At 42.6% G+C, this 61,039-nt stretch overlaps 1 pseudogene; it reads right to left on the bottom strand.

Annotated features, from left to right (window-relative positions):
* Positions 1 to 16,977: 16,977 nt before the first annotated feature.
* LOC128051074 (ethanolaminephosphotransferase 1-like) lies at positions 16,978 to 48,995 on the bottom strand (annotated as a pseudogene).
* Between the last annotated feature and the right edge of the window lie 12,044 nt (positions 48,996 to 61,039).

The raw sequence follows: 61,039 nt of genomic DNA, 5'->3' as shown, positions 1-61,039 counted from the left end.
ATGAGTGCAGCCTAAATAAACTGAACTTGTCACCTTGACAACAGTCTCCGAGTAGTTGGTTACACAGCCTGAGTGTATCACAAAATAATGAAAGAAAAAGTTCCACGTGTTCATTCCACTACCAATTCTGTCCCTTTCAAACTGTGCCTTCCTGAGCCTAGAGTACAAAAAAAGAGCCAATATTAAGCCATAAACCTCTTAATACCAATCCCAAGGATAAACAGAGACCCTGCCCAAGCTCTGAAATTTTCATCTTTAAAGATCTGTCTTGGTTCAGCTCCTCCTAAAAGCAGAGCCTCAGACAATGAATGACTGGGTACAGGCAGTTTATTTAGGAGGTAAACAAAAGCAGAGAGAAAAAATGACTCTCGCATACCTGCAAGGAGTCACACAATGAAGCCACACTTATCATCAGCACGAGACTTCCCAAAGACTAGAATGGATGCTTCAGCTGATAATGACTTCGGTAGAAGGTAGCTCAGAGCAGACATCCATGCTACCCTCTCTCCCTCATCCAACACTGTCACAGTCCACCAGCCTCTCTCAGAAGCTAGATGAAACCCCAGAGTAAGGGAAGAAAACGTGACTGGCTGAGATCAAGTTCATACTACTTATTAGAAAAGCAACTTTTAACAGAAATAAAGTTCTGTTACAAAATAATGAAGAAGCTTTTGCTCACTTCGGTTTTAGCCTGCAATTTGTACATTTGTATAATTTGTATTGCTTGTATATTGCTGCTGCTGCTGCTAAGTCACTTCAGTCGTGTCTGACTTTGTGCGACCCCATAGACGGCAGCCCACCAGGTTCTGCCGTCCCTGGGATTCTCCAGGCAAGAACACTGGAGTGGGTTGCCATTTCCTTTTCCAATGCAGGAAAGTGAAAAGTGAAAGTGAAGTCGCTCAGTCATGTCTGACTCTTTGGGACCCCATGGACTGCAGCCTTACCAGGCTCCTCCGTCCATGGGATTTTCCAGGCAAGAGTACTGGAGTGGGTCACCATCGCCTTCTCCTAAGTGAGCATTATTCTTGGCTTCCCTAGGGGCGCCAGTGGTAAAGAACCTGTCCTCAATGCAGGAGACCTGAGTTTGATCCCTGGATCAGGAAGATCCCCTGGAGCAGGAAATGGCAATCCACTCCAGTATTCCTGCCTGGGAAATCCCGTGGACAGAGGAGCCTGGCGGGCTACAGTCCATGGGGTCACAAAGAGTCAGACACCACTGAGTGACTAACACACACACTCTTATCATCAGTGCGTGACAAAAAGGTCACTATGGCCATTATGTGTCCACCATTCCCAGGGCTTGTGCAAAGGAGGCAAAAATCACTTCCTGGTGTCTAAAACCGGCCTCCACTGTATTCCAAACAGTTTGCCTGAAACTCCACAAAGCACTTTCACTCTCATCCACAGCCACATACCCTCCGCCTCCATAGAAGCCTATGTTGTAGGGATCTTCGTTGAACATTTGCCTACCTGGGGAAGGGCCCACAGGCTCAAAAAGGGTTCTTGTTCATAGGAGAAGGTAGGGGGAAACAACCTCAGATCTGTTCCTCCAAGGCTGTTGTGACTGTTCCCTTCTACTGTTATCTCTACCTCTCTCTGTCTCTTGCAGCCCCAGCAACAGATGACTTATAATTCTAGATGACGTTTTGATGTGAGGAGAGTAGCCTCTATGTCTGGTTCTGCCTTATATCCTTGACACTTACTTCTTGCATCATTATTATTCAAGGGCAAAAAAAAAAAAAAAAACAGTCTGAAAAGGCAACAGCAACACAAAGTGGCTAAAGGTGTAGGTTCTTCCATCAGCCGCAAGTGAATGTGAATTCTGACTCTACCGTATTCTAGCTGTGTGCCCTTGAGAAGGTTACTTCACCTTTCTGGGTTCTGCTTCTTCATTTATGACAATGAAGTCTACCACTCATAAGATTAAATAAGATAATGCAGGTAAATTATTTAGTATGGTTCCTATGCCTAATACATTTTCAATAAATGTTAGTTTTTATTATTAGTGAAACTACTGCTCATATTATTATCGTGGTGCTGTGAAAAGAGAGTCAAATAGATGTGAATTTGTAGTTCTTATCTACAAATTTAAGAAAAAAAAATTAGAATTGATAAACAAGATGGAAATACCATAAATTATTGCTGGTCAAAGTGATGGTGCCTTGAGAATTGTCATTCCAACGGGAAATTTCTCCTAGGGTCACACTGGAGACTGTTTAATTGTAGTCAGTGAAGACTAGACCACAATGAGAAGGAAGTATCAAAGAAGAGCTACTCAAAGCCAAGGAAAGCTAGAGGTGACAACTGAAGAGAAAGGAGTCGAAGAAAAAAGGAAATAGTGAGCTAAGTTTGTCTCATGGCCAATCATTTTTTGTGTGTGCAATGAGTTGGGAATTTTCAAATGCAAGCATTTTATAAAATATTGAGAAATGTTGATGTTAAAAATAACGAGTCCTTAATTGTATCAGCAGCACAGTGCATTGCTCAGCTGAAGGCACCCAGGAATTGCAAAAGAAATAGGAGATAAATAATATATGTCCCTATTTTTAGATTAGAGAATTGAGGCAGAGAGAGCTGCTGTGATTTGTTCAAGGTCACACAGATAACAAGCAGTAGAAATGAGATTTTTAACTTGGCAGAAATTTCAGGCTATTGCCTTACATTAGCAAGACAAAAAGAGGACGTACATTTTAGAAAACATTTATAGCATGGGAATCAAATGAATACAATGTGTCTTATACTATCAGTTCTTTTCTGCTATTAGAATGACTAGAAATAGCTTTTTATTAAGTGAACATTTATTGCATATTAAGCATATGGGTTCTATATTTTGTCAGTGATGAGATAATTCATGAGAATGGATGTATTATTTCTAATCCTTGCATTATGCTGCAAGGGAAATGTTTTCACAGATACTGAAGATGAGATTCAGAGAGGTGAGGTCACTGGTCCAAGATCACAGAGCCAAGCAGAATTTTAAAACTGGTCTGTCTGACCCTAACTCTTCACCATGTCATCCTCTTTGACTTTTCAGTTGTAGCTCCAAATTTTTCAAACTGATACCTTAATAGACAATCTTACACTTCCAGGAACAGCTAGATAGTTTTATGCTGCTTCTTTACTCAAAATTTCAAATCTCAATGTACTGAAAAATGAGAGAGGCAGTTGTCCTTCTCAATAATCACTTTGACCTATTTTGAAATGAACCAAAGCCCTTTTCTTAAAGGACTAAGAGTCAAACCCACTAGCATCCTTTGGATCAAGAATCAGCTCCACATGAATTTATGTGTAGTCCAGCCCAAGGGCTACCAAAACAGATGGAAAACCAGGATGTCGCTGGTCTGGGCATAAACTCTAGGCGTTTTCTACTATGGTGGGCCATTTTATTTTTCTCCGCATTCCTTGCCCTTCCTGCTGCTACTAAGTCACTTCAGTCGTGTCCGACTCTGTGTGACCCCATAGGCGGCAGCCCACCAGGCTCCCCTGTCCCTGGGATTCTCCAGGCAAAAACATTGGAGTGGGTTGCCATTTTCTTCTCCAATGCATGAAAGTGAAAAGTGAAGGTGAAGTCGCTCAGTCATGTCCGACTCTTAGCAACCTCATGGACTGTGGCCCACCAGACTCCTCCATCCTGCCTTGATGCTAATGTATCTTTTTATCCCACAAAGTGTATTCTTAATCTGTGGTGGGCGTGTGTGTGGGGGTAGGTGTCTTAAAAAGGGACTCCCTGGTCACGCACAGCAGTGAAAAAGTGAATGAGCAAGTGAGTTTTTGTATTCCTTTACTGTATAGGAGTTCTCAGAAGTCCTCTCAAAACAATGCTTTGCATCCTCACTCTTCAAGAGGGATGTTCATTTCTCCAGACATAATCCCTGTTTCCTGGACCATCTTCCAGGATTAGTGTTCTCTCACCTCATGTGGGGAGACGTGATCCTCCAGCAAACCATCTCCAGTTAATACTTTCCCAGCATGATTCTGGGTTCTATCACAAGTAAGGCTTACAACCAGCACATGCCTGATTATTTCTGAGCGTGTACAGCTCGTGCCTCCTCCTTGCCTCAGTACAAAATGCTGCAGCACACATTAGCTGACAGAAAACAGGTGCCAACCGTTACCAACGAGGGGATGAGTCAGAGTCCACCCACAGTGATCCCAGGAAGAGCTGGAACTCATCTCCATGAGGGGCGACAACTGAGAAGGAAGAGAAAAGAGGGTACCCACCCAGCCACTCCTGTCCATAATAGACAGAGTGGTCGTTGTCCCAGTTTGTTGAATACCGCTCAGTTTATCTCTGTTGTCCAAGCATAAATTATTCTTTCAAAAGTATCTTGTTAAATAATTGTATTTTGCTACCAGAGCATGGGTGTGGATTGCCTTCTTGTCTCACAGATAATGCGCCTGCCTAAATTGTTTTCTACCCGCCACAGTCAGAGAGTCTTGAAATTGAAATGGATCATCTATTTTTCTATCCAACCTCCTACGCTTGAGAGAAATGCTGCAAAAGATTCTGGGGAAAGGGTTGTCCCTCAATAAAATGAGCTGCAGGAAAGGAAGCCCCTTCCCTTAATCATCTCGACCTCATTGAGTTCTGCATGCAAGGTCTCTGGACCTCCCTTTTTACAGAAAATCAATTTCTGGAGGAGCTTCCCAGTTGCATAAGCTTCCGGACCCACAAAATAGGATCGGCCTCCTTCTCATCTACCTGATCTATGTTACTGAGTCTATAAAGTCTATCCCACAGGTATATCTTTCAAATCTACCCACTTTTCTCCACCTCCAGTCTATTATCCTGCTCTACACTGCCATCTTTCAACAGAGTTCACCTGTGAGTCCTTTCACACTGTGATTTTTCTAAACTGTGTATCTTGTCACAGCACACTTTTCTATAAATCCTGCTGAAGTTAGGGGAAGACCAAAATGCTTAACTTGGTTCTGAAGTTCTGGATAACCTGGCCGTATCCTGTCTCTACAGCTTCATGCGTCTTACTGCCTTCCTCAGCCCCTGGGTGTAGCACACTGGCCTTCTTCCTTTTACTGCAATGTCCTGAGTCCGTGTTGGGTTCCTACTATTCTGCCAGAAAGGTTCTCAATTTATTGTCTAGTTAATTATTTTCTATTTGCCCTTCAGAGCTCAATTTGAAAATCCCTTCACTGGGATAGACTTTCTGGCCACTCGAGCAGATTAAGTTAGAACTTTTGATAAACAGTTGCACACAGCATTCATCACAAAGGCAAATCACATAATTAATTAATTAGCAGCTGTCCCCCTGGATGGGGTATAAGTTTTACTAACATCTTTCATGTCAACTGATAGGTCCGCAAACATTAGTACAGTGTCCTATTCACAAAGGTGAATACTCAGTAAATACTTAGGATATGTTTTTTGGAACAGCTGGATTACCTGCAGGGTGATGACACTCTTTAGAAACTAGAAATTAAGGATCCCAATGCATACCTCTCAAGCATCATGATAGCCAGTATTAGCATTGCCTTTCTAGAGACACAGCATACCAACTCCAAGCTGAGTCAAGCTGAGACGGTTTCAGTTCTGATTGTCACTTACTAGCTAGGTGACACAGAATACATGAATCTTCCCACCTTTTAGTTTACCTGCAAAATCATAAGAGTAATTATAGTTACTTCATAGGCTGATTATTTGATTTTGGCACCCATTTTTAAAATATCTACTCTATGTCAGACAGCTGGATAGAGGCTAGGAATAAAATAACATGCTACCTGGACAAGGCGTCTGCCCTTCTGGACACTGTTTTCATTCATCTTGTATCTCCTAACTCTAGCACAATGCCTGGTATATATTAATTTAACATGCATTTGTTGAAGTATCTAATATAGTTCTTTTGTTTTTCCTACTCATTTAAAGTACAGTTGAGATAAAAGCACCGATGAGGAAACAAGAGTCATGACTGAATCCATGGAGGACTCACTGGCAGCAGGTAAGATGCTGAGCGTGGCACATGGATTGTGTCACTTAATCTTCATTCAGTGATGTAGACTCAATTATTATCTCCATCATAGAGAAAGGGAACTAGAGCATGGACAGGCGAAGTCGCTTGATCAAGGTCACATAGCTCATAAGCGGCGAGGACACATTTGCGCACAGGTGACTTCACTGTACCGATGGCACGCTTCAAGTTCTATCAAACTCTAGCTGAGAAGCCAGAGTCCCAGGGAGACAGGAAATGAAGAGATACATTCAAAGCTCAGAAAAAGAAGTGCTGACATCAGAAAAGCAGCAGGAAAACATCTTTCTTTTCTTTCTCTGGCTATTTTCACCCAGCTGCTTTCCCTCTTCTGTTTTTATGCTCTAAATCAGGTAATAATACACTTGACTATGTCGAACTGAATAGTTTTATTCAACTCTGTATTATATGCCATCAGTAGAGGCCCTGAATCCTAAGAATGTCATATAATGCTATGTATTTTTGATAAGGAAACCTACTTAAAACTGTAGTCTTCTGATTATTCCTCATACTAGTCTCAAAGCTCTCAGTGAAATGACATTATAAAAGGTAGTCAGAGAAACAAGCCATATGTTGGAGGTATTAAACACAAAGAAAGCAGACAGAAGACCAGTATCTGAGATCAAAAGAGCATGTATGTGACGTGGCAAAGCAAAGAGCTTCCCTAGGAGACCAAGAGCTGTATTTACCATCTTGTGTCAGTAACCAAGGTCATCGGTCTTTAGGGCGTGTGAACAAAGTGTCAGGCTTTTTAAAGCTTTGTTTTTCTTTTGGACTTAATTATTTATGTGACTGATACTGATTGTTATTCTCTGTTTCATATCCAATTGGGAGGTCATCCTAATCTACTGCTGACTATATAACTTGCTTGGTATAGCCTCATAAAACTGAAATGCAAAATTCCCCAAGAATGATTTATTAAGGTAGCAATTAAAAAATTTTTTGGAACCAAATCTATTTTACACTCAATATTACTAAGGACCTCAAAGAGCTTTTGTTAATGTGGGTGATATCCACTGAAACTTTTTTAAATTAAAAAATGTTTAAGCTGTTAATTCCAGAATTACAATAATAAAGTCATTGTATACTAACATAAATGACATATTTTTTAAAAAAAATAACTATTTCCAAAACAAAAAGTTAGTGAGAATGCCATTGTTTTATACTTCTGCAAATCTCTTTACTGTCTTAATAGAAGGTTGGATTCTGTTACTTACTTCAGCATTCTGCCTGCTACAAAATTATGTTTTGGTTGAAGAATATAAAGAAAATGTAGTCTCACAGAAATATACATGAAAATGGAAGAAAGGAAGAAGTATACTTATGGATATTCTTCTTTGATGCTGCTTCAAAGCCCAACCAGCAGCTTCTTAAAGAGTAAAAGCAAGTAGACTCTGAAACTGTATCCAACTTTTTGCACTCTCTAAGGCTAAAATCCATTGGTCTATCTTAAACTTTAAATAGAATTTTCACCCACACATAATTTCCTAAGACCATGCACTGTTATTTGGAAAATATTGATTAAATGAGTCATATACACATTTCAACTGTTGACACATTTTTATCATATAATATTTCTTAAAAGCACATTTGCTATTATGATTACAAACTCATAAAAGTCTTTAAGTATTAAGAAGTTGTCAAGCTCATGATGGTAGATACAAATTTTTCAAAATTTTAATTTCACCAGAAAGCTAAAATTGTATCATTTGCCACAAATACTGCCAGTGGGGTTTGCCATGAAGTAGCAGGCTCAGTTTATTCATTACCAATAAATTTCTGCAAATAACCAATTCAGAATAACTAGCTCGTCTTCCAGTCACTCTTTTTTAAGTAAAGATGATATGTCATGGGAAAAAAAAAAAAAAAACCCAAACAGCTCATTCAACGTGCAACTCAAACTTCACAAATGCTCTTCCTCAAGACAACCATGATTATGAGGTACACAGCAAAGTGCTCCACCGAAGGTAGTCTTGAGTGTCATGGGATTTAGGGGGTTTTCTTACCCAAGAGTTCATGATGGTGAAGAATATAACGACTAGTGATGTAGCTGGTGCCACTGCTGATCATTAGTATTCATGCTACTCTCTCTGCCCCAGTGGACAGTGTACTTTCATGGCCTATGGGTGCTAAGTTTGATCTGCTTTGGTCTATCAGTGGACATGATACAATCAAGGTCTTAAATCTGTTCCCACAGTTTGGCTTGGCTCTTGCTTTTCAGTGTGTCAGTGCTATGAGAAGAGTATGCTCCTGGGAGCTATAGCCCCTTCAGCCTGTTTCTAAAACAAATGTATATGGAGCAGATTCCTGGAACCAAATCCAGTCAATTCACAGTTTGAAGCAGGGCTGTCCAGATGAATGCAGCCTAAATAAGCTGAATTATTTAGCAATAATGAGCAATTATTATTCATTGCTTTTGCACCATTAGTGCAAATGTTAAAGGGAAAAAGACAAATGATGTCAGGACTATTACGAAAATAGTTTTGTCTTTGCAGACACCCTTATAGGGTTTCCAGGGTTTGGGAGCCTCCAAAGGTCAGTGGACTATACTTTAAAAAGACCTCTAGGCCTTCCAGCACTATGACAAATTGGTGCGAACCCAACCTTAGAGGAAAAGCTTTCAACCTTTCACCACTAAGTATCATGTTAGATGTAGACTTGTCATATACAGTCTTCATGATGTTGAAGTACATTGCCCTCTACACCAAATTTGTTGAGAGCTTTTATCATGAAAGGATGTTGACTTTATCAAATGCTTTTTCTGCATCAATTGAGATGATCATTTAATTTTGATCTTTGATTTTCCATCTATTAATGTGATGCTTAATATATTTATTGACTTGCATAGGTTTAACCAGCCTTGCATGCTCAGGAATGAATTCCACTTGATCATAGTGTATGCTCATTTTAATGCACTGTTGAATTTGGCTTGCTAGTATTTTACTGAAATTCTAGCAGTATCACACTTCCTGAGTTCAAACTGTGCTACAAAACTGGCAGTATCATACTTTCTGATTTCAAACTATATGCAAAGCTCTAATAAACAAAACAGTATGATACTGGCATCAAAACATTTACATAGGCCAACAGAACAGAATTGGGAGCTCAGAAATAAACCCACACATATACAGTCAGCTAATATTTGACAAGAGGACCAAGAATACTCCATGCAGAAAAGACTGCCTCTTCAAAAAATGATGTTGGAAAAGGAATGTTCACATGCAACAGAAAGAAACTGGACTCCTATCATATACCACTCACAAACATTAAAACAAAATGGACTAAAGACTTAAAATGTAAGATTTGAAGCTAAAAAATTCCCAAGAAAACACAGGGGAAAAACTCTTCTTACTATTGGTCTTGGCAATAAATTTTTGGATATGACACCAAAAACATAAGCAACAAAAGTTAAAAAAAAAAAATGTCCAGTGAGACTATGTCAAACTAAAAAGCTTCTGCATAGGAAAAGAAATGATCAACCAAAGGAAAAGGCAAACTATGGGATGGGAAAAAATATTTACAAATCCTATACCTGATAAGAGGTTCATATCCAATATACATAAGAAACTCACACAACTCAATAGCAAAAACAAACAAAAACCAAATAATCCAGTTAAGAAATAGACAAAGAAACTGAACAGACATTTTTCCAAAGATATACAAATGGCCAACAGGTCCATGATAAGGTGCTCAGCATCACTAATCACAGGGAATTGTAAATCAATGCCATTGTTAAGTATCACCTCATTCCTATTAAAATGGCAGTGGTTATTATCAGAAAGACAAACAATAACAAGTGCTGTTGAGGATGTGGAGAAAAGGAAATACTTGTGCATTGTTACTGCAAATGTAAATTGGTATAGGCACAATGGAAAACAGTATGGAGGTCCCTAAAAAAATTAAGAACAGAACTATAATATAATCTAGTATTTCTACTTCTGGGTATATATCTGAAGGAAATGAAAACACTATCTCAAAAAGATATCTGTATCCTCACATTCACTGCAGGATTATTTTAATAACCAAGAAGTTAGCTGAGTGTCCACTGACAGATGAATAGCAAAAAGGTGAGATAGATAATATAGATGAAAGATAGAATATTATTCACCCATAAAAAAGGAAAGTCTGCCATCTGTGACAATATGAATGAACTTTGAGAGCACTATGTTAACTGAAATAAGGTAGAGGCAGGGGCGGGCAGCAGGGAATGGATAAAAGTGATCAAATAGTACAAATTTCCAATTACAAGATGAATAAGTTCTGAGGATCTAATATCCAACATGGCAACTACAGTTAGCAATACTGTATTTTTATATGTGAAACTTGCTGAGGTAGTAGATCTTAAAAGTTCTCACTGTACATACACACACACACACAAAAGATACCTATGAAGTGATGGATATGTTAAGATAACATGTATCAGACCATCAGCTATTCACTTTAAACTTATACAACGTTGTAAGTCAGCTATATCTCAATAAACCTGCAGCATAAAAAAAAAAGCTAATGATAAATTATCCCAAGTGACGAATTTAGAGAATTTTTATTTCCTTCATACTATTTTACAAGCCCTTGAAAATACTCAAGATCTTTTTTTGTAGTGCCTTTCTTTGTACAGCTATGGGAAAAGTTAAAGGAGAAAATCTCATACCTAATTAAGAAAAGAACCTTCAAATTTGAAGGCAGATGAAATCCATCTGCCCAGGTTTTTTATTTTTCTCACCATCTTTTTTTAATATAAATTTATTTCTTTTAATTGGAGGCTAATAACTTTACAATATCGTATTGGTTTTGGCATACATTGACATGAATCCGCCACGGGTGTACATGTGTTCCCCATCCTGAACCTCCCTCCCACCTCCCTATTCTATGGACATTTTGACTCTTCCTTTCCGAAGCACTTCTAAGCTATTTCTGCTGAAGTGAAACGACTTCTCTGTTACTGTGTTTTGTGTCCAGAATCTCAAGGAGAGCAGAGAATTAGACGTACAGGGAGAATCAGTGAGTCATCAAGTGCCCGAGAACAATACCCATCCACCCACGGGGAAGCATCCTAATGAAGAGACCACTGCTGCCACCCCCAGTGCCCAGCACTGAGCATACCCGGGCCCAGGCGTCAGATGAGCAAGAACCCGCCTGCCACCACGCTTGCCAGGAGACGAGTCCATGTGGGAACACATCCCAGCCCTGTCCCTTCCTCAGCTGTCTCTGGTGCAGGTGTGTCCACATGAGGAAACCTAGGTTATGAGCTCCTTTTGTACCTGAAGCAGCAAGGGATTCTGGTGCAGACTTCTGCATCACATCTCAACAGGCAGAACAACAACAACAACAACAACAACAAATGGGGACATGATCAAGACAAACAAGAGTATTTTCAAAACACGTTAAACAGCCATAGGTGCCCACTGTACCCACAGACACATAATTATTCAGATTGGAGTTGATAATACGCTGAGCCACAAAGACGACTCGGGATGGTATTCTCATTGTCTAGCATTCCCACCTCCCTCAACCTGAGCCTGGAGAATGGAAATCAAATTATTACAGTCCACAATGCTTTCTACTATACCTTCTCTATGTCCAAAGTGTTTAATCTATTCTGAAACTTACTATGGGCATAGAACAGATTTTTTCTGGAATGTCCTTTTCTAAAGGACTGACCTGTTTTCTGGAAATGGATCTGTGTTACGCGGTCCTGAACATTTCCTGCTGTCTTTTAATTTGTCATAATAGCAAAACTCCAATAAAGAATGAGAACATTCTGAATTAAAGAAAAACAAAAACCTTGTATTTGTATTGGAAAACATATGGTTCAGGCAGACATTGCTTCAGTGCCATGGAAACATCTGTTCTCCACCAAGTATATCTAAATAGCCAGCAATTATCCAATTTTCAGTGGTGCAAAAGAGGTTCTCTACACAAGGTGCCCAATCTTAATGTTTTTACGCATGTTTTATATCAACTTCAAATGCTAAATGAACAACTGCAAGTCCTACTGCCCACATTCGTAATAGGCAAAATGTCAACTTTTTTCAGCAAAAACAACCAGTTTAAGATAGCACACAAGGCTATCCTCTGTCCATGGGATTCTCCACGCAAGAACACTGGAGTGGGTTGCCATGCCCCCACCCCAGGGGATCTTCCCAACCCAGGGATCAAACCCTGGTCTCCTGCATTGCAGGCAGATTCTTTACTGTCTGAGCCACCAGGGAAGCCCAAAGACTTTTGGAATCCTGGTAGACTGAGAAATCTCAATCAGGTTTCTTCCTGCCACTCAAATAGGTCAATAATTTGGCAAGGTGCTTCTGCCAGTGACTCAAAGAATGACAAGACTTTCCATTGCTCCAACAACTCAGGTTCTACCAGTAGGAAATCACATGCTCCATATCCAGAAAAACCAGCCTCACCAATGACAAAACTGCTCACGCTGTGCCTTTGAACACTACAGTTCCACTCTGAGATGTGAAGCTATTCACAAGTCTTCAAAGCAGTAGCTGCTTTTATTCCCTAGGGAAGCTTCTACAGGGCTATAAATTCTTCTGGGATAATAAGCAATTTTCTGAAAGCCCTACACCTTAATAAGAGAGGAAAACTTGGTGTTCCTGGGGGCGGGGTGAGAGGGAAGTGGCTACAGTCTCTGTAGAATATTTTGGCAAAATAGAGAAGATTAAGTTGATCTACCAGCATCTGAGAATTCAGATCCATTTATCTATTTTAGCAGGAAAAAAAAAAAACCTCACTGTTACAGAAGCTACCTTACCCAGAGAAGCTATTACTCATTATGCAGAGTCCCTTGGTGATCCCTGCCATCTCATTCCCAGCTCACAGGTAGAAATGATCCTGAAGCCTTAATTGTTTTCCATAGGTCATCATCACTGTCATCCAACGCTCTTTAAGGAACAAAATTTTAAAAGGCATCTAACATTATCAGCTGTCAGAGTGTTCAGCTCTGCCTTAAGACAGGCCTGCCTGTCAAATCAAGAGCAAGTATCACAGTGGAAAGATAGGCCTGCCTGCATTCAAGCAGGTGCTACAGATTCTCTCATAGAAAGAAAGCAAAGAAAATGGAGGACCAACTCAAAACAGAGGGGCTGCAGGTCCTAATTTGTAAACAACTTCTGCACTAAAGAAATTCCAAAGCCCCTGAGAAAAGAACTGCTGCAGTTCAGCTTGGGAGCCCAATCAGGAAGAACAAAGAGAGGGACAGGCTGAAAGCAAGGTGTCAGTGATGTGAGGACCAGAAAGCAACCCTGCCTTTCAGAAATGGTGGTGTGGCTCCGTGCCTGTTCCAAATGCTGGGCAGAGATAGGCTGTCAGGAAGTCAGTGAAGCTCTGTTTCTTTGGGCTACAGTATAAACTGATGAAAAGACATCTAGGAGCCAATCTTCTAAGGCAACGAAGGTGCTCTCTTTAGTGTGCACTGATGGGGCCTGGGGCGGGCATCCATGAAGCAAGGAAGAAAGACCACAAAAGAGAGAGGAAATGAGAAAGTGGTTCCCAAGAACAGCCCCAGGAAAGGCAGAGAGATGGCAGACTTCAGCCAGGATGGAGTGAAGGAAGCCCCAGCAGGGTGTGTTGCTTTTGTAGAGACAAGGGCAACATTTAAATCTGGAAATAGGACCTCCCGGTTCACCCTTCACCTTGGCATTTGACTGGTTCATCTTCTACCCAAGTCCATGATATCCACATTTGTGACCAATGCCACGCTTCCTGGTGTGTCTTTGAGCAAGTGGAGTTAATCTTCCCTAAGTGTTAGTTTCTCATGGCTTCTGAAGGCAGCTACCACAGTGCTCACTGGCTAGAACAGCCAACTCTACCCCAAGTCAGGTCAAATTCTAAAGGTCATGGGTGCATCTTCAGGGTCATCAAATTCATGGGTCAAAGAAATAAATGCAAGACTGAAGAATAAAGCTGTCAGGAAATTCTATCCTAGATAAAATTCAAGGGGATGAGGTATGCCTAGGGAGCACTAAAGGGGTCTTTTGATGTTTAATAGACAGTGAGATATAGCAGTCAAGCAAGCCTGGGTTCAAATCTTAGCGATTCTATTTATGACGTGTGGGAAGAATTACTTAAACTCTCAGAGCCTCAATTCCTTTATCTCAAAAATAGTGATAGATTCTGCTTCCTGTAATTTACAGGACAAAACAAAGATGAAGCATCCTGGCAGAGTATCTGTAATTAATAAATGTTAATTTCAAGAAAAGAATCTTAATCAAAGTCAATTTATTAGAAGGAAAACCAGAAAGTGAGCTAGGGAATTTCTATCAGTGATAACAAAGGCAGCCAAATAACAAATTACTTCCTAAGTATTAGATTATCAAGTGCCATTTACCTCCATGTTGGTTACAAATCCTGTTGTGTTTAGGGGTTTTTCCTGCTTGTCTTTATTTTTTATTCCATTTTCAGCCCATGGCTATATGTCTAGTGTGCTATTTAAAGACTTCCATAGATTGGCCATCTAGGCTCATGACCAAAATTCCTCCCAGTGTACGTACACAGTTCATCCATACTTCCGGCCAGTGGGTATTATTGAGCACCTACTATATGTTAGACACTACGGCAGGCAATGAGGATCCGATACTCAGAATGGTTCCTTCCTTCCTGGAAAGTATATTTCAACAGGTAAAAGAGACACAGAGATTCCTATTGTAAGATAAGTAAAGAAAAGTGCTGTTTCACCCCTTGAGAGTCCATTCACCTTATAAAACACTTCATTCCCACATGACTGGCCAGAATATTCCTGAAAGAAGGAAGGGAAAAGGAAGGGAGAGAGAGGAGGAAGTGCACCATTGAAAAATAACATAAACTTGGATATGCTAAGCTTCTGGCCCATACTTCATTGACATTTGACAGCAATCCAAACGGACTTCCCCTCCCCCACCAGCTGCCATGGGATCAGTAAAGTACCTGCAGGTGGTGGGGAGTTTACCGAATAGCCTTGTTAATGATGACCTTCCTGGAAACTCTGCCAGAATCTCTGAGCAGGTTTTTGCACCCCCTCTGAAGCAATCATGCTTTATCAGTTTTTCTACATAACGACCTATGGAAATAATCCAGTCATGGCAATATGACTCCATTTACTTAGCTCTGAGCTACAAATGGCCTGGCGAACAAGGTGAGCTAATGGAAAACTAACACACACTGGCCCAGGTCAACAGCTGTTTCCATTGTAACTGTGGCCTGCGACACACAGGTGTACTTAGTAGGCCCTGATGCAGACTGCCATCTGCTCACTGAATGTTTTCCATTTCCTTTCAACATGCAGACAGATACCAAGAATTGGAAGTGTGACGGACATCAACCTTGCTTCTTTCAGGCCCAGATGGTTGGAGAGCCCTCCTACATGATTTACGTCATGAACGGGGGAATCTTTAACTCAGCACCTCAAGATTTCTCATTGATCTTCTCTGGGAGAAATAGGAATGATATGTACTTTTATTCTGTCATTTTGCTTAAACATTTAGTATTCATATACATTCATAATTTCAGCACATTAAATCTCTCTGGAGTCATAATTGCACCCCCTTGTAGAAGCATTCAGGCTGGGCACTCCTTACCATATCCCCAGTCTGAATACAGAGACAGTACAGATAAAGCCACAGTGCTTTTGATTCTGAGAACTATCCTTTACCGTAATCCGGGGCCCTTTCCCTGTATTCTGCATTCTGAGTGTCCAGGCTGGTTGCAGCTGTCAGGGTGAGACCTGAAGGACCAGTCTGGCCCTGGAGGGGCATGTGACAGGTGCGCATTGCTTTTCTTAGTTTATGAGGGCTCACAGGGTCTATTGCTTGGGGCCTTTAGCTGAAATCACAAGATACTGAGAACAATCCCACTCAATATCCTTGTATGCTTGTGTGCTTGGCATTTGCCTCTCTCACTCCCAGAAACACCCAGCAGAGACCATGTCTACTTCAGTCAGTTCTTTCTCCCCAGAGCCTCCAATGGTGCCTGGTACATGTAAGATTCTGGTCTTGGTTCCACACTGCCTGATACAGTGTGGTCTTGAGCAAGTCATTTAACTTTTCTGGGCTTGAGTTTCCTCACTTACTATTTATTAATTACTTTCATACAGTACACTATATCAAAGATATTCAACATCTCCTATAATCGCTTCCCAATCACTAAGAACTCTTAGCCATGAGGATGCTCTTTTATTTCATTTGAACTATATGAAGTTGCATTTTGAAGGTCAAAAACAGCTGAATAGCAGAAATTTCATATGATTTAACCTATCTCATTATATGAATTTTTACTGAGCACCTCCTACATTCAACATTTGGTTGTCAGATATTGGGTATTCAGTAATGAACAAAAAGAGACACTGGCCTTACATTCTACTTGGAGAAGACAAAGATTAAACAAACAAATGAATATATCATGAGTCATGCAGTGAAGGGCACCAAGAAGGAAAATAAAATAGGATAAAGCGGTAGAGAATTACTTAAGAGCATGGAACCCCACTCCAGTACTCTTGCCTGGAAAATCCCATGCACGGAGGAGCCTGGTAGGCTGCAGTCCATGGGGTCACTAAGAGTCAGATACGACTGAGTGACTTCACTCTCGCTTTTCACTTTCATGCATTGGAGAAGGAAATGGCAACCCTCTCCAGTGTTCTTGCCTGGAGAATCCCAGGGACCGGGGAGCCTGGTGGGCTGCCGTCTATGGGGTCGCACAGAGTCGGACACGACTGAAGCGACTCAGCAGCAGTAGCAGCAGCAAACTACAACGAACATTTTGCTGGGCTATTACATTTAACCAAAACAACACATGGTTTTATAAAAAAAAAAGTAAGCTGGGAGTTAATAGGTCCAATATTCCACAAGTTCAGATATGTATCATTCCTGCTGCCCAAGTACCACACACACATTGAGTTCCCATGTCTGTTAAGCAGATCAGTTTAGTTCAGCGGTGATGGATGAATATTTATAAGCATCTTATTTACAGTACTTCTCTCTGTAGACTACAGGCCAATATTCCTTTATTCCACTCCTAGTCAATCCGAGTTTGGTTTTCTCAGTGAGAAGGGGTAAATGTGAAAACAGTTGCTCAGCTGCTTTACCACTCGTACTCCATGGTGGACGTGGGCCAGCGTGAAAGCAGCCGTCAACATGAGCATCGGAACATTTAGCTCTCAACCTAAGGGGCTACTCCTACTTTTACCACCATGACAATCACAAAAAGAGGAAGCAGCAACCGATTCAAAGTTGGGCACCGGGTACTGCTCACCTGACAAACAACCAGCTGACATGTGCTGCTGGCAAAGGCTGTTCCAACCATTAAGTAGAACACTCTAGGGTGTAACTCTAAATATCTGAAGCTGACAGGAGGATCCATGCTGTAGGCAAAATGAATAGCAGACGTGGAGAAAAGACGGGAACCACAGCTTCATAGACTGAATTGTGTTTCAGCGTGTTATTTTTATAGCTTCTGAAAAAATTTAACAAACTCATTGGAAGAGTCACGCACAGTGCACAGCCAATGATCATGGCGGTGAATAGGTCTCTATACAAGAAATTAAACAGGAAAGGTTCCTACCAGGCCTCAACTCCCACAACCGCAGTCACTCTGTAGACAAAAGAAATAGTCACCCGGCTCATGTCATATCCCCACGGCAGGAAAAGAATCCCTGCGTTACACTTTTCCCAGTGAGACAGGATGAAAGAAAACCAAACTACCCATTGCAGGAGATAAAGAACAGAAACACTGAAACCAGATGATCCTCATCCAGAAATGGAATACACGTGACAAAAAGTAAACGCATGACCAGCTGTCCAGGCCATGGTCAAAAAGCTCCCCCAGCAGAGTGCTGGAATTGGTTCTGCGGGCTTGCTTTCCGTCCACACCATCTAGCGTGTAGGCCATGAAGCTGAGGATGCCCACTACAATCCAGACCCAGTCGGGTACATGCTTGTGACCTGGTGCTGAAGCATAAAAGTCAGGATTAAAGTATGCCATAAGTAGAAAATTGAACACAGCTAGCAGAAAGCCAGAGAAGGCGATCAGATTTGGAGCCAGCCAAGTAGGAAATACCTTTACTACAGTGTTCCAAAATGGGTGCATGACATACAGAGAGAGTGGATTGGTATCCACAGCATGGTACTTGTACTTATTAACGCCAGCCAGCTGCTCCGGGCTTACGTATTCGTAACTTGCGTGACAACCCAAACACGAGTGCCCAGCCAGCAGCGACTCTTCACGACGATATAGGAAAACAGGAGCACTACACTGCTGGGCAGCCAGTTCATGAGGTTCTCACAGCAAGTATACTGGGGTGGTTGGTCATTCCCTCCTCCAGTGAATCACGTTTTGTCAGAACTCTCCACTATGACCCAACCATTTTGGGTGGCCTGACATGGCTCATAGCTTCATTGAGTCATGCAAGCCCCTTCACTAGGACAAGGCAGTGTTCCATGAAAGGTGAAGTCAGGTGGGCCTTAGGAAACACTGCTGTCGATAAAGCTAGTGGATACAATGGAATTCCAATAGAGCTATTCAAAACCCTAATAGATGATGCTATCAAAGTGTTGCACTCAATAGGTCAGCAAATCTGGAAGACCCAGCAGTGTCCACAGGACTGGAAAAGGTCAATCCTCAACCCTTTGCAAGAAGGATAATGCTAAAGAATGTTCAAACCACAGAACAATTGCACTCATCGCCCATGCTAGTAAGGTCATGCTTAAAATCTTGCATGCTAGGCTTCAGCATTACATGAACCAAGAACTGCCAGACATCCAAGCTGGGTTTAAAATAGGCAGAGGAACCAGAGATCAAGTTGCCGACATTCTCTAGATCATAGAGAAAGCAAGGGAATTCCAGAAAAATGTCTACTTCTGTTTCATTGACTACAATAAAGCCTTTGACTGTGTGGATCATAAGAAACTATGGAAAGCTCTTAAAGAGTGGGAATACCAGACCATCTTACCTGTCTCCTGAGAAACCTGTATGCGGGTCAAGAAGCAACAGTTAGAACCCTGTATGGAACAACTTATTTGTAGGATTGAGAAAGGAGTATTACAGGTCTGTTTGTTGTCATTCTGTTTATTCAACCTATACACTGAACACATCATCAGAAATGCTGGGCTGGATAAGTTACAAGCTGGAATCAAGATAGATGGGAGAAATATTAACAATCTCGGATATGCGGATACCACTCTAATGGCAGAAAGTGAAGAGGAACTAAAGAATCTCTTGATGAGGGTGAAGGAGGAGAGTGAAAAAGCTGGCTTAAAACTAAATACTGACAAAACTAAGATCATGGCATCCAGTCCCATTATTTCATGGCAAACAGAAGGGGAAAATGTGGAAGTAGTGACAAGTTTCCTCTTCTTGAGCTCTAAAATCACTGCAGATAGTGACTACAGCCATGAAATCAGATGACAACTGCTTCTTGGCAGGAAAGTATGACAAACCTAGACAGTGTGTTGAAAAGCAGAGACATTACTCTGCTAACAAAGGTCCATATAGTCAAGACTATGGTCTTCCCAGTGGTCACGTATGGTTTGGATAGCTGGACGGTAAAAAAGGCAGAGCACCAAAGAATTGATGCCTCTGAACTGTGGTGCTGGAGAAGACTCCTGAGAGTCCTTTGGACAGCAAAGAGATCAAACCAGTAAATCTTAAAGGAAATCAACCCCGAACACTCATTGGAAGGACTGATGCTACAGCTGAAACTCCAGTATTTTGGTCACCTGATGTGAACAGCTGACTCAATGGAAAAGACCCTGAGGCTGGGAAAGATTGAGGGCAGAAGGAGAAGGCGACAACAGAGGGTGAGATGGCTGGATGGCATCACTGATGCAAAAGATATGAACTTGGGCAAACTTCAGGAGATGGTGAGGGACAGGGAAGCCTGGCATGCTGCAATACACAGGGTTGCAAAGAGTCAGACATGACTGGGTGACCGAACAACAACTCTTAAATATGTTTAAGAGCTGACAGATGTTTGAGGAAAACTGCTCATCTTAAGGTCAGGAGACAAAGCCAACCAACAGTAACTTAGAGGAAACAAAACTTCACAAAAAGAAAAGGTCAAAGTTCTTTGATGTCTTCAGAGAGAGGAGAGAAGAAATGGATACTTAATTGTTTAAAGAAAAATTTGGAAAATAAAATAACTCTAAGAAATAAACAAATCTATACTGGAGATGAAGGAAAAACTCAGTGAGGTGGTTACAAATCTCCTAGAAAATAACTAAAAATTATAGAAAATAGAGGAATGTAAACAAAGGTGAAAAATCAAAAGTAGGAAAAAAAATATAGGTTAAAAAAAAGACAATCATCCACAAGGTCAATGTTCAAATAATGAAAGTTTTAAAATAGAGAGAAGAGAATACTGGGGAGGAGGGAATGAAATTTTCATTTAAATAATTCAAGGAGTTGCCAAAATCATTGTGAAGTTTCAGAACCCTGGGCACAAAGAAAGGAGCATTTTCAGAAAGGGGAGAAGACAGGTTTCACACAATGATCCTGGCCTATACTGGGGAAAATGAAGCAATACTTTCTCCAGACTGGGAGAAATTCTTTCAAGCTTGAAATTTCGTACCCAGGCAATTAAACGCAGGAGTCAAATAAAATTATTTTTAGACATGCAAGGTTTCAAAACATTACTTTAAAACTTACTCAGAAAAGTAATACAATAGACGTTCCATACAGAGGAGCAAAACAAGAAAGCTTACAGAGGATCCAAGGAACAGGAGCTTGTTGACAGAGGGAACAAGAATCCCAGGGAGGTGGGGAAAAGAAATGCCAAGCTCACAACTCTGCGACCTGGCTAGAGAACTCAGAAGACTCTAGGATGGACACCTGAGTGCCTGAGAGTTACACACAGGAGAGTGAGCTTGAGCATAATTACACAGAAATATAAGTAAATATAATAGCTCAGTTGGTAAAGAATCTGAAATGCGGGAGACCCCAGTTTGATTGCTCGGTTGGGAAAATCCCATGGAGAAGGGATAGGCTACCCACTCCAGTCTTCAGCTTCCCTTGCGGTTCAGCTGGTAAAGAATCTGCCTGCAATGCGGGAGACCTGGGTTCGATCCCTGGGTTGGGAAGATCCCCTGGAGAAGGGAGAGGCTACCCACTCCAGTATTCTGGCCTGGAGAATGCCATGGACTCTGGGGTCGCAAAGAGTCGGACATGACTGAGCGACTTAAAAAAATTAAATAAATAACTGAAAGTTTTAAAAAGATGATTAAAAACTCCAGTGGCAAACAGAAAGGAATGGGGAGGAAAGAGACAAGATAATTAAAGAGCATTATATGGTCCAGCTATTAAAATGATTGTATAATCATACTATGGAGATATGGGATATTAGCGTAATCAAATGCTGTCTTACTGTGGATGAGGGGTATGACAGTAGGAGAGAAGGTGTAAAAGCATAATAGACCTTCACTTTCCATAGTGGGAAGTCAGTGCTTAATGGCTAAACCCAAGAATTAGGAATATAGATAATCATGCTGCTGCTCAGTCATTCAGTCGTGCCCGACACTTTGTAACCCCATGGACTGTAGCCCACCAGGCTCCTCTGACCATGGCATTTTCCAGGCAAGAATACTGGAGTGGGTAGCCATTCTCTTCCAGGGGATCTTCCCTACCCAGGGATCAAACCTGAGCCTCTTACGTCTCCTGCATTGGCAGGGGGATTTTTTACCACTAGCACCGCCTGGAAGCCCTATATATATTACATATATATTTATATGGGGCTTCCCTAATTGCTCAGTTGGTGAAGAATCCATCTGCAATGCAGCAGACCCCAGATCAATTCCTGGGTTGGGAAGATCCGCTGGAGAAGGGATAGGCTACCCACTCCTATATTCTTGGGCTTCCCTTATGGCTCAGCTGGTAAAGAATCTGCCTGCAATGCAGGAGACCTGGGTTCGATGCCTGGGTTGGGAAGATCCCTGAAGGAAAAGGCTACCCACTCCAGTATTCTGGCCTGGAGAATCCCATGGACTATACAGTCCATGGGGTCTCAAAGAGTTGGACAGGACTGAGCAACCTTAGAAGAAATAAAATATATTTATTTATCCCCATATTATTCAAAGAAATGAAAGTACCATATTTCTTCAATTCTGAGACATCTTTTTGCATTTCAACATATCCATAATCAGGATATGTCTCAACCCATGGTGTAACACAGTGTAACTGGCAGCTTTTATAGCATCATATAATCATAGGCATTAGTGACTAAATGAAATGAGGCCAATATTAAAATCAGACGAAGGCTGGTTGCCTGCCTCTGGGAAGCAGTTATTGGGAGGGAGGGCGAAAGGAACTACTGTTTAAGTAACAAATTTTTGAAACTAACTCTCTAAATTATGTCCAGGTATACATTATTTTCTCTGTTGGCTCTGATGGTAAAGAATCTGCCTGCAGTGATGTAGGCAACGGTTCAATCCCTGGGTCAAGAAGATTCCTTGGAAGAGGAAATGGCAACCCACTCCAGGATTCTTGCCTGGAGAATCCCATGGACAGAGGAGCCTGGCAGGCCACAGTTCATGGGGTCACAAAGAGTCAGATAGGACTGAGGGAAAAAAAAACTTTCACTCTTTTCATACATTATTTTAAAAAGTATATGTTAAAAAAAAATTCCTTCAACTGCCTTGTGGAGAAGTGTCCCTAAGAGGACAAGACTGGGAAGAAGGAGATGAGTAGGAGCTTGTTAGAAGTTCAGAGGGGATTGGTGATGGCTTGGACTAGACTGAAAACAGTGGAGGTGGTGATAAGTGGCCAGACACAGGATATATACGTAAAATAAAGCTGCTCAAATCTTTCCATGGATTCAGAGTGAAAGCAAGAGGAGAGTCAAACGTAACTCAAAGTGTTCGGGCTGAGCAGCCAGAAAAATGAAGTTTCCATTTCCAGAAATGCAAAGTCTGCAGGGAAAGCAGGTTAAAGGAGGAAAGCATCAGGAGTGCAGGCGGGACACATCCGGATCCCATTAGACGCCCAATGAGCGTGGCTGGCAGGCAGACTGCCTAAACCTGGAGCTCTGTTCTAGCTACACCAAAGGTAAAGAGTGGCTTTGTTTCTTCATGTTGCTATCTCCCCCTTTAACAGTAGGGTAATTTTTTGCCTGCTTTTATAGATAGTAATAAAGTAAGCCTTTAGTTTTTGTTTGCACACATACTCAAACAAAAGTAAAATTTTCTTTTTTATCTACTGATTTAGTTCAGTTCAGTCACTCAGTCATGTCTGACTCTTTGTGACCCCATGAATCACAGCATGTCAGGCCTCCCTGTCCATCACCAACTCCCAGAGTTTACCCAAACCCATGTCCATTGAGCGGGGGATGCCATCCAGCCATCTCATCCTCTGTCATCCCCTTTTCCTCCTGCCCCCAGTCCCTCCCAGCATTAGGGTCTTTTCCAATGAGTCAGCTCTTTGCATCAGGTGGCCAGAGTACTGGAGTTTCAGCTTCAACATCAGTCCTTACAATGAACACCCAGGACTGATCTCTTTTAGGATGGACTGGTTGGATCTCCTTGCAGTCAAAGGGACTCTCAAGAGCCTTCTCCAACACCACAATACCAAAGCACCAAATCTTCAGTGCTCAGCTTTCTTTATAGTTCAACTCTCACATCCGTACATGACCACTGGAAAAACCATAGCCTTGACTAGATGGACCTTTGTTGGCAAAGTAATGTCTCTGCTATTTAATATGCTGTCTAGGTTGGTCATAACTTTCCTTCCAAGGAGTAAGCATCTTTTAATTTCATGGCTACAACCACCATCTGCAGTGATTTTGGAGCCCCCAAAAATAAAGTCTGACACTGTTTCCACTGTTTCCCCATCTATTTGCCACGAAGTGATGGGACCAGATGCCATGATCTTCGTTTTCTGAATGTTGAGCTTTAAGCCAGCTTTTTTACTCTCCTCTTTCACTTTCATCAAGAGCCTCTATAATTCTTCTTCCCTTTCTGCCATAAAGGTGGTGTCATCTGCATATCTGAGGTTATTGATATGTCTCCCAGCAGTCTTGATTCCTGCTGTGCTTCCTCCAGCCCAGCGTTTCTCATGATGTACTCTGCATAGAAGTTAAATAAGCAGGGTGACAATATACAGCTTTGACATACTCCTTTTCCTATTTGGAACCAGTCTGTTGTTCCATGTCCAGTTCTAACTGTTGCTTCTTGACCTGCATACAGATTTCTCAAGAGGCAAGTCAGGTGTCTGGTATGCCCATCTCTTTCAGAATTTTCCACAGTTTATTGTGATGCACACAGTCAAAGGCTTTGGCATAGTCAATAAAGCAGAAATAGATGTTTTTCTGGAACTCTCTTGCTTTTTTGATGATCCAGCAGATGTTGGCAATTTGATCTCTGGTTCCTCTGCCTTTTCTAAAACCAACTTGAACATCAGGAAGTTCACTGTTCATGTATTGCTGAAGCCTGGCTTGGAGATTTTTGAGCATTACTTTACTAGTGTGTGAGATGAGTTCAATTGTGTGGTAGTTTGAGCATTCTTTGGCATTGCCTTTCTTTGGGATTGGAATGAAAACTGACCTTTTCCAGTCCTGTGGCCACTGCTGAGTTTTCCAAATTTGCTGGCATATTGAGTGCAGCCCTTTCACAGCATCATCTTCCAGGATTTGAAATAGCTCAACTGGAATTCCAACACCTCCACTAGCTTTGTTCATAGTGATGCTTTCTAAGGCCCACTTGACTTCACATTCCAGGATGTCTGGCTCTAGGTGAATGATCACACCATCATGATTATCTGGGTCATGAAGATCTTTTTTGTACAGTTCTTCTGTGTATTCTTGCCACCTCTTCTTAATATCCTCTGCTTCTGTTAGGTCCACACCATTTCTGTCCTTTATCGAGCCCATCTTTGCATGAAGTGTTCCCTTGGTATCTCTAATTTTCTTGAAGAGATCTCTAGTCTTTCCCATTCTGCTGTTTTCTTCTATTTCTTTGCATTGATCGCTGAGGAAGGCTTTCTTATCTCTCCTTGCTATTCTTTGGAACTCTGCATTCAGATGCTTATATCTTTCCTTTTCTCCTTTGCTTTTTGCTTCCCTTCTTTTCACAGCTATTTGTAAGGCATCCTCAGACAGCCATTTCGCTTTTTTGCATTTCTTTTTCTTGGGGTGGTCTTGATTCCTGTCTCCTGTACAGTGTCACGAACCTCCATCCATAGTTCATCAGGCACTCTGTCTATCAGATCTAGTCCCTTAAATCTGTTTTTCACTTCCACTGTGTAGTCATAAGGGATTTGATTTAGGTCATACCTGAATGATCTAGAGGTTTTCTCCAGTTTCTTGAATTTCAGTCTGAATTTGACAATAAGGAGTTCATGATCTGAGCCACAGTCAGCTCCCAGTCTTGTTTTTGCCAACTGTATAGAGCTTCTCCATCTTTGGCTGCAAAGAATATAATCCATCTGATTTCAGTGTCCACCATCTGGTGATGTCCATGTGTAGAATCTTCTCTTGTGCTGTTGGAAGAGGGTGTTTGCTATGACCAGTGCATTCTCTTGGCAGAACTCTGTTAGCCTTTGCCCTGCTTCATTCTGTACTCCAAGGCCAAATTTGCCTGTTACTCCAGGTGTTTCTTGACTTCCTACTTTTGCATTCCAGTCCCCTATAATGAAAAGGACATCTTTTTTGGGTGTTAGTTCTAGAAGGTCTTGTAGGTCTTCATAGAACTGTTCAACTTTAGCTTCTTCAGCGTTACTGGTCGGGGCATAGACTTGGATTACCGTGACATTGAATGGTCTGCCTTGGAAATGAACAGAGATCATTCTGTCGTTTTTGAGACTGCATCCAAGTACTGCATTTCGGACTCTTTTATTGACTATCATGGCTACTCCATTTCTTCTAAAGGATTTCTGCCCAGAGCAGTAGATACAATGGTCATCTGAGTTAAATTCACCCATTCCAGTCCATTTTAGTTCGCTGATTCCTAGAATGTCAATGTTCACTCTTGCCATCTCTTGTTTGACCACTTACAATTTGCCTTGATTCATGGACCTGACATTCCAGGTTCCTGTGCAATTTTGCTCTTTACAGCATCAGACCTTGCTTCTATCACCAGTCCCATCCACAACTGGGTGTTGTTTTTGCTTGGCTCCATCCTTTCATTCTTTCTGGAGTTATTTCTCCACTGATCTCCAGTAGGATATGGGGCACCTACTGACCTGGGGAGTTTGTCTTTCAGTGTCCTATCTTTTTCCTTTTCATACTGTTCATGGGGGATTCTCAAGGCAAGAATACTGAAGTGGTTTGCCATTCCCTTCTCCAGTGGACCACATTCTGTCAGACCTCTCCACCATAATCCATCCATCTTGGGTGGCCCCACACTGCATGGCTTAATTTCATTGAGTTAGCCAAGACTATGGTCCATGTGACCACATTGGCTGGTTGTCTGTGACTGTGGTTTCAGCGTGTCTGCCCTCTGATGCCCTCTCTCAGTGCCTATCGTCGTACTTGGTTTCCCTTACCTTGGACGTGGGGTATCTCTTCACAGCTGCCCCTGACCTTGGGTGTGGGGTAGCTCCTCCCGGCCCGCTGCCCCTGACCTTGGGTGTGGGGTAGCTCCTCTAGGCCGCACTTGTGCGCCGCTGCCACCACCGTCACACTTGTGCACCCCCGCCGCAGCCAGGCATTTTCAGCAAATGCACCTTAGGCCAAGTAAGACAGCATACCTGTCCAGTAAATGTAAGCATGTTTCACTTAGACTTTGGTTCTTTTAGGCAGAATCACTCTACTCTAGGTATTGTGTTTAAAGGGATGCTGTAAACCCTGTTTGTGAAAGTGGATACTTCCTGCTTGGAGAAAGATCTAAAACCAGGGCTCCTTACTGCATTGAATGATGGATGCCACATCTCTTAAGTAACCTGCTTGAATCCCCTGAGAACAGCTGACTGGTCAATAATATCATGTCTAATTTCTTGGCACTCCCTCCACACACACACACATACACACCCTGCAAAGCAATTAAAGATAACTACATCAAGTCAGATGAAGCAACTCAAGCTTACTTTCTTCAAAGATCACTATAGTCCGGTCCTGCTTTTATCTTTTCAGACTTTTTTTGAGCTGTAGTTGACATGTGCAACATGTTGATTTGATACATTCATATATGATTATAGTCAACAATACCATACCATAAACTTCAGAGTTGCTAAGAGATTATACCTTAACTGTTCTCCATATTTTATTTTGTTTAACACACACACACAAAACTATGTGATATAACAGAGGTGTTAGCTAATGCTATAGTGGTGAGTGAAAGTCACTCAGTCATATCCAACTCTTTGCGACCCCATGGGTATAGTCCATGGAATTCTCTAGGCTAGAATACTGGAGTGGATATCCTATCCCTTCTCCAGTGGATCTTCCCAACCCAGGAATCGAACCAGGGTCTCCTGCATTGCAGGCAGATTCTTTACCAACTGAGCGATCAGGGAAGCCCTGCTATGGTGGTAATCATACTGTGAAACGTAAATGCATCTCATCTGACTTTTCAATTCACATTTCACTCTGAGAAACAGTCTAAAAGACATAAAGAAATCCTTTTGAACCAAGAAAACAAACATATTGACCTGATAAGGTCTTAAGCAATTACAGAAAGGCTCTTTGAAGACTTTTCTTGAGTTCTGACTAGGTTTTGGCTGCCGTACTTGACCTACCTCATGTGTCAGGGGCAGATCTGATAGATCCCTTCAATATTCCAAGCATTGGAATGATCCTCTAAGATGAGCCAAGCAGAGTGGGTTGACATTCACAGGCTAATTCTAGATGAGGAGTCAGAAAAACACCCAGCCAACAGTTTTTTTTTTTTTTTTTTGGCTCTTTGTGGTTACAGACATTTCTATTAGTTCACACTTCTTTGATCCTTTTAGAAAATCTGGAGAACTTTCCATTTCTTGGTACATTTATTATTTTCAAGTTCCAACTCCTCCACCTCCTTCTCTACCCCTAAGCACTTGAAACAAAATATTTGATCATTTTTATAGCAGTATATAGTTAAACATGAAAGAACAAGTAGGTTATTTTCACCAATTTCTAGTGACAATTTAAAGACTATTTTCTACCAAATTTTCTTGTTACACCCACATTGCCTTTCCCCCCCAATGTTTCTTTCTTATAAAAATGACTCCATATATATAATAGAGGTGTGCAGTGGAAATACACACCTTTTATCAGTCAAGATAGGTTGACTATGTTTTGGTGACTAACAACTCCAAATCCCAGTGGCTTAACGCAGCAAAGGTTTCTCTCGCCCATAATACATTCCCTTTACATGCTAGCCCCATGCCACTGCGTCCTCACCCAGTGATCCAGCCGGAGACACTACAACTATCAGCTGCCAAGGCAGAAGAGAAGGGCAGCCCTGAAAAAAAATGCACTGGTTCTTAAACGTCCATCTGGAAAGGATATGCGCATCACTGCCATCACATTTCTTCAAACAAAGCAAGTCATGTGACCAAACCTCATTTCAAAGGGTCAGATAAGCATTAACGTTTTTTCAAAAGGGGCGTTGAATATGAGTAAAGAGTTATACACCCTATTATTCACACCCTACACCCGAGTTACAGTGCATCTGATCTTAAATCACAATCCCTAGTAATAGAGGACATTTCTGTTCATTTTTGCCCAGATGTTTTTCAGAAAAACATCTAAATTGTGAGTTCCAAATCATTGTCTCAACCTCACTCTGTGTGTTTAGCTAATGGTGTCACATTCTGTAGATAAATAAAGGTCATCATCTCATTAAATGAGTATGTTTCAGACCACAGGAAAATGTGTGACACGGTTACCAAGGTTCTTCACTTATAATGAAGGTCTGAAACGTCAGCAGGGGAGACCAGGAGCCAATTTCAGGCTGGCGGAATCAGTTTCAATTGCAATTGTGCAACAGTAATTATGCAACTGTTTTCCCTCCCTTCTCCCTAATGTTATGGGTGTCAGGAAACGTGCTGTTTTTTCTGACAGAGTCTACATGGCTCAGGGAGATATTTGGGTGCTTGTGGAGAAGGATTTAATTGAAGTAGGAGCAGTGAAGTTCAGGAATCATGACCTTTCTAGTATAATTGGATGAATCAGGCAGTTTACCCAGTTGCCAACCAAGTGTGGGTTGTACATCCACAGCTTACTCCATCCCCATCTGTGGTATTGTGATACAATAAGAAATATTTTGCTCTTGTCGCCAGTTCCTGGCACAGCACTCCTAAAACCCTTGAAATTTCTTAAGTGGCAGGGAAAGAAGAGCAGGTTTTGTTATTCATGAGAGGCCCCTTTCAACCATACCTGTGTTGATGCTAATGTGGTAACTACTGGATGGCTGGGCTAGACACAAGAGGGCTCAGCCTTGAGAGCATTGAAATTTTCAGCCCTTGCCCTTTACCTGGCTGGAGGCTGAGTTAATCACCAAGGACCAATGATCTGATCAATCGTGCCAATGTAACACAGCCTGGGTGAAAATCCTAACAACCAAAGGGGCTCAGAGAACTTCTTGGCTGGTGAATGCATGGAGGTACTTGGAAGGCAGTGCCCTTGGAGAGGACATGGAAGCTCCCCTCCCTTTCCCCATACCTTGCCTTGTGCCTTCTTGCATCTGAGTTATATCCTTTTATAATAAAAGGATATAGTAAATATATAATCTATAAATATATAAATAACAATTATTAATTAATATTATATATAAATATATAGTAAATAAATAGGATCCAACCAGTCCATTCTGAAGGAGATCAGCCCTGGGATTTCTTTGGAAGGAATGAGGCTAAAGCTGAAACTCCAGTACTTTGGCCACCTCATGCAAAGAGTTGACTCATTGGAAAAGACTCCGATGCTGGGAGGGATTGGGGGCAGGAGGAGAAGGGGACGACAGAGGATGAGGTGGCTGGATGGCACCACTGACTCGATGGACATGAATCTGAGTGAACTCCGGGAGTTGGTGATGGACAGGGAGGCCTGGCATGCTGCGATTCATGGGGTCACAAAGAGTCGGACACGACTGAGTGACTGAATTGAACTGAACTGAACTGAATAGTATATAGTAGATATACAGATAGATATATAGTAAATAAACTGTTTCTGAGTCCTGTCCTGTGAGCCATTCCAGCAAACTGTCAAACTGAAGGGGAGTGGGGGTCACAGAAACCTTTGATTCATAGCTGGTCAGCCAGAGCACAGATGACAGCATGGAGCTGTGACTGATGTCTGACCCTCTGGGGAGGGCAGCCTTTGGGGACTGAGCTCTTAACTTGTGGGGTCTAAGCTGACTCCAGACAGTGTTATAACTGAATTGTAGGGCACCTATCTAATTGGTGTCCAGGAAGTTGGAAAATTAGTTAGTGTGGGGGGAAAAAAAAGGCACTTGGTGTCAGAAATGTTTAGATGAGAAACAGAAAAGAGTTTTATTCTTTTACCATCTTTGGTATCTTCCCAGGTGGCGCTGGTGGTAAAAAACGCTTGCCTGCCAACCACTTTGCATAGTGGTCATATGTATAGACTCGATTCAATGTTTCTTACCTAGACTATGTCACTTTTCTTTTGCCTCTAGTCTCTCTGCCTTTCGCTTTTCACTCCAACTTCCACAAAGCAGCCAAGAGTTATCCTACTGGAGTTCAGTTCTGATGGTGAAAGTCACCATCAGCAAGGAGTTTAGTGGCACCTTCTTGCTTACAGAATGCAATACAGAGTTACTTACAGAGACCTTAAGCACAGCATTCTACCAACAGTTCCAATCCAACCTACTTTTCATTCTTTATTTTCTAAAACACTCAGGTTTCATGCAGTATGAAATTGATAATAGTGAACACTTCTCAGCTGCAAACATGCCCTGATTTTGAAAGATAAAGGTATATCTGCTCTTCTCTATAAATTTGTATGTCTCTCTGGGTTCAATCCAGGGTTGAGAAGATCCCCTGAAGAAGGAAAGGCAACACACTCCAGTATTCTTGCCTGGAGAACTCCATGGACAGAGGAACCTGGCAGGCTGCAGCCCAGAGGGTCACAAAGAGTGGGACTTAACTGAGTGACTTTCACTTTTCACTGACCCAAATGGTCTTTGAAAGACTCATGATAACAGGCCTCCAGATAGAAATGGAATATCTGCAGCCAGTTTTTGATGAACAGTTATATATGTTGCATTTAAAAATAAAAAGTAGATCACAAAAAATATCTTAAAACAGTCATATCAGAGTAAAGTCAAGGATAGAAAGAAGAAATGATTATACTTAGTTATCATCACAGCAAAAATGGTGTATTTTAATACCCAAACATGAATGTAGCCTTAAAACCAATAGCTTAGTTTAGATCTGAGCAACTAATAAACTTCAGTTCCTGGTAAGATTTATTTTAATTCAATTTTTCAAATCATCCCAATTGGTTACACTGGCTAAGAAACAGGTTATACTATTGAGTAGAAAACAACGGTGTCTTCACTGGTTAAAAGACACCAGAAAAAAAAATTAGAGTATTTTGTTTGTTAGCTTATTTGTATAATGCTCGGCTTTCTTCTCCCTGACTTGGATATCAGTGCCTCAATCTTGTCTGACTCTTTGCAACCCCATGGACTTTAGCCCACCAGGCTCTTCTGTCCATGGGATTTTGTAGGCAAGAATACTGGAGTGGATTGCTATTCCCTTCTCCAGGGGATCTTTCTGACCCAGAGATAGAACCCGGGTCTCCTGCATTGCAGGGAGATTCTTTACCTTCTGAGCCACTGGGGAAGCCCTCCCCCTGACCTTATATGTTGCTCTAATCTTTGCTCCCTTTGGGTTTTCCCTCTAGAAGGCCCAGCTCTACAACAAACAACTCCACAACCTCAAACTTAGCACTTTTCTACTTTCTGCTCATAACTAAACCCAACTTCCTCTAACCTAACCTCTAATCTTCCTCTAACTAAAGCTAATACCACTTCCCTTCTAATAAAAGTTGCTTATTTTCTAGTTTACCAAGTATCTCAGGGTTGGCAGCATGCCCATGCTTTAGACATGTATCATCTACTCTCTGCCAACCCTGGACCTGCTGAGCTGACCCTGAACCTGGTGAGCTGCGTGTTACCTGGCAAGACCATTCTCTAATTCTCATTGCTGAAGTCATCTGTCCACCTTCTGCACACTAGCTGAGCTTCCTTTTAGACACTGTCCACCAACCTCACACCTCCTACTTCCTCTGACTCTGAGACTCTTCTCAAAGGGCCTTAACTCCTACTCAAGGAGAATAAGTCATCAGGTTGAAATTATATAATTTCAGCTTCTCACACCAAATTCCTAAATTCTCCCATCCTCCTCCCTCCTGTTTCAAAGCAGAGGTTGCCTCTTCCCATGAAAATCAATCTCTCCATCCAGGCTTAAATTTTTCTCTTCTAGATTTTTCTTCCCCAAAATTGTGTACAAAAGAATCTCAGTTTGCCTCTCTCTCTCCCTCCTACCCCACCATCCCCCCTCCCTCTGTGTCTCCTAGCTCCTTCCCACTAGCATTTAGCCATGCTCATGTCTCTGCAAATTTTTTTCTTTAAAAATCAAATACAGAATAAAACCCTAAAATAACCCCATAGTCTTTCCATCCACCACCCTATTTCCTTCCTTCTGGTGTTATATATTTTTTTTAATTTGGCTTCATTTTCTTCTCTTCCCCTCTTCATGTGAAATCTGGATCCTGGGCTCACTATCTCACTTGCTCTCACCAAGGTCATCATTATCACTTGACACTACATCCATTGAAGGTATCTGAGCTCTCAGCTAACTTAATGACTTAGCACCTGCCAATTCAATGGGATGATCCTTTTTTTTTTCTACCTGAGCATTGTCTCTTATGCAACTTTGTTCCTGTCTCATTTGTTGGCAATTTCTTCTTAACCATTGACTACTGGGGTCATGTTGGGAGGGCTTTATCTGAAATCATTGCTCTTCTCTCTCTACACTCTCTTCACATCATCTGCCCCTATGACTTTGCAGTAGACATCAAGGGTGGTCTGCTGGTCCCCTCAAATTACTTTCACCAGTCTGTCCGTGTGCCTTTCCCTTGGTTTTGGGTCTTTTTTCTTTCAGTGGCACCTCCAGTTTCCTTCAAGCTTTGGAGCTGATTATAATGCATTTCTGAGATGACTCTTAGGACATAAGTGTCAAAGACACTGCTTCATGTTAAATGAGGTGACGATACCAGGACAGTCTCATTAGAGTTCTAAGGAGAAGATCTAAAGGCTCCAAGATGTGGGCATTTTGGAATGACCCTGTTATATAATACCCGAGAACCCATCTAATGATGGAGGAAGAACGTAGCTAGGTCTGGTTCATAGGCGGGTCAGCTTGGTACGCTGGTACAAACTAAACACAGACTGCTGCTAGTCTCTCATATTCTGCATAACCCAGACACTACTGTCCTGAAACAGGCTGGAATAGCTTCATGAAGGGACAACTAAGGTTACAGCCTGGAGATGACACCCAGTGAGGTCAGGGTGTTGCTTTCAGGATGTAACATGTACCTTATGCCAATGTTCATTACGTGTTATTCTGTCTCCAATATGTAGAATGGATGAATCCAGGAACCAGGGTAGAATTAAGAGTCTACTCACCCCATTCCCAGTGACCTCTTGTCTCTTGGAAAATTTATGCTTCCAGGGACCCAGACAGACTTTAATTACCATCCCCATGCTGACAAATGCAAGCTCTATCATTTGAATCAAGATTGCTGGGAGAAATATCAACAACCTCAGAAATGCAGAGGATACCACTCTAATGGCAGAAAGAGAAGAACCAAAGAGCCTCTTGATGAGAGTGAAAGAGAAGAGTGAAAACATTGGCTTAAAACTCAACATCCCAAAACTAAGATCATGGTATCTGGTCCTATCACTTCATGGCAAATAGATGCAGAAACAGGGGCATATTTTATTTTCTTGGGTTCCAATCATTGTGGATGGTGACTGCAGCTATGAAATTAAAAGACACTTGCTCCTTGGAAGAAAACTATGACAAGCCTAGACAGCATATTAAAAAGCAGAGACATCATTTTCCTGATAAAGGTCCATATAGTCAAAGCTATGATCTTTCCAGTAGTCATGTATGGATGTGAGAGTTGGACCATAAAGAAGGCTAAGCACTGAAGAATTGATGCTTTCACACTGCGGTGCTGGAGAAGACTCGAGAGTCCCTTAGACTGCAAGGAGATCAAACCAGTCAATCCTAAAGGAAATAAATCCTGAATATTCACTGGAAGGACTGATCCTAAAGCTGAAGCTCCAATATTTAGGCCACCTGATGTGAAGAGCTGACTCACTGAAAAAGACCCTGATGCTGGGAAAGATTGAGGGCAGGAGGAGAAGGGGGCAACAGAGGATGAGATGGTTGGATGGCATCACTGACTCAATGGACATGAGTCTGAGCAGACTCCAGGAGATAGTGAAGGACAGGGAAGCCTGGTGTGCTGCAGTTCATGGGGCCACAAAGAGCTGGACATGACTGAGCTACTAAACAACAACAATCATCTGACCCATAGCTTTCTTATGAGCTCCAAATCTGAATACAGAACCACCTGATGTTCAAATTAGATACTGCAGAGTCACCTGAAACCTAATATGCCCAGAACTGAACTTATCTCTCCGTTCCTGCAGGATGTCACTGCAAGTGAACAGTGCTGGCATCACCTCAGGTGCTCGAGCCTGAAATATGCAGTCTTTAAAATCTCTCATTTCTTTATCCACCATATCCAAAGCAACTATCAAGTTTTGCCAATTCTATCTCCTACCCCCTAAGGTCAAACTGCATCTTTCTGAGTCAGATCATCAGAACAGCCACACGGTGGCAGCCTCTACGACGGCCCCCAGCGACATCCCCCCACTGCTATTCACACTGTGGTATGGCCCTCTCACCCTCCACCTCTAATAGAACACAGTGAACACGAAGGGATGCGACTGCTGAGAGGGTGACAAGATTACTCGAGCTTTCATTTCCTTCTCATTCTCTCACTTGCTGGTTCTGAAGGAATCCAGCTGCTGCCATGCTGAGAGCCGCCCCGTGGAGACCCGGATGGCACAGAACCGAACAGAAGCCTCCAACAACAACCATCACACAAGGACCAGAAGTCCCCAGTCCAGTAGTCCCAGAGGAACTGATTCTGGTCAACAGCCACATGAGTGAGCATGGATGTGGCCCTCCCTCCCATGGGCCTGAGACGTGGCATCGTCCTGGCAGACACCTGGGCTGTAGCCCTGTGAGGTCTCAACCAGTGTCTCTAGGCAAGCCAGGCCAGGGTCCCAAATCACGAACGATGAGGGTATTTGCTGTAAGCTGCTAAGCTTTGGAGGGATTTATGATGTGGTAACAGTAACTCAGTTGGTAAAGAATCTGTCTGCAATGCAGGAGACCCTGGTTGGATTCCTTGGTCGGGAAGAGCCCCTAGAGAAGGGATAGGCTACCCACTCCAGTATTCTTGGGCTTCCCTTGTGGCTCAGCTGGTAAAGTATCCGCCTGCAATGCAGGAGATCTGGGTTCAATGCCTGGGTTGGGAAGATCCCCTGGAGAAGGGAAAGGCTACCCACTCCAGTATTCTGGCCTGGAGAATTCCATGGACTGTATAGTCCATGGGGTTGCAAAGAGTCTGACATGACTGAGCGACTTTCACTTTCAACAGGTTGAACACAGTCATCTTACTGGTGTCCGCCTGTGCATTCATCATTACCTTCTCTAATCAATCTCCCCACTGAAGCCGAAGTCTCACTTTACAAGTGGAAACTACAATTGTGTTGCTTTCTTTATAAACCCTCAAATTGCCTATTGCTGTTGGGATTAAGGCCAAAAATCTTTACTCTGCTCTTTGAGGCCCCTGTGATCTGGTTATAGCTGGCTTTTTTTTGGTCTCATTTCACATCCCTTTTCCCATCCACTCACCCTGATCCAACCCCTCAGGCCTTCTTCCAGATTGTTGGGGTTGTTGCTGTTTTGTCTTTAACAAGCAATGTTTCTTCCTCCCTTCTGTATGCTGTTCCCTCCGTCTGAAACACGCACCCCTGCCCACTGCCACCCTGCTCTCAGATCGCCTCAGACGTCGCCTCCCCCAGAAGGCTTTACTGATTCCATCTCAGGCTAAGTCGAGCGTTACCCATGACACATTCCCTTAATACATCACACCAACATGACAAGGGACATTTGTCATTATTTGTTCTGTCTGCCTCTCCTGCCAAACTGCAAACGCCCTGAGGGTAGAGAAGATAACTCCATCGTTCACATCCTCATCACCAGGGCTCACACAGGGTTTGGTACATGACAGCAACCTCATAAATCGATTATTCGTGAAGGGAAGCAATGGACACACGAATTGAGAAAAATAAATCATCTCACAGCATGACAAAATATGGTCGATTATTTCAAACCATCTTAAACACGAGGAAGCAAAGCAAAAAGCATCCCGAGCTTTACGTGCCAAATGTCTGAGGCTGACTGTTCATGCGAAAGCCTTTACAACCTGTGATGTGAAAGCAGTGCGGACCAATCAGATTTCAGACATTCAAGTGTATATGTTTGTCCAAGTGCTCTTTTTCTCCACAAATGTTTATTGAATGTCTGCTTTGTGATGGGAAATTTTCTAAGCTGAGAACAGAGACAGTAATGAAGTTTCTTGCCTGAGTAATTGGATGAATGGTGGTGTTGGTAACCAAGATGGGAAAAACTAGGGAGGAACAGGTTATGACAAACGTAACAATTCTTTTAATGAACTAAAAGCATTATAAAAGCCTCAGTTCAGTTCAGTCTCTCAATCGTGTCTGACTCTTTGCGACCCCATGAATCGCAGCACACCAGGCCTCCCTGTCCACCACCAACTCCCGGAGTTCACTCAGATTCGCATCCATTGAGTCGGTGATGCCATCCAGCCATCTCACCCTCTGTTGTCCCCTTCTCCTCTTGCCCTCAATCCCTCCCAGAATCAGGGTCTTTTCCAATGAGTCAACTCTTCCCATGAGGTGGCCAAAGTATTAGAGTTTCAGCTTTAGCATCAGTCCTTCCAGTGAACACCCAGGACTGGTCTCCTTTAGGATGGACTGGTTGGATCTCCTTGCAGTCCAAGGGACTCTCAAGAGTCTTCTCCAACACCACAGCTCAAAAGCATCAATTCTTCAGCGCTCAGCTTTCTTCACAGTCCAGCTCTCACATCCATACATGACTACTGGAGAAACCGTAGTCTTGACTAGATGGACCTTTGTTGGCAAAGTAATGTCTCTGCTTTTGAATATGCTATCTAGGTTGGTCATAACTTTTCTTCTAAGGAGTAAGCGTCTTTTAATTTCATGGCTGCAGTCACCATCTGCAGTGATTTTGGAGCTCAGAAAATAAAGTCTGACACTGTTTCCAATGTTTCCCCATCCATTTCCCATGAAGTGATGGGACCAGATGCCATGATCTTTGTTTCCTGAATGCTGAGCTTTAAGCCAACTTTTTCACTCTCCTCTTCCACTTTCATCAAGAGGCTTTTTAGTTCCTCTTCACTTTCTGCCATAAGGGTGGTGTCATCTGCATATCTGAGGTTATTGATATTTCTCCCAGCAATCTTGATTCCAGCTTGTGCTTCTTCCAGCCCAGCATTTCTCATGATGTACTCTGGATATGTTAAATAAGCAGGGTGACAATATACAGCCTTGACATACACCTTTTCCTATTTGGAACAAGTCTGTTGTTCCATGTCCAGTTCTAACTGTTGCTTTCACTTTCACTACATGACTATTCACTTGTCAAAATTAATAGAAATTTTCACCAAATGGAGTGAACTCTACTGCAATTTCTTTTTAAATTATGAGGAACATATAGCATGTCCCAAGACATACTGCAGCAAGCATTTACACTGAGTTAGAAATGGCAGTGAAAGGGCAGATCCAAAAGCAATGATCATCCGAGGAATAAGCCTGTCCAAAGAGGCAAAACAGCTGTTCTCTGAAAACGATTAGGACAATGATGAAAGAAACTGAAGATAACATAAAGAGATGGAAGAATCTTCCACGTCCTTGGACTGGAAGAATCCATGTTGTTAAAATGACTATGCTACCCAAGGCAATCTATAGATTCAATGCAATGCCTATCAAATTATCAACTCTATTTTTCACATAACTAAAATATGTATGCAACCACAGAAGACCTCAAATAGTCAAACAGTCTTGAAAAAGAACAGAGCTGGAGGAATCATAGTCCATGACTTCATAACGGATTACAAAGTTTGACTTGATTACCATATAGTAATCAAACAGTATGGTCCTGGCACACACACACACACACACACACACACACACACACACACACAAACATAGACCAATGGAACAGGATAAACAGCCTAGAAATAAACCCAGAACCTTGTGGTCAACTGATCTACAACAAAGGAGGCAAGAATATAAAGAGAGAAGAGACCGTCTTTTCAATAAAGTGGTGTTGGGAAAACTGGACACCACATGTAAAAGAAAGAATTAGAACACTCTAAAACTATACACGAAAATAAACTCAAATTGGATCAAAGACCTAAATGTAAAACTGGATACTATAAAACTCCTAGAGGAAAACATAGGCAAATACTCTTTAACATAAATTGCAGCAATATTTTTTGAATACATCTCCTAGAGTAATGGAAATAAAAACAAATGGGATCTAATTAAACTTAAAAGCTTTTGCATAAAGGAAACCATAAACAAAATTAAAGACAATCCGTGGAAGGGGAGAAAATATTTGCAAATGATGTGACCAAAATGGGATTAATTTGCAAAATATATAAACAGCCATTCAGCTCAATATTAAAAAACAAACAACCCAGTCCTAAAAAATGAACAAAAGATCTAAATAGACATTTCTCCAAGAAGACATACAGATGCTCGTATATGTACATGAAAAGATGCTCAGATTGCTATTAAAGAAATGCAGATCGAAACTACAGTGAGGTATCACTTCACCCCATCAGAATGGTCATCATCAAAAAGTCTACAAATAATAAATGTTAGAGGATGTGGAGAAAAGGTAACCCTCCTACACCATTGGTGGGAATGTAAATTGGTGCATCCACTGTGCACAACAGTCTGAAAGTTCTTTAAAAACCTAAAAATGGAGTTATCATATGATCCAGCAATCCCGCTCCTGGGCATATACCTAGAAAAAAAATGAAAACTCTAATTTGAAAAGATACATGCACCCTAACATTCATAGCAGCACTATTTATAAGAGCCAAAACAGGAAAGGTACCTAACTGTCCATCGACAGATGAATGGATAAAGAAGATGTGGGGTACACACCCACATATACATGTGAAAGGCGCTCAGTCGTGTCTGACTCCTTGTGACCCTATGGACCGCAGCCTGCCAGGCTCCACTGTCCATGGAATTCTCTAGGCCAGAATACTGGAATGGGTAGCTGTTCCCTTCTCCAGGGGAACTTCCTGACCCAGGAATCAAACCAGTGTCTCCTGCATTGCAGGCGGATTCTTTACCAGCTGAGCTACCCGGGAAGCAGGCACACATGCACACACACACACACACACAGAATGGAATATTGCATGTGCTGCTGCTACTTAGTCACTGCTGCCGCTGCTGCTGCTAAGTCGCTTCAGTCGTGTCTGACTCTGTGCGACCCCATAGACGGCCTTCAGCCAGGCTCCCCTGTCCCTGGGACTCTCCAGGCAAGAACACTGGAGTGGGTTGCCATGTCCTTCTCCAATGCATGAAAGTGAAAAGTGAAAGTGAAGTCGCTCAGTCGTGTCCAACTCTTCGAGACCCCATGGACTGCAGCCCACCAGGCTCCTCCATCCATGGGATTTTCCAGGCAAGAGTACTGGAGTGGGGTGCCATTGCCTTCTCCATTACTTAGTCACTAACTTGTGTCAACTCTTTGCAACCCCTTCCTGCCAGGCTCCCCTGCTCATGGGATTTCCCAGGATTTCCTTAATATAAGAGTGGGCTGCATTTCTTCCTCCAGGGGATCTTCCTGACCCAGGGATTGAACTCAAGTCTTCTGCTTTGAAAGGTGGGTTCTTTACTACCAAGTTACCTGGGAAGTCCACAATGGAATATTACTCAGCCATAAAAAGAATGCAATAGCGCTATTTCGCAGCAACATGGAAGGACCTACAGATTATTATACTAAGTGAAGGAACTGGAACAAATAGCATCTGGTATCACCTATAAGTGGAATCTTAAAAAACGATACAAATGAACTTATCTGCAAAGCAGAAATAGACTTACAGACATAGAAAACAAACTTATGGTTATCAAAGGGGAAAGGCCAAGAAGGGTAAATTAGGAGTTTAACATTCTCAGATATACACTACTATATATAAAACATATAATCAGTAAGGATCTATTGTATAGCATAAGGAACTATATTTAATATCTAATAATAACCTGTAATGGAAAATAATCTGAAAAAGTAAATATGCTGCTGCTGCTGCTGCTGCTAAGTCGCTTCAGTCGTGTCCGACCCTGTGCGACCCCATAGACGGCAGCCCAGTAGGCTCCCCCGTCCCTGGGATTCTCCAGGCAAGAACACTGAAGCGGGCTGCCATTTCTACACACACATATATATAACTTAATTATTTTGCGGTCCATTTGAAACACAGTGCTGTAAACCAACCGTACTTCAATTTTAAAAAAAGAGCCATGATCATGAAACCCAATGCTAAGTCAAAAGTCCCAAATAAACCCAGAATCAATATACAGTCTCACTCATCCCACAGCCCTTTTTCTTGGCAAATTAGCATCAATAAAATAGTGCAGTCTAGGAAATCATCCAAGACATTTATTAAGCAAGCACGGATTAAAGACTTCTCAGTTTAAGGACCTCTTTTAGGGAAAGGAAAATTAATATAAATCAAGAGGTGACTGAAGCTTTCTGAAACCATGGCAGGGGCGGGGGGGGGGGGGGGGGGGGGGGGGGGCGCGCAGTAATACTGGGAAGACTGCTGTTAGACACCATTTCCCTCAGCACTAGCAGACTGATTAAAAGGGAGCCGTCTACACTCTAAACTGGAAATGAAAGCGGTGTGCAAAAGACAAATTACACCCTCGCACATCAAGCCCGTGAAAAGCAGCAGAACTGAAGGCAAACCCTCACCCCATTCATCTGTGTTGAAATGCTGACCTCTTGTGTCGAAGAGACGTTGCATCCTGTGATTCCACGCTTAACCACTTGATGTGGTTTTTCAGAGGTTTGTGTTAAGAGAAAAGGAAAGAACCAATACAAACAAACCTCAAATATGATCCAGCCTGAGAAACTGCGCTTGACACAGAAATTCTGGCTGCTCTGCCTCTCACTTCAGCGTGCCTGCCATCCACTTTCCAGGTATTAGTCACTTATTCCAGTCCCAAGAAAAATACACTCAACAAAAGCAAATTAAGCCAGCATATCCCCACAAACCCCAACAAAAATAAATGAGGACATAAAGGAAAAGGAGACTATGTTTAATTTCTCATTAGATCATGGTCCAGTTGTCAGAATATTAATTCCGTCTACCTGATTCTCATTCATTCTAATCTGAATTCTCTTCATGGCATATGAACCACTGCTTGCTTTCATAGTTAATATAGGATTTCCTTCTCACACCATTTGATTGATACTCGTGTTTGGCCCTGGATGAATAATGAGATTAATACTCAAAAAAGCTAACCTATTAGCTAATGAGAAAAAAAATTCGTACTGGGAGAAATTTTCAACTGTTCCATATTGCTCATATATTCAACACATTTTAGCACTAACTATATACCAGGCTATACAAGAAGAGGCACTTCCCACGCGCCTCAAGGAGTAAAGAATCCACCTGCCAATGCAGGAGACATGGGTTCGATCCCTGGGTTGGGAAGAGCCCCTGGAGGAGGAAATGGTGACTGAACAACATTAGCTCTATCAAGTTCACAAGGGTAAATACAAAGTGATAATCCATGTAGGAGCTTTAATCCAAGTTCTTCAGCGATCAATTCATTCAGCACATATGTATTGAACCGGGGTTCATCCAGGTGCTGGGATGACTGATCAAACCTAAAGCATCATCACCTGTGCGCCACACCACTGTTTTCTGAGCCATTGCTGCTGCTAAGTCACTTTAGTCGTGTCCGACTCTGTGCGACCCCATAGACGGCAGCTCACCAGGGTCCCCCGTCCCTGGGATTCTCCAGGCAAGAACACTGGAGTGGGTTGCCATTTCCTTCTCCAATGCATGAAAGTGAAAGGTGAAAGTGAAGTCGCTCAGTCATGTCTGACCCTCAGCGACCCCATGGACTGCAGCCTTCCAGGCTCCTCCATCCATGGGATTTTCCAGGCAAGAGTACTGGAGTGGGGTGCCGTTGCCTTCTCCATCTGACCCACTAAGAAAAGTCATGTCTGTTGAGCTGTGCTGCGATGCCTGAAACAGTCATCTCGTGATGCAGACATTTATCCCATGTACTCTCAGGGATCTCGCAATTTTTTCTGCTTTCAACTGCAACACTTTTCAAGTTATGGTCATACTTGTGTGTCACAGTAGCAAAATGAAATCTGGTTTTATTCATATAGCCTCTTCATATAGGCTCTATGAAGCCCATGGTTGTTGCTTTAAAAGGAAATATGGAGAAGGGGGGAGCTGTTCTGTATTAACATCACTATTTTGAAACTAAAGAATATTTTAACTCCCTCTAATCCAAAAAATGTAGAAAGGACCTGATTCAGAATTCAGAACTTTTAATTGAAAAGCTTCATTTCTTTTTAAATGAATAAACTGTCCTTACTTTCACATTTTTCCACGGATCAAGAATTCATTTTGGCCAGATGTCAATTCTGTGAGGACCATTTAGAGAACTGCAGTGTAAAACTGAGGTCTTCAATTTTTTTTTTGCTTATGTATTCCCCTAAAGGAATTTTTTTTGAGAGTAACATTTTCACCATCATTTAAATGGCTGTGTTATAAATGTTACTATTTTAAGTTAAAAGTATCTTAATATCATAGCTTTTTAGAAGTACAGACCTGCTATCATTCTTCTCATGACAAAATAATTGCTTCAGTACCAACCGTAGGACCCAGTGTCCTGTTCCCATGCTTTTCTTCATACACAACCACTTTTTGTTTAGGTACTCAGTCACAGGACCACCATTTTAAAAACATTTTAAGCCACAATGAAATCCACTCAGGCAGTACCAAAACACGTGCAAATAACTTGAACAACTAAGACCGGATTTGCACTGTGACCGACAACGCCTGTGAAATACATGTCAGTTTCAGAAATGCAAAAATGAGGGAAATGCGCACCTTAGGCTTGAGAAACACGGCGGCCTGACCTCAGTGCAAGGGAGGTGTGTGGGCAGCCAGGAGGGAAGAGCTGTTCTAGCTTGAGACAGAGAATTAAATTCAAACTCATTTATGAGACAGGCTGCCTCTCCACTTTGGAACTGGGATCCATGCCCATATAACCTCCAACAGGGGCCTGGGCTGAAGGCAGGTGGACACCGCGTCTCCTCTCCTCTGGACAGGGGTTCATCCCAGTGCAATCGCCAGACCTGCAGCCTCGGGCCTCTGGTGAGCGTCTCACATCCCAGCACAGACCTGCTGAATCAGAAGATGTTGGGGCGGGCCCCGCATGCTGTTGGTTCAACAAGCCCTCCAGGTGATTTCCATGCAAGCAAAATTTGAGAACCACTGCCTCAAGGGAACTCCAAAGATAAAAAGGCAAAGGAAGTTATCCTGCTTATTTCCTTTCTGTTATCCCATGGGTTTGTGGTTTTATGTAAATGTACCGTCTCTTCTCAGATGTCCCCAGAGGAGTGAAGGAGGAAGGCTCTGTTCCTACTTGAGCCAAGATGTCCACGGGGCACATCCCAAGGCCACCTTGGTGGCAATGGCAGCAGCAGTGAGAATCCCCAAGAGGAAGGAGACTTCTGGAGAACAAGAGCCATAGGTTCAACGTGATCTCACTTGGAGAGTTGTACACCACCAATGCTGGGAAAGATTGAAGGCGGGAGGAGAAGGGGATGACAGAGGATGAGATGGTTGGATGGCATCACCGACTCAATGGACATGAATTTGAGTAAACTCCAGGAGTTGGTGATGGACAGGGAGGCCTGGAGTGCTGTGGTCCACGGGGTCGCAAAGAGTCAGACACGACTGAGTGACTAAACTGAACTGAACTGAACCCCTAGTTGTTAAACATAGGGGTTTTAATAAGGTTTAATTCATTTTTACTGAGGTATTGTTTTCTAAGCTGAAAGCGACTTGGGGCCAGGGGAAGGTATTGTTGTTCTGCCGTCGCTCAGTCGTGTCCAACTTTGTGACCCAATGGACCACAGCACGCCAGGCTTCCCTGCCCTTCCCTATTTCCCAGAGTTTGCTCAAATGCACGTCCATTGAAGTCAGTGATGCCATCCAACCATCTCATCCTCTGCAGCCCCCTTCTCCTCCTGCCTTCAATCTTTCCCAGCATCAGGGTTTTTTCCAATGAGTCAGCTATTCCCACCAGGTGGCCAAAGTATTGGAGCTTCAGCATTAACACCACTCAAGCACATTGTGACAATGTTTTCCTATACTCTTCTCAGTTGTTCTATACTCTTCATTACACCTAAAGAAGGTCTCCGTTTAGTGTCCTTAACTCTCTACATACAAGAGAGACCAAAAGATAGAAATCCTTAGGCTCAAGTGCCTTGGTAGGCTCCTGTTTCTAGCTGGAACTCAATAATATTTTCTTGTTTTCACCATTATTTCTTTTCATGGTTACCTTCTATCGTGGCAGGGAATTCTGGTTTTTCATCTGAAGTCATTATCTAAAAGTTCCACTTAAGGAAAGTTTATTTAAGTGAGAGATGCATCATTTTAAAGAACAACATTAAGAAAGTCGCAGTAGAGGTAGTCTGAGGATATGGTATGTAAATAGAACAACTATATTAAGGAAGACCGTGGGTTGTTATTCTGGCGCTTACACTAATGAGAACTCAAATTCAGCTCCTCTCCTCAAAGTGAAGGTTGTTATCCCTAATTCAACCTTCAGGCTGGCTTTCAGAAAAGCCACGTTGAGCTTAATCAACTGTTACAACAGTTGATTTAAACAAACAAACAAAACAAAACAGAGTCAGATAGAAAGTCACTCTACAAAAGGAGATTGTGACCAAAATTTTTAGGATAACATTCTTATGATAAAAATGTGAATTATGGTAACGAATCCTTTCCAATGACAAGGGGATGAGTAAGATACAAACTCTTCATTACTGGTGACAATTAAAATGCAAATAATTTCCACTGAGAATCATGATTATTTGCATGCTATGAACAAAGTATCCTTTTGTATGTAATAGTTTAGGCAGTAGAGTTTAACAAAATACGATTTTATTAATCCTAGGGCTAGAATTTCTCTATTACACTGTTTTAATTTTTTCCATGTACATACATCGCAAGTACACTCACTAATGCTTCCCTCAGCATATGTGGTGATGGTAACACTTAGATATAAATTAATGACTACTTAGTTAATTTCCATTATTCTGCATAAGGCTCAGCGTATAGAGTTACAGCTGTAATATAAGTTAATTTCTAATCAGAAAATCATCATAGCATTTTCTTTGTAGAGCTTGGAACCAAATCTGATATGATTACTGGTTGGGAGGATATGAAAGCTTCCTGTAAAATAAAGTAAGTGATAAGAAAAGAGGACAGTCACATCCTCCTTGGAAGGGAGAATGCTTCCATGAGGGCAGAGCTTATGCAACCAGAACTCTCTTGGCAACCAAAGATGCTTTGACTGGATTCTACTCTTTGGCCATTTCTCCTTCTGGGATCCAATAGCCACCTGAGTAAATAAACACACCATGAGTGTTACTGGATTTCAGAGTCTATTTGGAGCCAACAGGCTGATTCAATCCTTACTGACAATCCACATTCAAGAGATTCAAAGCCAGGATCATTGAGTTACTAAGCCATTAAAAATTAACAGAAATAAAAATTGAACCAGACTGGTATAACTTGGAATAAAGATGAAAACCACGGTAACCACCAGGGGGAGGTGAGGGCAAAAGGAACCAGTGGTTTTCGGCATCAAGCTCCTTCCACACAGAGACCTGAGTTGAAAGGGAACTGTTAGCCAGAGGACCCTGGAGATAAAAGTGGGCTCCTGCAGAATATGTTCCAGGTCCTGGGAGACAGCAGCACAAATTAGATAATATTGTGTCCTTATTTAACTGTTGTCATTATGTGTTGCAAAAAATAACCTTGGGGCAAACAGTAAAGATAATTCTTGGCTGAATCTCCTTCTCTCTCTTCATACTGACCGCTCACAGCGTCTCACCCTGTCATCTTCTCCATTCCACAGCCTGTTGTTGTAACGCCTTTCTGTAATGCTTTTCTGGTTGAAAGGCCATGAGTTCAAGCCAGACTTCAAGTGTCTGGGGGGATGAAGTTTAGGATCCCACCACGCAGAGCTCAAGGCATCTGTCCCTTCCCACCTGCAGCCTCTCCCCCGAGTCTCCATCAGGAACCTGGGGGTGGGGAGGTTCCCCAAGGTCACCTGCTCCCTGCACCTACAAATCAACCACAGAAGAGTCTCATCCTGAGCAAGTCCCACCTCCTGTCTCCTCTGAAGAAAAGGACCATGGTGATTTCACGTGCACTGCACCAGTGTAACTATGTTATTTGCCCACTTGTCTGTGCATTCAGGGTCTATGTTAAGTGTCCTTGTCACTTCAAACTCTGGGGCTTTGCCCAGATATGGCTGTTTCTTGATGAAACAAATGTACCTCTTTGCTTTTAGGGGTTTTCCCCAGCTCTTTGTGTGGTTTTAACTTCACCACTTAACTCGTCCGCTCTTTCATTTCCCATTTACAGTGTGCAATGTCATGGTAAAGAATGAGTGACAGCAATAACTTGAGTTTAAAATGGGCCCTCCTTCCAGGAGATTTAAAATAATTCATGAGGACTACCTGGCATCCTTCCCAAAGCCCTAGTGAGGAAGGTTTTGTTATCCATACTGCTTTTACATTTTGGTTCCATTTTACTGATACAAATACCAAGCACCAAGCTGTTGGAAAGATTTTTCTTGGGATCATTAAGCTATTATCCTCATTGGGCACTATGTTATCAAAAGCCTCTGATGGTGCTTTCCTGGTATATATTATTCAAGTTACACAGCTGAAAGTGTTCTGCGTAGGTATCTGACAATAGGCAGAAACTTTAGAAATCACCACTAAAACCAGAAACCTAATCCCTCATTCTTCAGGCAAGAATTAGGAGAGAAACTTTGTTACATTTTTGCTCAAGTAACAGTTTCTAGTTCTGAGTAAAGTGCTTCGGAAACTCAGCAGAGAGAGTCCAGGCGGTCTCCACTGCCACACCGCTCACATAACCAGAGCCAGGCTAGCACACGCATCAAGACAGAAACACAGGTGGCCTTGCCAAGGTCCGAAGGTCTGCGCAAAAACACCAGAAGCCAAGTCTCCAGAGCACAAACAACCAGGCAGAAGGTCTCCCAGGAACAGGATGTTCTGCTGCGGTTCCCATTACCCTGGCCTCTGGGCAGGGCGTCCGCTTCCTGCTCACCACATGCCCCCTCTGCCAGGAAAAGCAATGGGATCTCCCTCCAAAGAGCTGCGAGACCATCCACCAAACCACAGTCCTGACATTGAAGATGCAGTCTCTTTAGACTGCAACTCATGGGACTGCCCTGGTGGTCTGGTGGTTAAGACTCTCCCCTTCCAAAGCGGGGAGCATGGGTTTGATCTGTGACCGGAAATCTAAGATTCCACATGCTGCACATGTGGAGTGGCTCTGCCCCACCACCACCAGAAATACAGACTGAATCACAGAGAAGTGTGTTTTTGTGGGAGAAGTGATACAAATAACTTTTCCTCCTCCAGACTTAGCATTCCATATTATCCAGTGAAAGTTGGACTGTGAAGAAAGCTGAGCGCCAAAGAATTGATGCTTTTGAACTGTGGTGTTGGAGAAGACTGTTGAGAGTCCCTTGGACTGCAAGGAGATCCAACCAGTCCATCCTAAAGGAGATCTTTGGTGTTCTTTGGAAAGACTGATGTTGAAGCTGAAACTCCAGTACTTAGGCCACCTGATGCAAAGAGCTGACTCATTGGAAAAGACCTTGATGCTGGGAGGGATTGGGGGCAGGAGGAGAAGGGGATGACAGAGGATGAGATGACTGGATGGCATCACTGACTCGATGGACATGAGTCTGAGTGAACTCCAAGAGTTGGTGATGGACAGGGAGGCCTGGCGAGCTGCAATTCATGGGGTCGCAAAGAGTCAGACACGACTGAGTGACTGAACTGAACCAAAATATACTGTTAGGTCTTACAAGCTACCTATACTGTGACCTCACTCCACCAAACTTAAAGTTCTATTAATAGGGTAAATCAGCATTACGAAGAAAAAACAAAGGAAAGAGGAGAATAATAAGTAGCGCAAAACATGACAAGGGTGGAGGAAATAGCCTACGGTGATTGTCAGAAATCAGAGAGCGATGGAACAGCAAGCAAAGGGTCTTACCTTCACAGGATTTGGAACCGAACTTTGAAATGCATTTGAAATATGAAAGCAGGATAAAATTCAGTTCTTGCATTTTGGTTTCTCTTTCTTTGTTTTGGTGTTTTCAGCCTGACATGTGGAGGATGACACTGAGAATTTCTTAACGACCATGGTCTAGCCAACAGTTGTGCCATGATTTTCTGGAAGGAAAATATAGGCGCCATTAGTCAAGTCTATTCACTCTCTTCATTTCTCAGTCCAAGACCTACTTCCCAGTTGTGCCTCCAGCAAGGAATTCTGAGTGGAGTAGGTCAAGGCCCCCAAAAGATTTTTAAACGGTTCCTTAGCTATGAAATCTAAAGAGATAATTTTAAGTAAGAGCGCCTTGTATGTGTTCAAACTGTTTGGGATACTCTCTTAGGTACCTCTCTCCGATACTGTCCACAGGACGTCAGCAGTTTACAGAGAGTAAAACTGATGAAGAGAGGGAAAATGATGGGCTTGATGTGAGAAATCATGTCCAAAGACGCCAAGACATGTAACTGAGAAGAAGATTCCATCCACTCAGTCCGCCGTACCGGTCTCCTGGCACAGCGGGCCAGCTTTGACCTTGGCAGCATCTCCCATCTAAAGAGGCAGATGCCAAAGGGAGCATGGGCATCACACAGCACAGAAGCAGGACTGTAGGCGCAGCATACAGATGCGGCTCCCCACAACACAGAAGACTCACCTGGCGCCCACCCCTAGGGGATTCACAAGAACACAGACCGCTCGTCTCCCAGCTACTGTGTGCTGGGCTTTGTGGCCTCTCCTTCCCAATCTGACTATGAACACAAATGGTGTCTTAATCATTTTTCCCTTTCTCGGGGAAACTTCAAAGAAATTCTCAGGAGTCCACTGCCATTGTAAGGTAATAAATATAATTTTAACCCATCTTCAATTGTCATTACACAGATATAGAGAAATCACAGTTGGTTCAGTCATTAAATGAAAGACTTCCTTTTTCTTCTTTTGATTGAAAACAGAGGAGGGAAGATCAGGCTAAATGTAGTTTACACCAGAGCTTACTGACAAATTAAAGTGTGTGTGTGTGTGTGTGTGTGTGTGTGTGTGGTTGTGTGATTAACTTCTGTTTTCATATTGTAATAGACTCTTGGAAACCTCAGAGTAAGTTTTAATTTGTTTTAGCTCAGTTTTATTTTCAGGGTCAGGGTTAAACTCCTCCATTTAAATTGAAACCTTGAATGTCTTCCAGATTCTTTTAAAATATTTTTCATTTAACTGTCTAGAGATCAAATGTAAATATATAACCTCTGCAAAGCAGCTGTTAGCCTAGTGCCTTGTATATACTTAGTGTATAACAAGTACTTATTGGTAAGTCTGTTCCTAGTTTTTTTGCCAAAATATAATTTCAGATAATTCAGTTTTCTGGATGAGGTCTTGCACTCCTTGTTTAACAGGTCAGAGATCTAAGTTCAGAGGCTTTAGTGGAACAACTTGAACTGGAACTTGAGTTCTCTAACTCCAAATTGAGTGCCCCTGGAGGCACACCCTGTGCTTTATCCCCAAACCCTATTATGGAAGCACATAAAGATTCTGTGAATCAAAATGATGCAACTGGGGAAAGCACATTTTGGACAAACAGCAGTAATAGTACAGGTCTTACTATGAAGTCCCTTCACAGGGGAAACTAGAATGTGTTCGCTGTGTGGGTATCTGCTCTGTCTCTGAAAGCCACCTCTAGAGGGCAGCACACTCTTCGTAACAAACAAGAGTCTCCTCAGTTTGGAAGAACAGCCTGGCGTGAAAACCGAGCCGGGACTGAAATACTTATTAGCAGCTTTAAATGAGTAGAACCCACAAATCTAGCAAGCCCGGTATACTTTTTGTCTGTGTGGGGGAGAAAGGGGGCTGAAATGAGAATGTAACTGTGAGTCTTTTCTCTTTCCTCCCTCCCCAAGCACAGAGCCTCTAATATTTAATAGCAGATGAACTTGAAACTTCCCTTATAATACCAGCCTGACACTTAATTTTAAAAGCAGAAGCAAAGAATAGAGGGAAAATGAGATGTGTACAAGGAACCACCGCTGCTGGAATCCAAGTGGAAGGAGCCAAGGCCTGAGAATTAGGCAAGAGACGGCCACAGAGGGCCATGTGTGCCCGGAAGGGAAGCTGAACTTGCTCGTGTAGATTCCAGGAAGCAGAGAGGGATGGGGTCAGACTTGTGTTTCGCGTGGATCACTGAGGTAGCTCTGAATTGAGCAGAATTGAGGGCAGCAAGTCTAGAAACCAGGAAGCCAGTTGAGGTGGCTGTGCCAATCCAGGAAGAAAGGGCACATTTGATAACAGGAACACTGGCAGATGGGAGGATGGATTTTAAGGAATCCAAGGGAGGGGAAACCAGCAGAATGTAATGATCAGTTAGATGAAGAGGGTAAGAAAGACAGAAGCGTTAAGGCTATATATTTTATAACCTGGATCACCGGGTAAAGAGGTGGTGACACAACAGAGAGAGACTGAGTTTGGAGGGATGTGCTGCTTGGTTTTTGAAAACTCCAATCTGAAAAGTCTGATGAATCCCCAGGGAAGGTACCTGACAGGTAATGGAATTGGTGAGTCTGAAGCTTGGGGAAGGAATCTGAGTAGGAGATCGAATTAGAGAGTCATTAGCATACAGGTGGTAGTTGAACTCCAGAGAGGAGATAAATTCGCCCAAGAAGAGTAGCTGTAATGAGAAGCAGTGAGCTGGAAACAGACACCTAGGGAACATACGCATGTGAGTGGTGGGTGCAGAGAGAGGAGCCTGTGGTTAAGAAGAAACAGAAATGAGTGAGACGAACTGGGAAAGATGCTGTTACCTTGGGGGAGCAGCAGTGTGCACAATCAGCGTTGCCAAATGCCCCAGAAATGCATCGCAAAACAAAGACTGGAAAACGCCCATTGGAGTTTGTCATTAGAAGAGCACTGGGGGCCTTAACAAGGGCACAAGCCAGACTGCAGGGGGTGCAGAGTGAATGAATGGTACCTCGAGTGGTCACACTGAGGACATGTTCCTCTCCTAAGAAGTTTGGATAAGGGGGAAGGGGACATGGGATATTTTCAGGGAACATGAGGTCACAGATGATATACTTTTTAATGAATGGCAGGGAAACGAATAAGCTTACCGTCTGAAGGGAACACACACCTGCAAGAGGCAAAGATGGCGTTTCAAGGAGGAGAATGGCTTTGGAGCCTGATCCTGGCAAGTCTAACTGGCTAGGCCGAGAACGAAAGGGGGCACCACCTCTTAGGAAACTGGAGGAAGAGTCTGAGAGCTGTCAGTGAAGCTCCGCATCCGGGTGTGGGGGAGGCGAGAGACTGAGGGAATTCATGCCCTGCTGCTCTGCGGCAGGAAAATCCACTGAGATATCACATTCGATATTGCTCACATTACTGTAGTAATCTCTAGTGAATGAACGAGTCAGCCTTTGTGTTGTGTTTCCTGGTCCCGCCTCGAAGAACTGGGATGACTTTTGTGCTTCTGGGGCTGCAAGTGAGTCTCTGGGATACCAGGATGGCAACTCCCTCCCAGCCTTTCCTTTCAAGTGTTTATTTAATTCAGTTCAGTTCAGTTGCTCAGTCGTGTCCAACTCTTTGCAACCCCACAGACTGCAGCACGCCAGGCCTCCCTGTCCATCACCAACTCCTGGAGTTTACTCAAACTCATGTCCATTGAGTCAGTGATGCCATCCAATCATCTCATCCTCTGTCGTCCCCTTCTCCTCCTGCCTTCGATCCTTCCCAGCATCAGGGTCTTTCCCAATGAGTCAATTCTTCGCATCAAGTGGTCAAAGTATTGGAGTTTCAGCTTCAACATCAGTCCTTCCAATGAACACCCAGGACTGATCTCCTCTAGGATGGACCGGTTGGATCTCCTTGCAGTCCAAGGGACTCTCAAGAGTCTTCTCCAACACCACAGTTCGAAAGCATCAATTCTTCAGTCTTCAGCTTTCTTTATAGTCCAACTCTCACATCCATACATGACTACTGGAAAAAACATATTGGGCTTCTCCAAATGGCCATTAGCAGTAAAGAACCCTGCTGTGTGCCTGGGTTCACAGCTGAGGTGAGAGGAGGCAGAGTTGGTGTACTGCAGTTGAAGGTGAGTGTGAGACCCTGGGGGTGACTTCCCTGGAATGAAGAAAGGGGCCAGACGAGGTAGCAAGATGTGCAAGAGGCTGAAAGCCATGCAGTTCCCTGAAGCAGTTCCTTGAAGACGGCAGGCTCTCTAGAGAAGTAGCGGGAGGCTGTGAGCGGTGCTGAGTTCCCCAGCTACAAGAACCTGGCCACCTTGCCTGCATTGGGCAGGGGTAGAGTGGGGGAGTAGGCATGAGGAACAGAGCCTCCAGCCTTACCAGGGACCATTCTGTCCAGATAATAAATGACCCTGATAAGCTGGAGGGGGAAGATCTCTCTCTCTGATTTTTCTGGGCTGAGCCATCCTCCAGGGAGGTCTGACTATCCCTAAAGAGAAGGTGCTCCATTAATGACTCCTACTGAGCATCACCACTCTTGAGGGACAATTTGGAGCTTGAAATTTTTTTTTTTTAAAGTGCAATATGACCATTCTTGCACCTGAGCATCATGGAGAAACTTCATCCCCAACACATCGCTATTTTCTTGACAAAGAAGACAGAAAGCTTGCTCAAAGTGAGGATAACATGGAATACATGTTGAATGAAGGGTCTGAGTCACATAAAATCAGTTCAAAGAGTGCTGATATTGGAAGAGATCTGCTGAACTCAGTCTAGGTTCTGCTGCGTCTCTTGCAGACGTAATATTTTACCAATGAAAATAGAGTTCAGAGAGGCTAAGGATTCTATCTAAGGCCACCCAGCATCACAGCACTTCAGTGGTTTCGTCTCATCCATTCTATCCTCAGGGAAGCTGCCCCTTCCAGCACCCACCTCCTGGCACCAGCATGCTGCGTGCACCCCTTCACCCACCATGGTCCCCCTGCACGAAGCTGCCCTGACCTCAAGGTTCACCACGCAAAGTGACACCAGCTTGGGCTGTCCAGCTGCCTTCCCACAGCTGCCCTCCAGCCGCAGGACAAAGGCATCTCAGCTTTGGACCTGGTTTCTGGCCCCACCTGACAGCCCTGGCCAGCCCCTGCCAGTCTCAGCTATGTGCTGCACAGAAAGGGAGCAAGGCGACCACCGCATCGCCAGGGTGAGTCCTCGGCCTCCTGTGGCTTTCACTTCACACCAGAGGCAACGGAGGCCTCTGAGCAGCGCCAGGACTTGCCCACACACCTAGGGAGCCTTAAATCAACAGGAAAAGCCTGCTCATTCTGGCTTTTCTCTTTCCAAGCTTCTTTTCCAAAAACACAGCTCCTCAACGGACTGTGCAGAGGACAGCAGTAGCCGCCCCAGGTTAAATTCCCCACTGAGAACACACTGTCCAGGTCACCCTAACTCAAGCCCATGCTGAGTCCTGGGAGAGCTCGCAGGGCCAGAGGAGCCTCCAGTTAACCGGGTCGCGCTCCACGCTGAGAAAGGACTGGGGAAAGCGGCACTCTGCGCTCAGCTGCTGCGATATGAATGGAAGCAAGGAATGGCAAGGGAAGAAGCTAGAAAAAGACTAGGGCTTCCTCCAATAAAACTGGCACCCCAAGCCCCGGGTCCTTCAGGAGTGAAAGGCCAAACAACAAGAACTAAAGCGGAAATCTACACTGTGAGTGCTGGTGGCCAAAAGGAAGCCCAGAGGCTGAAGCTCAAGGCACAGATGGGGCCCAGACCTGGAGAAGGAGCTAGGTGGGAAGGGAGAAAGGCTGGGCAGGACTGGCAGGGACCCAAGTCAGTTTGCTGTGTGAGGCAAGACAGCTTTTTTTTTTTGTTTGATTACCCTCTCCCTATTGGCAGCTAGAAATAAAACCACTCCAGTGCTGTCATTCCTAGAGACTCCCTGCCATTGCTCCATCCCCAGGTGGGACCTACACCTCGGTGTCTAAGATCTCCACGACCAGGGTATCTCACGGGAAGGCCAACATGCTCTGTACGCAAGACGATCTTAAGGGTACACAACGATTTTCATTTTAATAGTTACATGTCTATCAGTTCAGTTCAGTCACTCAGTAATGTCAGACTCTTTGTGACCCCAAGGACTGCAGCACGGCAGGCCTCCCTGTCCATCACCAATTCCCGGAGTTTACTCAAATTCATGCCCATTGAGTCAGTGATGCCATCCAACCATCTCATCCTCTGTCAACCCCTTCTGCTCCCGCCTTCAATCTTTCCCAGCATCAGGGTCTTTCCCAAGGAGTAAATTCTTTGTATCAGGTGGCCAAACTATTGGAGTTTCAGCTTTAGCATCAGCCCTTCCAATGAATATTCAGGACTGATCTCCTTTAGGATGGACTGGTTGGATCTCCTTTCAGTCCATTAATTATAACAATCAATACTAAATTTTCAGTTTATGAGGGGAAAAGTTATTCAAAAGGAAAAAAGTCTGAGTCAACTCAGAGAGCATTATTCTGACCAAAAAAAAAAAAAAAAAATGAAGGTGATATACAACAGCCCTAAATTTGGGAAACACTGCCCAGGACCTTCCCAAGCAGGGACCAACATTAGCTACAGTCTTCTGTGTAAGAGTGCCAGAGAAATGCAAGGTTTGAAATAGCATAAGATAATACATGGTGTGAATTTGCCCACTCAGTGTGGACACCCCAGAGGTTTGTTTCTGTTGTGTGTGCTTGTAGGGGGCTCTTTATTGATCTCTTGTTTAACTTTCCAGATAGCAACATTTTATTTTCCCATATTACAGTTGGGGGACTCTGCGGCCTCCTTCATCCCAGATCACTTAACAGAATCAGTGACAGAAGAGCCGTGAAGGGCTTCTGGTTCCAAAGGCCTCCCTTCTTTGGAAAATAGAAAAGTATCAGGAGTAACTGTTCCATCTTTTTCCAATGACATGTTGAATGCCAAACAGGGAGGCCACATTCATTTTCACTTGTGACATAAGACAAACATTGGCCCATGAATGGTTATACCCCTGCCTTTCCTTGTCATCTCTTCATTATTTAAGGGGGTAAAAGCAAAACCAGTTAGACAAGGATTAGTCCATAGTAACCTCCGCATCGTAAAGTCTTCCATATCAGTGACATTTATGTCTACATATCCACCAGGCAGAGAAAGCAACTCGGTTCAGTGCTGGGATAAAGTTGAAATGTAGTAAATGTTGAATGTTGTCAAGGAAATAATTTCCTTAAACTCTGACCTCTGTTTCAGCTGGTTTCTTTCAAGAGAAGATAAATAAAAGCAAGAAGCGCTAAAACTATATTAGTGCTCATGAATATGCAGAAATAAGGAAAATCAGCTACAATGGAGCACAAGTTGGTTGATCCAGCTGAGAAATAAAAACATGAATAATTTGATTTTATGGCTAAAAGAACTGAAATTTTTTCAACAAATTGACCAAGTTCTTTACTGCTTTTGGTGTAGACTCTGCCTGCATCTCCTAGTTTGGATGTGGAAGATCCCACAAAACTCCCCGTCTGTCAGTTTTTCCTCCCTCCTCCTCCAGTTTGGTTTTATGAGGCTCTGCCTGTAAAGAAGGGAAGGAGTTGCTGTTGTTTTAGTCGCCAAGTCGTGTCTTGACTCTGTGTGACCCCATGGACTGTAACCTGCCAGGCTCCTCTGTTCATGGGATTCTCCAGGCAAGAATACTGGAGTGGGTGGCCATGCCCTCCTCCAGGGGATCGTCCCAACCCAGGGGTCAAACCCACATCTCCTGCATTGGCAGGTGGATTCTTTACCACTTAGCCACCTGGGAAGCCCAAGGGAAGGAGAATGAGACCTATAGCCTGACACTCACAGAAAGAGAAATAGAAGTGGAGGAAACAGAACAGAACTTGAGCCTCTCTCCAACTTATGACTGAAAGTTTTTTATTCTATTGCTGCGTCTGCCTGGCGCTCAGTTTTACCACATGTAAATAAAGTAGTAGGACTCCTTAGTCACGAATTCTTAATCTAGAATTCACAGATTCTATAAAAGCGACATGTGATGTGTGTGAAGTCGCTCAGTCGTGTCCGACTCTTTGCGACCCCATGGACTATAGCCCACCAGGCTCATCAGTCCATGGGATTTTCCAGGCATGAATATTAATGTTCTTAAAACAAGTTCAAAATACAGTGAATATACAATTCACTTTTCCTGGGTAGAGAAGAATCTGTAGTTTTTATCTGAATAAAAACTGTTAACAACCACTCTCCTAGATGATCTAAATGGTCACTTTCTGATCTTGTATCTTATTACTGCAATAGGCAGAGAATCAGAGGAAGCAGTAGACAGCCATGGAGCAGAGTGACAGAAAACACAGAAGGCAGAGAAGTTATTGTTTTCCTTCTACCACCAATCCTGAGCACCTAAGGGTGCTTGTTCACCTCTCCCCGAAGTCACTCCAGGGTCTGCATATCCATAAGTCATGGGCTGTCTCCTCAAAAGAAAGGAATCTTGTGTGCAGAATACAAAAGTGTACTAGTTTTATGTCAATAATTCATAAAAGAATTCTTGGCCCTTCACGAACTAGATTTGCACAATTCTTAACACATATTCTTTTCATTAGCTTTGACAGAAAAGAAAATCCTCATGACAGCTTCAAGTGAAACTGCAGAATGACGCAAGCCACCATGCTGATGGCTGAGGCTTTTTCCAAACAGTTTTGATCACTGTCTAAAACTACAGGGGTCGGTAATCTGAATGGGAATTGAAGAAGCAATAATAAAATATCATAATTAAAAAAAAAAAGGATACCGTAATTAAAAACCCCAAACTGGCACAATTGTCTAAAAAAAAAATGAAGCCCCTTGGAGACACCACCACAGTCACTCTGTCCTTAATAAGCTAATGAGAAAGCTAGCTGGCATCACCCCTCCCCCACTTCCTGTTGGCACAGAGACATAATTGGGAGGAAGCCAGCAGAAGCGTCTCTTTTGTGTCCACCTCTGAGGGCCCAGCTAACACTCACCAGACACAGAGGGAAAAGATGTCCTAGGGTGAACCATATAAACTATTTTTGTAAATAAACACTGGTCAAACATTGGCAATGTCATACGGCTCAACCTAGTACGCAGAATACCTCCAAAGGGGGTATTCTAGCCAATTTGGCATTAGCAAGGTGCTCCTGACTCATCTTTCATTGGCAAAAATAATTGAGACTCTGGAGAAAAAGACAAGAGATGGTTAACTCACTGTGAAATCAAGTCAGTCCATCCTCAATGATCATAACAATGTTTAAAAAGAAATGTTCAAACACCAAGACATTTCTGAAGCCAACTCAGAAATAGTTATGTGTCTTATAGTATTCAATTGAACAAACCTCTGTGCAGAACCTATTGTACAAAGCACAGGCTGCTGGCTGTATAACCATTTGGGATTAATCTTAGAGGAAGGGAGAAAGAAACCCTTCCATGAATGAGAAAGAGCTAATACCTCAGGAATTATTTGCTAACAAGGAAAGGTTTCTGGATTGTCACCATCATCTTCAAAATTATTAGATTTTTTTAAAAAGAAATCTTTTGTGCATATAATCACAATAGTCATCAGTCTGGATATATTAATATCATAATTTAACCAATTCCTAATTGCTGGATATTTAGGTTATTTCTAATCTCTTTATATTATTAATTTTTCTGTACCGAGGATGAGACGGCTGGATGGCATCATGGACTCGATGGACGTGAGTCTGAGTGAACTCCATGAGATGGTGATGGACAGGGAGGCCTGGCGTGGTGCGATTCATGGGGTCGCAAAGAGTCGGACATGACTGAGCAACTGAACTGAACCGAATACTCTTATATATTAAAAATAGTACAGTTTGGCAAAGGCTATTTTATGTCAAGGAAGTTTGACAACTACTAGAGTTTAAATGGGCTTTCCTGGTGGCTCATAAGGTAAAGGGTTTAAATGTTAAAGTTTAAAATTTCCTATGAGTTTAGGAGTGGAGGGAAGAAGCATTCATGTCAGCTGCTCAGCCACTCACAAGGTCAGAGTCTAGTGGTTACTCTCAAGTGAATTTCAACCAAGGTTCTGAGACTAAGGGCAGTCCTTATCCCCACAAACCCAAGGGAAACTGATTTCACTAGCTTTATAACATTTTTATTTAAATTATTTTTAAATTCAAAGTTCCCAAGCTTTTCCTAGAGAATATACCAATTTAAAAGATCATTTCCCCTAATAAGAACCTACTGAATATCACAGGGAACCCTATTCAACACTCTGTGATGACCTGTATGGGAACAGAGTCTAGAAAAGAGTGGATAATGTATATGTATTACTGACTCACTTTGCTCTACAGCAGAAGCAACACAACATTGTAAATCAACTATACACCAAAGAAAAAATTCATCAGAATAAAAAAGAAAAATTAAAACAAAGTGTAAGCATATTGAAGCCACTGAAAGCAATTGGTTATAACTAGAAGAACAGGTATAGACAGGAATTTAGGCAAGGATGGTATTTAACATATTTTTTAGTATTAGATAATAGAGCTTCCAGTATGCCATATTTGTGATTTGAATTTACCTTGAATAAGCTAGCAACCTAATCAGCAATTTATGTTTTACCAATGGCCTGGTAGGCTATAGTCCATGGGGTTGCAAAGAGTCAGAGATGACTGAGCACACACAATGTTTTCATATAATTATTTTCAACAGTGTTGACAACAGGGTTAAGAATTAATACTAGGTACATTATAAAGATGGGGAAACAAACAATATGAATCTGTTCAGTTCAGTTCAGTCGCTCAGTCGTGTCCAACTCTTTGCAACCCCATGAATCGCAGCACGCCAGGCCTCCCTGTCCATCACCATCTCCCAGAGTTCACTCAGACTCACGTCCATAGAGTCAGTGATGCCATCCAGCCATCTCATCCTCTGTCATCCCCTTCTCCTCCTGCCCCCAATCCCTCCCAGCATCAGAGTCTTTTCCAATGAGTCAACTCTGCACATGAGGTGGCCAAAGTACTGGAGTTTCAGCTTTAGTATCATTCCTTCCAAAGAAATCCCAGGGCTGATCTCCTTCAGAATGGACTGGTTGGATCTCACTGCAGTCCAAGGGACTCTCAAGAGTCTTCTCCAACACCACAGCTCAAAAGCATCAATTCTTCAGTGCTCAGCTTTCTTCATAGTCCAACTCACATCCATACATGACCACTGGAAAAACCATAGCCTTGACTAGACGGACCTTTGTTGGCGAAGTAATGTCTCTGCTTTTGAATATGCTATCTAGGTTGGTCATAACTTTCCTTCCAAGGAGTAAGCGTCTTTTAATTTCATGGCTGCAATCACCATCTGCAGTGATTTTGGAGCCCCCAAAAATAAAGTCTGACACTGTTTCCACTGTTTCCCCATCTATTTCTTATGAAGTGATGGGACCGGATGCCATGATCTTAGTTTTCTGAATGTTGAGCTTTAAGCCAACTTTTTCACTCTCCTCTTTCACTTTCATCAAGAGGCTTTTTAGTTTCTCTTCACTTTCTGCCATAAAGGTGGCATCATCTGCATATCTGAGGTTATTGATATTTCTCCCAGCAATCTTGATTCCAGCTTGTGTTTCTTCCAGTCCAGCATTTCTCATGATGTACTCTGCATAGAAGTTAAATAAGCAGGGTGACAATATACAGCCTTGACATACTCCTTTTCCTATTTGGAACCAGTCTGTTGTTCCATGTCCAGTTCTAACTGTTGCTTTCTGACCTGCATAGAGTTTCTCAAAAAAGTAAAACTTTTGTGGCAGCTTTAAGTAATTTGTCTCTGACTTCCAATCTAATATTCTTTCAATGAAATATCTTGCATTTAACAGGTACTCAATTAATGTATTATGAGCTGATAGTTTACTAACAGCAAGAACCAAATAATTCCAGAGACCCAAAAATAAACAAAAAAGATCATTTTTCTAACAGCTAATTTAAAGCATTGGGTATCTCTTTTTTTCCAGTTTTACTGATATATATAACTGACTCATAGCATTGTAAAAGTGTATGGCATACAACATAATGATTTTACATATGTATATTTTAAAATCCATAACCTCACATAGGTATAATTTTTTTCCTGTAAGAACTTTTAAGATCTACTCCCTTAGCACCTTTCAAATATACAGTATATTACTGTTAGCTATAGTCACCATGCTGTATATCATATTTCCAGAACTTCTTCATCTTACAACTAAAAGTTTGTACCTTTTGATCACCGTCACCAACTTCCCTCAACCACTACTCCCTGCCTCTGGCAACCAGCAATGTAATCTTTGTATCTATAAGTTTGATATCTTAGATTATACATATAAGTGAGATCATACGGTATTTGTCTTTCTCTGACTTATTGCAGTCAGCCTAATGTCTTCCAAATGTGAGGTAATACCTCACTCTGGTCTTGATTTGTATTTCCCTAACGATTAGTACCTTTTCATTTACCTGTTAGTCATCCATGTGGCTTTTTTTAAAAACCTGTCTCTTCAGTTTTTAGCCTGCTTTTTAAATTGGAGTGTTGGAGTTTTTTGTTGTTGTTACCGAATTGGATGAGTTCCTTGTATATTCATATACCTTTTATATATAGTTACACATTTTAGATGTTAACCCCTTGTCAGATGTAAAAGTTGCAGATATTTTCTCCCATGCTGTGGG

This window comes from Budorcas taxicolor, chromosome 7, assembly GCF_023091745.1.
Source record: "Budorcas taxicolor isolate Tak-1 chromosome 7, Takin1.1, whole genome shotgun sequence".
NCBI classification, from domain to species: domain Eukaryota; kingdom Metazoa; phylum Chordata; class Mammalia; order Artiodactyla; family Bovidae; genus Budorcas; species Budorcas taxicolor.
The sequence above is the reverse complement of the archived record's forward strand: the minus strand, read 5'-3'. Positions and strand labels throughout refer to the sequence as shown.